This window comes from Lygodium microphyllum, chromosome 14, assembly GCF_053477565.2.
Source record: "Lygodium microphyllum isolate KBCC chromosome 14, Lygodium_microphyllum_v1.1.10, whole genome shotgun sequence".
Classification (NCBI taxonomy): Eukaryota; Viridiplantae; Streptophyta; class Polypodiopsida; order Schizaeales; family Lygodiaceae; genus Lygodium; species Lygodium microphyllum.
This window is the reverse complement of record NC_141148.1, coordinates 105892816-105964904: the sequence shown is the minus strand read 5'-3', so window position 1 is coordinate 105964904 and position 72089 is coordinate 105892816. Positions and strand designations below refer to the sequence as shown.

General features: G+C 40.5%; 1 protein-coding gene across 1 annotated transcript; it reads right to left on the bottom strand.

The window, feature by feature from the left end:
- Positions 1-32324: 32324 nt before the first annotated feature.
- LOC148025943 (germin-like protein 9-3) lies at positions 32325-33220 on the bottom strand. The gene has a single exon (XM_087692161.1). It carries the CDS (start codon positions 33175-33177, stop codon positions 32530-32532), a length of 648 nt encoding a protein of 215 aa, XP_087548287.1. The 5' UTR covers positions 33178-33220; the 3' UTR covers positions 32325-32529.
- Positions 33221-72089: the final 38869 nt, after the last annotated feature.

Here is a 72089-nt window from a genome sequence, read left to right as displayed (position 1 = left end):
AAGACCTAGATTACAAAACCGTAACATTCCATGGGAGTGCCGGGCGGAGTTCTCTAGACAGCCTTCCGATGGACTGCCAAGACGTGTCCTAGAGGATTCTAGTGGAGACGTTACACATTTGCCTAGAGTTTAATCTTCTTCATGCAGCCTAAAGTCATTTCCATGACTAGCAATTTCCTATGATTGTTAGCAACCTTCTTTAAAGAATCATTTCCAAGAAAAGATGTTCAATAATGCAATCTATTCCTTCCATGTATAATCGAAGTGTACTATCATTATTTTGACTTGTAAAGATAGGCACTAGTTAATCTAAGTTCGTTACTTTGCAATGCATAAAACCCACTTGCTAGGAATACATAGAGTTCTTATGCTCTTTCTTTGTTCATTTCATTGCAAAATACCAATGACCGAATTCTTCCATCGTGGCCTATTTCTTTTAAATTAGTCAAAGTATTTTAATCGAGAAATGCATCCTATCTCCATAAATGATCCATGCACAATTGAATTATAACGATGTAAATCAAAATTAGGAATAAGAACCTGGACTTGTGGTAAAATGTCCACATGGATGTTAGGAGACGATCCTCCTGCGGTTGCGCCTTGTGCCTTCTTAGGGCCATCGTGAATTCGGTCTTTCTGCCTTGGACGCAGATTTACGATATTGGCTATCTCCTACGTACGCGAAACTCCCTTTGTGATCATTCCACCGCCCTTCAGAATCGAACCTTAGAAATGGAACTTATGAATTTTCCCTTCCTTTTATAGAAGCTCCGGGGGGGTGCGAATTATCTACACGGAAAGGGGGAAAAGAAAATAGCTTTGTGATATGCAAAAGGGGGAAAAGATAGCTTAGAAATTCGGGTTATAAAGACCCCTTTGGAAAGGGTTTACAAAAGTCCCTAAGAAGGGCTGTTAAGATAAAGTGTGAGGAGGAAATCCACGGAATTGCTAAAATGGCTATTTGTGTGGGGAGGATTTAAAAGGAACCCGGGTTAAATAGCCCTAGGAGAATGCTATGAAAGGCTTTAAAACCGGTTAGGGAAGGGAAAATCCGCAAGAAGGGATTTGAGGACTTGTGTGAAACCTCACGGAAAGGGGGTTAGGTGGAATTTGCAAGGGAATGGATGGAAAAATCCAGGGATAAAATGGCTTTATAAGAGTCCACGGGAAGGGCTTTAAAAGAAAGCCGAGGGTAAAGTGGATTTAAGAGGATCCAATGGAAAAGAAAAGGGCTTAAAACCGACTAGGGGCTTATTGGGAATGCAAGGGGAAAAAGCCTAATTTTCGGGATATAAGAGCCCGCTCGAGAAGGCCAATAGAAAGGGTTTTTTTTTTTTAAGGAACCCGCAAGCAATAGGAACTTGAGTGGGGATTTCCACAAGAAGGGGTGCTTAAATCTCGGCCTAAGGTGGGCTTTTGGGGGCCCAAGTGGGAAAAAAGGGGCTAAAATTCAAGGAAAAAGGGGGTGAAAAAATAAAAAAATCACTTGGGAAGCCTTGGAAGCTTCTCTTCTTAGAAGCTTCTTAGGAGCTTCATTACGTGGCAATGGATTCGAATGAAGGCGACCAGATGATACAGTCGGTGGCGATCTGGCGGAAGCTGGGAGCAGCATTACCTGGCTTCGACCACTCTCCTCCTTCCGTCACAGCGAATCGACATATTCCTCCCTCTCCACGTCGGAACTGTTCTCCTCACGACCAGCCTATTCCCTTCCCTCTACTGGCGCAGTATTTCCTCACGCCTCCCCCCCCCCCCCCTTCTCAGCCCGCAACGTTACGGTCTTTCCTCCCCTTTCCTCTCCTCCCTCCCATAAGGTTTTATAGGCAAGGGAGAGGGACCTCCCCTCCCCCCCATGCGGCCTAATGCATGGGTATACACCCCCCACGGTTTCCAGCTCCTATGCTGACTCATAAGCTCCTTCCTCCCTCTCCTCCAGCACGACTATTGGCTGGGGGAAAGAGGGGGTAAAAGAAATTGCCATAATTCAAATATTATCTTTTTGCCCTTCTACCAAGAGGAAGTTCCTATGTAACTAAACGGGTTATTCTTTCTTTTGTCTCGTTCATGCCGATAGAGATTGTACAATCGTACCGTCCGCTTAATCAATGCCGGCATTCCCTTGCCTACGGGCTAGAAATATTTTCAAAGGAAATATTACAAAACATAGCTATATTAGGTGATATCCAGAAATTCACCTTGCTTTACCATATAGACACTTATTTTACTAGTTATAACTTCACATCTATCTAGTAAAATTAAAAACCTAATTCCAATTTTAAAAACCCTAATTACTAACTATAAAAAAATTTGCATTTACTAGATATAAAGCTATTTACCATCTAGGTCAGCTCGCCGTGAAGAAGGCCTTCGTGGAGCAGTTCCCAGCCCTGTCGGGCCTGGGGATATCCGGCGCGGTGGAGTTCCGGACCAAGACGGTTAACCCGGTGCACACGCACCCGCGAGCGACGGAGCTGCTGTACCTCACGTACGGCATCCTGCACGTGGGGTTTGAGGATACGGGCAACCGCCTCTACGTCCAGCGCCTGGAGGAGGGCGACCTGTTCGTGCTCCCCAAGGGCCTCGTCCACTTCCAGATCAATCTCAGCGGCCACAAGACCGTCCGCGCCTTCGCCTCCTCCGACCCCGGAGTCGTCTCCCTGCCTGCCACCCTCTTTGGCTCTCCCACATCAACCCCTCCGTCCTCAAGCAGGCCTTCCAGATCGACGACTCCGTCCTCGCCCAGCTCCAATGCCCCTTCATGGTGTAATAGGGTTTCACGTTCCGGTTCATGTACTTCCCAGCTCCAATGCCCCTTCATGGTGTAATAGGGTTTCACGTTCCGGTTCATGCACTTGCCTTCCAAACGGATGACTCGCGTATTGCTACCCTATCTTACCTTGTAACTTTTGCATTCTTTCGCTCGCTTCCTGTCGTCTCATGCCTCGCCTCCTCGTATCTTTTACACGTTCCATCGGCAAGATTTCTTCAAGTATTAGAGGTTTCATCGCAACCTCTAAACAGCTAGGGTCTTTCTTCTTTGACTATTGCGCACTATTTGAATAAAGATCACATAGTATCTACTCTTGAAAATCAACCTTATTCCCGAAAATGAGCCCCCAATTGAAATGGATTACTTGAATTCAAGGATTTGGAATGATTAATTTCCCACCTAGAGTTTTCACATTACCTATCTCATTTACCCATTCACTCTTGTTCATTCACATCTTTTAGACTTATCTACTCCACTCAATAAACAATTGTTAGAGTTAAGTTTAGACTGCTGAAACTACATTCTTAACAACCAAATCTTCCACCAATTTTGGCACACCACCCTTTTCCAAATTTAGGAAAAGGGGCATACGTCTTTCCCATGTATGAATTTTATATTTTTAAAGCAATTTTTTCTTACAGTCCAAAGCTTCATGATATGATTCAATCAAGTTGGGAGGCCTCAATCCCGGGTAGAAAAAGGAGTCTAGACCAATCGGGAGAGCCAACTCTCATGTTCGTTTTGAATTAAAGATGTTAAAAAACATGAAATAACATCGACTATAACTCTTAGCTTTCCTCATGCTACAAGCTATCATAGCATATACACTGTGTCTGAGAAAGCCCTCAGGTGCCTTAGAACCTACTAAATGACCATGTTATCCAAGCTCTACATAATTAAGATAAAAGTCATGCAAATATTATTGTATCTTGTCAATAACATCATCTCTAGATGAAGCAATAGGATGCATAGACAACGGTTGCCTCAAAATAAGCTTTATCTTAGTAGCAACATGATCAGCCCTAATAATGGGCTTAGTCCAAAAAGAACTAGCAATAGTATAAGGTGTAATTAGAAATTATTATATTTTCTACCTATTGACCAACTATCACAGTGGCTTGTACATTTGTGTAATTAGTTTTCAACCTCTGCACTACACTATCACATTCCAAAAACTTTTCTAACTCACCCTACAATGGTGGTTTTGTTGCTTGCAAGAATAAAAAATATATTTTCTATTTCCAAAACATTGTTATAGCTTATATGTAGCTACATTTTCCCATTCTAATTTCTCCATATAAACCTTCACGTACCAAGAAGCACTGTTGCCATCAAATTTTTGCCACTTCGCAACCACACTCTATAAAGCCTTATTACTTTTTTTTCCCCTCTTATATATGCCATAAGTCTACACAAACTCTCCAAATCCTGAACTAAGAGTACCATCTGCAAGCATGGTCTCCCATCACACAACATATTGATGACCTTCACATCAAGCTAGTAATGTCAAACCATGTACTATCAAAGGCCTTAATCATGGGATTATGATTAGAAGGTATGAAGACTTAAGATAAAAAAGATTAAGAAAAGATAGGAAAAAAATCAAGTTGAAACACAAAACATCAAGGTAGGGACTTCACATTTTTCTCTAGTGGTGCTAAAAGAGGCTTACATGCTATTATACCATACCTAGACAACATATCCAAACTATATTACCTTTGGGATAGCCATATATCATTATCACATATGATCACTTGAATACTAAGAAAGTACCTTACCTCACCCAAATCCTTCATCTCAAACTTCTTCTTTAATAGGTCCTTAACCTCAATAATCTCATTACCACTGTCATTTGCTCAAGTCATTTACATAGATGACAACGATGACCAAACTTGCATCTCCCTTTTAAAGTGAGTGATCAACTTTGGCTACTACAAAAGTAATCTACACACATCTAACAATTACCATCCTAGCCTTACTAAATTGAATATCTCTTCATAATCTATGCCATATGTTTGAGCATAACTAACCTAGTCTTATACCTGCTAATAGAACTATCTACATTATGATTAATTTTGTTGATCTAGATATATCTAATAGCTTTGTTGCCCTTGGATAATGGTACTACATCCCAAGTCTTATTGGCCTGTAATGCAGTCATTTCCTCTCCCATTGTTGCATCCCTAAGGGCATGACCAATAGTATCCAAGACCCAAGTGGGTTCAACATCCTTGATGCCTTTACTATATAAGCATAATGGTGAGTTGCACAATCTTCAAAACCAAATCTCTTAATAGGGTTATCTAATCTTGGTATACCTACATGCCATTGGATCAGTAATTAGAGCCTTTACATTACCATGTACTCTTGGTAAAAACTTGGTGTTGTGACTAGAGAAATACCAAACTCATTATCCAAACTCTCTAAAGTACTAGAATCTCCATCAAACTCCAAATGGCTAGTAGATATATTATTATCAAATTAACCCTTTCTTCTTTCATTTGTCTTTACCTACAATACTTGTAGATGTACTGAAAGATGTGGGACTACTCTTAAGTCTCCCAGATCGAGGGTTAACTATAGATGTAGTACCATATGATATTTCTAGTCTAATAAGGCTCCATGAACCTTTTTTTTTCTTCACATAACTATCATCATCATCATCATCCAATGCATCACTACTAAATACATACTAATTGCTCATCTCATAAAGAATAATATCCTTGCTCACTCTAAACTCATCTCTAATAAGATTATAATAGCAATACCCTTTCTACTCTAAAGAGCATTGAATGAAAATATATATTTTTCCATTGGATCAACCTTCTTTCACATCTTATCTAGCATATAAATTTATACAATACAATTAAACGCTTTCAAGTGTGAAACATCAGGTTTCTTGCTTGTAAAGATATCTTCAAGGATCATTCCATGAACTATAGTTGTGGCTATTCTATTCATAATATAGATAGAAGTATGAACAACTTTAGACCAAAAATATTTTGGTAAATTCTTTTCGATCAATCCATTAATACCCATGCAACTTTTGCAATATGCTTATTTTTCCTTTATACAACTCCATTTTGCTATAGAGTATAGTAAAATGTCTCTTTATCCTATGAGACCTCAAAAAGTCATTGAACTCACTAGAGAGGTACTCTCCCCCTCCATTTAACCTCAAGCACCTAACTTTGAAGCTTATTTTTATTTCAACACTAGCCTTGAAAGTTTCAAGTGCTCAAACACATCACTATTCTTCTTCATGAAATACACCCACAACTTTTTTGAACAATAACCAATAAATGTAACATAATATTTGCTACCACTAAGAGATATGTTTTTTGTAGATCCCCAAATATCTATATACATAATATCAAGTATATTCCTTCTCACATCTCTATCATGCAAAAAGGGTTATCTTGTCTACTTACCAAACTAACATGCTTTACACACTTTATGAAATTTAACAACTCTAAAAGTAGGAAATCCTATAACCAATCCTTTGAATAGGATTAGTTTTGGCCTTTTCACATTTGTGTACAATATTTTTATGCCATATTTCAATGTATTCAACCACTCCTTTAGCTTTAGTATACATAGTAGCATTCATAGCTTAAATTCCAGCATCTAACGTAAACATACAGCCAACTCTATTTTCTTTTGTGACCATCACACATCTGCATGGGTTTGTATAGGTCGTAGATTTTGTAAATCATGCTTGCATCTCTCCAACCATTAAGCATGGATAGTCATATGATTCGATGCACTTGAATCAACATACTATACATCATAATATGTCTCCTTTTTGTAACAACATTTATCATATGTTGTATAAGAAATAGATGCTCTTTTTTATCTTCATACTTTCATGAAGACAATGCATAGTTTCGTTGTTGCAATTTATTGTTGTGGATATCATCATTTTTAGCATAACACTAGGCTGCAATATTACTTGTTTTTTCATAGTACTGACAAACAATAGCAAAATTTCTAGGACCTTTGTTTTGCCATCCACCTCTTTCACTCGAGCTTCCCCTACCTCTAATGTTACCATGGTGTTCTAAAACCTGCATTTAACCAAATTATCATTTTAATATGTTTTACTAGTTATCACTAGCATGTCCCATGCCATGGTCCCTTGAAGATAACCTATCACATCCCCTTTCTGAACTTGAGTAAAGTGCTTGGACCTATCTGCCACTTTCTTCAAATGATTCACCCAGTATGTTGATCTTTTAAATGATCATGAGAGAGAACAACTTATCAAAAACAGGAAACCGCTTTTGTACATACATAAAAGTAATATCATATTGATGGAAATGATAAACTATACAACAAGGAGAGTTTATCTAGAGACCAAGGATAGTAGATAAGAGGCTAGTAGGCCATTAGAGGTTCTAGAGACCGTTACTCTTGAGATCCATGTTACCCCTGGTTTTCTCCAATCTCCTAATATGCAATCAAAGTAATCAAGTGTAGAGACTGTGTCTTCTCCTCTTGCTCAAGGCAAGGTCGATGTGGTTAATGACCAACCCTATGATGTTGGTAGACATTCCTCTCCTATAATTGCAAAGGTTCCAACCTCCCCAAAAGTACATGATCAACCAACATATCAAGCTAGATCCTCTTATGCTCAAGGAAGTGAGCATTTCAAGCCAATGAGAAAAGAAGGTCTAGGTTTTGCTATATATATAAATGTTTTAGTGGAATAAGGGAAGCCCAAAGAGCAACATAGCATGCCCCATTCCAAAGGTAGCTTTCATCAAAGTTGTCAAGGATATTTTTAATAGGTTATAAAGAGTGTCCTCTGAATCCTGCCTTCAAAAGAAATAGTAGCTTGTAGCAATTCTTTGTCTTCAGGATATAGTAGAAGATTTCATTACTGACTTTATAAATGATTCTTACACTATTGTTGCTCATGCTCATAGGATCACCTTGATGAACGAAGATTTTAGTATGGTTAGCAAAATAAGGTACGGGTTTGATAAATATTGAGGCCCTTGCCTACTACTAATAAAATGAAAGGGAGCGACGGATCGAAGGCTAAACTCGAGAGCTATGGCGAGAGAGCAAGAGCAAGAAAGGGAGAGACCAGAAATGGGAACTCCAATAGTCACAATGTGTGACCGGGCCTTCTTTTATTCAAGCTGTCACTAAAAGAATAAAGAATAAAGTGACGGTGACAGGTACTCGCCACCTGCAGTGTGCAGTGGCAGTGACTGTCAGTGTAGTAATACATGGGCGGCTAGACAGAGGTGCCTTTATCCCCAACAACCTCCCTCTTAAAGGTGAATTTTCCCTAGTGAGGAGTGAATATCCCTCTCATCACATAACTGCTCAAAAGCACGTGAGACATACTCATCCCCATTATCTGTTCTTAGGCATTTTAGCCTATACCCAGACTGGTTCTCAACCAATGCAAGTCATCTCTGAAAACACAACCAAGACATCAGATTTCAGCTTAATGGGATAAGCCCAAACTTTCCATGAAAAATCATCTATGAATGTAACAAAATACTTTGCACCACCCATAGACTGACAAGGCATGGGTCCAGAGACATCTTAATGTACCAATGCCAAGGGCTCACTTATGCGTGGCTTACTAGACTTCTTATGCATAGACCTAGTCTGCCTACCATAAAGACAATGCTCACATGAATCAAAACATGCATAATCAAGGGGCGGTAAGTATTGTAAATCAGAAAGCATTTTCAAGGTAGAGACTGCCAGCCTTGGCACCTCTCACAATCACAAGTCTGCCACGAATGATCTTCCATGCAGAGTCTCCAAAACATACATGATATCCTGCGTCATCAAGCTGTCTAGCTAACATGAGACTGCGTGTCAAAGCAAGTACACGACATACATCCTACATAACAAAACTGCTGCCAAAAGAAAACTGCAGCCTAACATCACCAATTCCCACAATATCAAGATAGTTGTCATCACCCAAGCGTAGAGAACTCGAAACAGTACGGTATGAATGAAACCACTCTCGGCAAGGTGTCATATGAAAGGATGCACCTGAGTCCAAGAGCCAACACTGTGCATACATAGAGTGTATCTCTATCATCTGTGAAGCACTAGAAGAAGCTGCTAGGATATAATCATCATCATCAACATTCTCAGGCTGCATAACATTGATCTTTTCAATTTTAACACTAGACTTTGCAGGTACTATGCTGCGATCAGAAGACTTATCCTGCACTTTCTCTTTCCCCTTATCTTTGCGCCTTTCATTGCGCAATTCATGGCATTGTGGCCTAATATGGCCCTTTTTCCCACAATGGTGACAAGTAACATCTGCATTCCTACCACGGGATTTGCTACATGACTTCCCATGAGACTTGGACGGAGATTTCTGAGAATCCCGTCCACGGCCACTACCATTGCCATGCTTTACATATCCATCATTCCTACCTCTAACTGTCATAGCATGAGACACACCAGAGGTATCCAAATTCTTACGATTAACTTCTTCCTGCAGAAGAGCACTCTCAACATCAGATAATTTCAAGGTAGTAGTAGAGCCACATAATGCAGTGCGGAATACATCCCATGAATCATTAAGAGTACCAAGCAAGAAAAAAGGAGTGACATTATCTGCAAAAGTGATGTCCTCCTGCGAAGTCAAGTTCTTGAGTATAGCATGGAAGTGGCTCAAGTGAGCAGACATAGTCACATTCTCCTTCATGCGCACAGATCCATAAGCTACTTCCGCCAATACATCTAACTCGCTGGACTTTTCTTGTCATAGAGATTTTTGATCTTTTCCCACAACTACCATGCACTCTATTCTTCTTCAGAGACATTATAGTGAACCTGTTCTGTGAGAGACAATACAATAGTGGACTTGCATAACTCATCAAGCTCAAGCCATTTCTCATCTGGCATAGTTACAGGCGGATGACCGCTTAACCTCAAAGGTTTGATCTACGATTTTTGCACTAACACCTGCCAAATCTGGCTCTTCCAATAAGAGTAATTTGTATCATCAAGCTTAGTGATGTTGAAAATAGCATGATCAGTGGACGAACTTGCCATAATGCAAGCTGGAAGACTGTAGATAATTTAAAATTGCTTGTTGTTTACTGCAGAAAATGACAAAAAAATCACCAAAATCGAGGAAAAATGGCGAAGAAAGTGGAACCAAAGCTGCTGCCCACCAACTACTAGTGAAAGTACATAATTTCAGAGTGTTTCAACATGAAAAATCCATGTCAGTCCATACATATATGCTTGCTGTAATAAATTTCAAATTTCAATAAAAGAGAGCTAACAATGCCAAAATCAGATCCCAAGGCAATCAAATACTGCTAAGACCAAAGCTGGCATGATGTTGTAACGTGTCCCCTAGTATCATCCAAGACACGTCTTAGCAATCCATCGGAAAGGATGTCTAGAAAGCTCGACCCGGCACTCCCATGGAATGTTACGGGTTTTGCGATCTAGTTCTTCCCGCGTCTGCCACGTAGCGGAAGTATCCTGGTCGTTCCCACTTAGGATCGACCGGAATTAGGGTTTTTCTAATGGGTCATTAGCTAATAGCAACTAGCGTCAGACCCGAGAGAACTACTTTATGCAGAAACGCCAGGTCCGAAACGGATTTACGCTGCACTTCGTTCAAGGAGAATGGGAAACGAGAGGGATGCAAAGCTCAACCTCTCTGCCATAAGGCATAGTCCCATTCGTTCCCCTAAAACAGCGTAAATCGGGTAAGACGTAACTCTAGGTCATCGTTCTCGTTATTCTTTTTGATGATGATGATCATTCCACTGTTCTTCGAGATTTTTGAGAAAAGTTCCCGGCTAACCAGGACCACCCAACCGTAGGACGGACCCATGGCCCATTCTCCGCACTTTCCTCGGTTTGTTTTAGTTATGTAATTATCTAACACATTAATTTGACATATAACAATCAGCTTCTTTAATTAACCTTGTTAAGCACTGGTTCCTTCACGTAATCTTATCATGTGACATAGAAAAACAACATCAAGCAAGTTCTTTTAACATTTCATCATTTTATCTTTGAAATACAAGAAGTTCCGCCCGTAGGCTTTTCCATAATCTTCCCGAAGGCTAACCAGTAATCTCCAGGGATCACTATTCCAAGCTTCTGCCTGTCAACTAGTATGCGGGCCTCGAGATCCAATCCCGAGTCATGTTAGCCTCTTGTGCAGGACTTGGAAGGCGAGGGATTTACGGCCAGAGCCCCCCCTGGCACCCAAGCGTCCTCCTACTCCAAGTAGAGCTTAACGGAAAGACCTCTCGCAGCGGGTTCGGTCCACGTTCCTGGCGCGGTCAACAACCCCCTTGGTTAGGGTCAGGCAGGCAGTCAGGGGGTAACTGAAGCTACCTCTCCCTTCAGGCCTTTAACCTGAAGTATAGGTACTTATTTAATTTGTAATTCATAATTCAAACAGAGCCCTAAAATCTCTAGCAAGCACAAACATTTCCATAAATCAACCCAGTTGTATGGCAAACTGCTAAGGAAGTGTTCTTTCCTTTTTGAGTGTATCAGCACTCGTTCCCAAGGTGTCTTGTAACTTGGCAAGATCTCTTATATTTCGATGTAGGGCATACCCAACTTGGTTAACCCTAAGGTACCTTAGATATGCTAGTTTCTGGTTTACAACTTTCCTTATTTAGAAGGATATCCAAAAATATGTCTTTTTGCAAGATAACTTGCGTAAGGATCTGCCGTCCTTGATGAGGGTTTTTTCCTTTTCTCCTTGTGAATCAATCACAAAATGATTTCATACATGTTGCGCAAGTCCTGCGATGGAATAATCTGTTTAGATTCTTTAAGCTGACGTATGTCAAGCCTAGGGTTTCTTCATTTAAGAAGCTTAGGGACAAACCCTAGTTTCTTATCTTTATAAATTTATTGTCCCTACGGTAAGGAAAGTAGTCAAGTGTTTAGGGTATGAATGTTTCTATGTTTAGATTGGTTCAGTTATCTTTTGGAAGGTAATATTAATCGTCTTGTCATGGTTTTACTATCCTTGTGACAATTTACTTTCCCAATCAATACAGTTTAATTTGGCATATAGCATAATGCCAAGGTGATACAAAGAGCGACAATACTCCTTGGGACAAAAAGGCCTAGCTGAGAAATTGGTGTATACACATTTTATTAGTCCCAAGTCCTCAAATAGCAGGGGAAAAGTGTTAATAGAGTGTCATCCAGCAGTCCCCTTTTACATGCAGGGGAAAAGTGTTAATAGAGTGTCATCCAGCAGTCCCCTTTTACATTTTCTTTCCAAATGAGTTCGTATATCTAATTTTTATACTTGTTAATTCTTAACATTTAACTTCCGCCTCCTTTAAAGATGAACTTGTGCCAAATAACAACAATTTCCTTGCTAAGATGTGCAACTAGCAAAGATAACTCCCTAGTAATTTGAGCATTGAAGAAACCTTTCTTGAATTTAGCTATTTACCATGAATCGTTGCGAAAGGAATAAGACTAATGGTGCAAGATATAATTTCTACACTTTAGGAATATATTACTATAGTAAATGGTTAATCTTGCTTATAATTTTATAATGCTTGATGCAATTTGAAGAAAGCTAATTTGTATACATCGTCATTCATAAGCTGACTCCTTCGTTAAAAATAACTCGAACAAATATATCCTATCCTTAACAATTTTTCTTTGCATGATCGACTTAAAACCGAATTAACACCAAGAGGAAAAAACCTGGCTTTGAGGTGAGATATCCACATGGATACCGGGAGATGACCCTCCCGCAGCTACACCTTGGACTTTCTTCGGCGGCATGGTAGTTCGAATGTGAGATAGCCTTTTCCTTTTTCTTCTTGGAATTCCACCGTCTTCTCCTTCCTTTTCTTTTACCTTTTTCCCACTCTTCCTCCTTCACTCCCTCTTTTCACTCCCTCTACTTCCCTCCCTATCTTTTATCTCACGGCTATTTCTTCCTTACGGGATACCATACGAGGCCATGATGATGAATTGGATTTTTAGGACATGGGAGTGTGTGGACACCGGCTTGTTTGATAAAACTAAGAACACAAAGCTCAACTAAGAGAGCACTTGCACAAAAAGATCTAAAAAGTGAGTGAAGGAATTAATGCAAGAGAATGGAAGTCCGCAAGGTAGCCTAAGGACAAAGTAGGCCTATGGGTGTGACTTGAATAGTCTAAAGAGCTAAGAGGGGGGAAAAAGAACAAGGGCTTAGGGGGGAATTAAAACCCGGGAGGGGGGGGGGGGAAACAAGGGTGTGAAAAGGGGACTTAGGAAGCCCCCTTGGAAGCTTCCAAGCCTTCTGGAAGCCTCACAAAGGCACGTGGGAGTTGGAGGCTATCGACAGATGGCGGCTAAGATCAGGCTGCTGGGCCGGCAGACGAATGACGGCAGCCTCTGCAGCGCCTCCTCTCCACTCCTCCTCACGACGCACTCAGAGACTCACTCTCTCCTTCTCCGCAGTATGACGGCGTATGGCTTCATGGCAGTGCTCTCCTTGTCTCCTTCGGCCTTCTCTCTGACGGCTTCGCCTCCCTTTTTCTACAGCGGCCCCCTCCCTTGCCTCGTTTAAATAGTGGAAGGGAGGGGGATCTTCCCTCCTTGCGTGTCGACACACATGTCCTCCCTCCCTCCAAAGGCTCCACCAAGGAGCTTAATAGCTCCTTCTATTCCCCTCCCCCCCTCCAGCTCGTCAGTCGGCTGGAGGGATAAGGGGGGAATAAAAAAAATTTCCATTAAACTATTTTTTTTTTTGTAACGCAAAATATTACAGATGCGGGCATAGCATAAGCATATGACGGTCGATAAACATGAATCCAATACCCAAGTATGTCATACAAACATCTGCTAGTGAGTAGGCACACCCCCTAGGCAAGGGGGCAAAGTGTTCCTGCGAGTACCAAAACTTGACACAAGTAGGTGTCAGTTCACAAAGATACGGATCCAAAACTGAGACTTAGCTCATAAGCATACAGTGAACCAAGACATATGATGTATCATCCCAAAAGGTAAGAAGTTCCAAAGTCTCAAGTGTCTGTAACTGCTCAATAGCATGTAACGGCTCAATGCATAAAAGTACCACCTGCTCAATGTCTGATAAGCATTCAAGAATTCTCCCACTAGCACAAAAGCCATATGTATAAGCTCAAGAGCTCAAGCCAAGGCAAGACACAGTTCCAATAACATAAGTCCAAGACAATACATCAATAGTACATCCCCAACGTGTAGGCGGTAGAGCATCCATATGTAGCATCCGTAAGCATGTAAGACATCAAATACATCCCAATCCAAACTCTGACAAGCCAAGTAACATCCAAGACTACTCCAGATAATCCAAAATGAATCCAAGGTGAAGCTTCAATGAGCACTCAAGCTTAACATATGCATAGGGTAATCAACCGTGACATGAGCATCAAGCCGTAGGCAACGGGTATGCATAAACCGAAGAAGCATCACTGCCAAAGCATATACCAATGTCAATAAGTGCAGGCTAAAATAAGATCAAGCTTTCAAAAGCATCCAGATTCAATGACAAGCTCAAAGTTGTCCCTCAATGATCAATACATCATAGCATAACCCAAGGCATGCATCCGGAACCAATAGGCATATGTCAAAGCATGAAAGATAGCTTCAGCCCAAGAGTATTCAGTATGCATTTACTATTATAAACTGTGTATTTCCAGCCCCAAAATCAAGCCAAAATCATAGCATTACATGTATCTTAAATCCCCCAATCAATCGGAATGGAATAGGCATCAAACCGGTTATGTAGTCATGCCCAAACAAGCATAGGCATACAAATACATACTGTGTCAGACCTGAAATCTGTTGTAGAAGATTTTGTCATCAAAATTTTTCAAATTTGACATCACGATTGCATCTGGAGTGTGCCAAAACCCCAACTTAGACTCTTACCTTGCCTGAAACAGGTTCCGAATGCTCGAGTTATGACAAAAAGAGTGATTTTTGGGCCAGATTTTGAAACATGTGCCAAAAAAACATGAGTTGGCTGGGGGGTCTACTGTCCCACGTGTCAACAATGGGGCCCAAAGGGGGCACAAATGAGGGTCAAAGAAGGCCTACACTAAGCCTCAGCAAGATCTAGGTGAAGGAAGCTGCAAGAGGTGTGAGCTATGGCTGCCCACAACTTGTTTACAGCCTGTGAGACCTGAGAACTGAAGTAAACCGTGAAGAAAATGATCAAATACCTTTGATGTAATGCCCTGAAGATGCCCAAAAATGCGAGGAAGGTGCTTAGGAAGCCGGGGAGTGACAGGAGCTTGAAGGAGTCGAATAATGTGGCTGTTGTGAAGGAGACCCAATGCAAGTAGGGAGTCAATGGGATGCTGAGAATGCCACAAACCAAGCTCAAGAGTCGGAAAGCAAAGATCTGATACCAGTTCAAAGGGAGCAATGGATCAAAGGTTGGACTCGAGAGCTATTTGTTTTTCTCTTTTCTTTACTTCTCTCTGTATAGAGAGAAAAACAGAGAGAAATCAATGCAAGGGAGATTGAGAGAGAGAGAGAGAGAGAGAGAGAGAGAGAGAGAGAGAGAGAGAGAGAGAGAGAGAGAGTACCGTTGCCACTGCCATTGCCACCCCATCCACTAAAAGAGAGGGGATAACTACAAAGGAGAAGGAGGGAACCCGTAAAGGAGAAGAAGAAGGAGAGAAGTGCGAAAGGATTCTTCTTCAAGCTTTTAGGTAAGTGCATTCTCTCTTCTCTCTTTTTTTGAGAAACATGGATCTTGAGCACAATGTAGCTATGGAGACTTGAACTTATAAGCAAGAGACATGAAGACTGATGACTAGACATAGACATGAAGCTATGGAGACTTGAACTCATATTCTCCATAGATAATCTACAGTGTGCTCATGGGATACAAGTCTCCTCATCATGCAGCATACATCATTTGACATAGTTTCCAACACCCCCCTCTAATGATGAATTTCTACACTTGCAAACTTTTGCCTCCCCTACATGATAACATGGATCAGGAGACTAGGTCATGGGTAGCCTAGTCAAGTCAAGCTTGAAATTTATATTTTTTGGCAAGGTTTTTTTCAATACAAATCCACTAAGGAAAAGAAAATATCCATTATGGCAAAAGATACGAAAAAATTATCTAGGATAATTTGTCAGAGTTTTTGATGGTGGTGGAAGCATCTTCTTCTTATTCTTCTTCTTCATGCATAAATTGACTTTTTTGGTGATCTTCTTGCACGTGTTGTGCTCTCTTCTTGTGGAAACATTCATTGGCTACATGGCCACTCTTTCCATAGTAATGACAAGTAATTTGGTCCTTGTTGCTATTGGTGGTGAATCCTCGACCATGTTCTTTTGCTGCATAAGAACCCTTGGTGTACAAAAGGTTATCCCTTGAGTTGGTTTCTTTTACATCCTTTCTTTCTCCATGAAGCAGTGAGTGCTCAATATCTTTGAGTGAGAGACTAGGAACATTACTTAGTGTTGAAACAAGGTTCTCATATGGTTCATGATTAACATTGCCAAGTAGCACCACTATTGCCTCATCCTCATCAATGTTCTTTTTAAGAGTTGCTAGCTCAGTTATAATGCTCTTGAACTTATTGATGTGTACAGTCATAGATGAACTCTCTTTAACATCCAACTTATAAATTACATGACTAATTTTACCTTTGAGCTCTTTGCTTGGATGCCAAAGATCATGTCAAGCTCTTTCCATGCCTTCTTTACATCCTTGATGCCAGAAATATGATGTAATACATCATCCAATAGACCCTAGGTAACAATAGCTAGAGCTTTATTGTTCATCTTCTTCCACGCCTTTGTTTAAGGATGGCCTTCTACAACATCTTCCCCTTGAGTATCTTCTTTCTTGTAGTCTACATCATCTTTCTCAAAGGGGTCCCAAATGTCTTTCCTCATGAGACGATACAGGGTTTTCTCTTTCTAGGAGTGAAAGCCTTCACCATTAAACTTTGTTATATGCTCCAGTTCATTTATCATAGAAGGAGGTCTTACCATGAGAACACCCGAGCAATGTCTATCCTTTTACAAAGAAATTGAGACTTAAAAATGAATTTGATTAATAGGGATATAAATCATCACATATGCTAAGAATGAGCTTTTGAGCAGCTAAGGTTAAATTAGTGAATAGCTTGTTCATGAGTGAGCTAAATACACAAGTGCCAAGAGACACTCATTGAGTATCAAGAGATACTATTGATGTTGAATCTCCTTGTTGAGCTAGATGTTGCTCAAAAATCTTCTCCCCTTATTGATTTGGAGTGTTATGGGCTGAGCTAGAACTCAAATCAGAGTGGTAGCAACTTGTATTAGTTGGAGGAAGTGAGAGACTGAAGTGTAAGATAAGCTTGAACTACACAACATATGGCTACCTTCTATTAGGGTTTCTATACCTAACTGTTGTTTTGTCTATGTAGCACCTACATGCAATCAACTCACGAAATATTTGATGGAGAGAAGGAGCATATACCATATTTTTAAAGCCTTAAGGTGGCAGGATAGATTTCGAGGAGATCTATGCTGATGATGCGTACGGCCATGACAAGTGCAACCTGAGACAGTGAGGTACAATTTCATCAATGCCGACCATCAAAGTGACCAATGTCAGGGATTTTTATGACAAGAGACTATGCCCTGAGGTCCTTGAGATATGCCTAGAAGAGACCTTGAAGAGATGATTCTTATCTAGTATATAGAGGCAAAATATAGGGGTGCAGCCTTAGTGGCATGTGAAGCAGTTTGGGTTGTGAAACTACTACATGATTTGGTTATTCAGTTGGATAGTAAAGTCACATTGCATTGTGACAATCTTAGTAATGTGATGTTGGCTAGCAACCTCTTCTATCATGCTAGATCAAAACACATAGAGATTCATTACCATTTCATCAAAGAAATTGTACTTGTAGGATAGATTGATCTACTTCATGTGAAGACAAAAGACCAAGTAGCATATATCTTTACCAAATCACTTGGTAAAGATAACTTCATTCAATTCAAGGAGCTACTTGGAGTACATCAATTCTAATCACAATTGCTTTGATGGCATTTCAATGTCCTACTCTCGCCTGCTACAACTACCCATAATCTCTAAAAAGAGTACCTTTGGCAACTAGGTTGGACTACAACCCTGCCTTGTCTCAATCGAATGTCTAAATAATGAATCTAGTCTTAGAGTGGCATAGTCTTGCTGATAAGGAAACATGATTAGCTAGCTTGAGCATCTATCTTTGTACCAGCCAATCCAATTATGAGGGGGCAATGCACGCTAGTCAATATAGAGCCCAATCAATGGCATCCACTCACTATAAGATCCTTGCCAAGGATTTTAAGCACCCTAGTGGAGATAGTACAACAGCCAGTATGGATTCATCTTGAAGCAGCCTCATTCTCCAATTCAATAGGATACTTGTAGGGTAAAAATCGATAATGCGGATCATCTCCTTATACTTAAGGCATATAGGACACGAATGAGACACATTAAGGAAATTTTCCTATGTTGGAGATATATATAGCTCACCTTATCTAGACTAGATCTCATCTATATATATGTAGATTGTGATCAATGTGATATAGTTTGTGGGAGTGTACATGATGTGTCTCCTCTCTCTCTCTCTCTCTCTCTCTCTCTCTCTCATCTCTACATATCTTCTCTCTCTACGTCTCAACATGGTATTAGAGCTATCATGATCGGCTACAACCAACTTCTTGAAGAAGATAATGAGAAAGTATACTTATGACGTAGTATGTCTTCAATTCTTGATTCATGTTCTTTTCATCCTTAAATTTGATATATTGTGTATGTTATGAGTAGCTTGTATTTCAATTTTAAGCATAGAAGAAGTTCGCTTGATCGTCATTTAGATTGCACATAATATGTTCACTGCTATTGCCTCATGCTCATCAAAACACATAGACATTCATTACCATTTCATCACGGAAATGGTACTTGTAGGACAGTTTGATCTACTTCATGTGAAGATTGACTTTGGTGGTGATCCTCTTGCACGTATTGTGCTCTCTTCTTATGGAAACATTAATTGGCTACATGGCCACTCTTGCCATAGTAATGACAAGTAATTCGGTCCTTGTTGCTATTGGTGGTGAATCCTCGACCATGTTCTTTTGCTACATCAGTACCCTTGGTGTACAAACAACGGTTATCCGTTGAGGTGGTTTCTTTTACATCCTTTCTTTCTCCATCAAGCCGTGAGTGCTCAATGTCTTTGAGTGAGAGACTGGGAACATTACCTAGTGTTGAAATAAGGTTCTCATATGGTTCATGATTAACACTTCCAAGTAGTGCTACTATTGCCTCATCCTCATCAATGTTCTTTTTAAGAGTTGCTAGCTCAATTTTAAGGATCTTGAACTTATTGATGTGTACAGTCATAGACAAACTCTCTTTAACATCCAACTTATAAAATTACATGAGTAATTTTACCTTTGAGCTCTTTGCTTGGGTGCCAAAGATCATGTCGAGCCCTTCCCATGCCTTCTTTGCATCCCTAATGCCAGAAATATGATGTAATACGTCATCCAATAGACCCTAGGCAACAATACCTAGAGCTTTATTATTCATCTTCTTCCACGCCTTTGTTTAAGAGTGGCCTTCTACAACATCTTTCCCTTTAGCATCTTCTTTCTTGTAGTCTACATCATCTTTCTTAAAGATATCCCAATTAAACTTTGCTGTATGCTCAAGTTCAGTCATCATAGAAGGAAGTCTTACCATGAGAACACTCGATCAGTGTCTATCGTTTTACAAAGAAATTGAGACTTAAAAATGGATTTTATCAATAGGAATTTAAATCATCACATGTGCTAAGAATGAGATTTTGAGAAGCTAAGGTAAAATCACTGAATAGCTTGTTCATGAGAGTGAGCTAAGTACAGAAGCGCCAAGAGACATTGATTGAGTATCAAGAGATACTATAGATGTTGAATCTCCTGATTGAGCTTGATGTTGCTGACTGATCTCCTCCCCTTACTGATTTGGAGTGTTGTGGACTAAGCTACAACTCAAATCAGAGTGGCAGCAACTTGTTATAGTTGGAGGAAGTGAGAGGCTGAAGTGTAAGATAAGCTTGAACTACACAAGCTATGGATGCCTTCTATTAGGATTTCTATACCCAACTGGTGTTTTCTCTGTGTAGCAACTACATGCAATCAACTGATGAAATATTTGACGGAGGGAAGGAGCATATACCACATTTTAAAAGCCCTAAGGTGGCACGATTGATTTTGAGAAGATCTATGCTGACGACGCGTATGACCATGACAAGTGCAACCTGAGACAGTGAGGTAGAATTTCCTCAGTGCCGACCATCAGAGTGACCATTGTCAGGGATTTTTATGATAGGAGGCTCCACCCTGAGGTCCTTGAGATATGCCTAGAAGAGACCCTGAAGAGATTATGCTTAGCGGCATGCCAAGCAGTTTGTCTTGTGAAACTGCTACATGATTTGGATATTCAGTTGGACAGTAAAGTCACATTACATTGTGACAATCTTAGTAACATGATGTTGACTAGCAACCCTGTCTATCATGCTAGATCCAAACAGATAGAGATTCATTACCATTTCATCAGTGAAATGGTACTTGTAGGACAGATTAATCTACTTCATGTGAAGATAGAAGACCAAGTAGCAAATATCTTTACCAAATCACTTGGTAAAGATAAATTCATTCATTTCAAGGAGCTACTTGGAGTACAACAACTAGTCTGAGCTCAAGAAATGGAGTTTCAGAAGGGGGAGGATGAGCTTGATTCTTTTGATATTGAAACACTTCCATCCATTGATATTGAGGTGAGGCCCAGAAACAAGAGATAGAAGATCACTTATATAAGAATATTTAGATGCACCCTTCGACATAAATTTTTTCCCCTCTGTAACCATCCTGATTTGCGTCAGAACTTCACTCTACAAGCATTGCTATTAGTGTCACTATTTTCGTCTCTATTAGAGTCGCTATTTCCATCGCTATTAGTGTCATTATTTGCATAGTTATCCGAATTAGTGATGCAAAAAATGCAATGCTAATAGTGATGAGAATAGCAACTCCAATAATGATGAATTCAATGTGTCGCTAATAGCGATGACAAGCATAATTTTTTCCATGAGTAAGTTCGTCACTTTAAAAGTCTCTATTGGGTCCATAATAGTTAATATATTTAAAATTCCATAATATATTTAAAAGTCCATAATAGTTGGAAGATCCCAAGAAGAATGATGTATCATTCCAAAAGGTAAGAAGTCCCAAAGTCTCAAGTGTCTGTAACTATTCAATAGCATGTAACTGCTCAATGCATAAAAGTACCACCTGCTCAATGTCTGATAAGCATTCAAGAATGCTCCAACCGGCACAAAAGCTGTATGTACAAGCTCAAGAGCTCAAGCCAAGGCAACACATAGTGCCAATGACATAAGTCCAAGACAATACATCAATAGTACATCCCGAACATGTAGGCGGTAGAGCATTCGTATGTAGCATCCGTAAGCATGTAAGACATCAAATACATCCCAATCTAAACTCTAACAAGCCAAGTAACATCCAAGACTACTCCAGATAATCCAAAATGCATCCAAGGTGAAGCTGCAATGAGAACTCAAGCTCAACGTATGCATAGGGTAATCAACCGTGACATTAGCATCAAGCCGTAGGCAACGAGTATGCATAAACCCAAGAAGCATCACTGTCAAAGCATATACCAATGTCAATAAGTGTGGGCTGAAATAAGCTCAAGCTTGCAAAAGTATCTGGATTCAATGACAAGCTCAAAGTTGTCCCTCAATGATCAATACATCATAGTATAACCCAAGACATGCATCCGGAACCAGTAGGCATATATCAAAGCATGAAAGATAGCTTCAACCCAAGAAAGAGGCGCAAAAAAAACGTGAGCTAGCTGGGGGGGTTTGCTGTCCCATGTGTCAACAATGGGGCCGAAAGGGGGCACAAATGAGGGCCAAAGAAGGCCTACACCAAGCCTCATCAAGATCTAGGTGAAGGAAGCTCCAAGAGGTGTAAGCTATGGCTGCCCACAACTTGTTTACAACCTATGAGACCTGAGAATTGAAGTAAACCCTGAAGAAAATGATCAAATACCTCTGATGTACTGCCCTGAAGATGCCCAACAATGTCTGGAAGGTGCTCGAGAAGCCGGGGAGTGACGGCAACTCGAAGGAGTCGGATAATATGGCTGTCGGAAAGGAGACCCAATGCAAGTAGGGAGTCGATGGGATGCTGAGAATGCCACGAACCAAGCTCAAGAGTCGAAAAGCAAATCTCTGATGCCAATTGAAAGGGAGCGACGGATCAAAGGTTGGATTTGAGAGCTATTTGTTTTTCTCTTTTCTTTACTTTTCTCTGTATAGAGAGAAAAACGGAGAGAGATCAATGGAAGGGAGATTGAGAGAGAGAGAGAGAGAGAGAGAGAGATAGAGTACCGCTGCCACTGCCATTGCCACCGCATCCACTAAAAGAGAGGGGATAACTACAAAGGAGAAGGAGGGAACCCGTAAAGGAGAAGAAGAAGGAGAGAAGCGTGAAAGGATTCTTCTTCAAGATTTTAGGTAAGTGCATTCTCTCTTCTCTCTTTTGTTGAGAAACATTGATCTTGAGCACAGTGTAGCTATGGAAACTTGAACTTATAAGCAAGAGACATGAAGACTGATGACTAGACATAGACTTTCACTCCACTGAATAACGTTCTATGATAGATTATCTTGGACTCATAAACACAATCTTGAGTGGGTAGGAACACAGACTCCAAGTACAAAAAGGTACAATAGCATTACATGAAAAGTGAACCAAGTACATGTCTTTATAGCCTTCCAGGTTCTCCACTCTCCTTACTGTGCTCATGGGATACAAGTCTCCTCATCATGCAGCATACATCATTTGACATATTTTCCAACACACCCCTCAAATGATGAATTTCTACACTTGCAAACTTTTGTCTCCCCTACATGATAACATGGCTCGGGAGACTAGGTCATGGGTAGCCTAGTCAAGTCAAGCTTGAAATTTTATATTTTTCTGGCAAGGTTTTCTTCAATACAAATCCACTAAGGAGAAGAAAATATCCATTATGGGAAAAGATACAAAAAATTTCTCTAGAAAAATTTGTCAGAGTTTTTGATGGTAGTGGAAGCGTCTTCTTCTTCTTCATTCATAAATTGACTTTGGTGGTGATCTTCTTGCACGTGTTGTGCTCTCTTCTTGTGGAAACATTCATTGGCTACATGGCCACTCTTGCTACAGTAATGACAAGTAATTCGGTCCTTGTTGCTATTGGTGGTGAATCCTTGACCATGTTCTTTTGCTGCAGAAGTACCCTTGGTGTACAAAAGGTTATCCCTTGAGGTGGTTTCTTTTATATCCTTTCTTTCTCCATCAAGCAGTGAGTGCTCAATGTCTTTGAGTGAGAGACTAGGAACATTACTTTGTGTTGAAACAAGGTTCTCATATGGTTCATGATTAACACTGCCAAGTAGCACTACTATTGCCTCATCCTCATCAATGTTCTTTTTAAGAGTTGCTAGCTTAGTTTTAAGGCTCTTGAACTTATTGATGTGTACAGTCATAGACAAACTCTCTTTTACATCCAATTTATAAAATTACATGACTAATTTTACCTTTGAGCTCTTTGCTTGGATGCCAAAGATCATGTCAAGCTCTTTCCTTGCCTTCTTCACATCCCTGATGCCAGAAATATGATGTAATACATCATCCAATAGATTCTAGGCAACAATAGCTAGAGCTTTATTGTTCATCTTCTTCCACTCCTTTGTTTAAGGATGGCCTTCTGCAACATCTTCCCCTTTAGCATCTTCTTTCTTATAGTCTACATCATCTTTCTCAAAGGGATCCCAAATGTCTTTCCTCATGAGACGGTACATAGTTTTCTCTTTCTAGGAGTGAGAGCCTTCACCATTAAACTTTGCTATATGCTCCACATCAGTCATCATAGAAGCAGGTCTTACCATGAGAACACCCGAGCAATGTCTATCCTTTTACAAAGAAATTGAAACTTAAAAATGAGTTTTATTAATAGGGATATAAATCATCACATGTGCTAAGAATGAGCTTTTGAGCAGCTAAGGTTAAATCAGTGAATAGCTTGTTCATGAGTGAGCTAAATACACAAGTGCCAAGAGACACTGATTGAGTATCAAGAGATACTATTGATGTTGAATCTCCTTGTTGAGCTAGATGTTGCTCAAAAATATTCTCCCCTTATTGATTTGGAGTGTTATAAGCTGAGCTAGAACTCAAATCAAAGTGGCAGAAACTTGTATTAGTTGGAGGAAGTGAGAGACTGAAGTGTAAGATAAGCTTGAACTACACAACATATGGCTACCTTCTATTAGGGTTTCTATACCTAACTGTTGTTTTGTCTGTGTAGCACCTACATGCAATCAACTGACAAAATATTTGATGGAGAGGAGCATATACCATATTTTAAAAGCCTTAAGGTGGCAGGATAGATTTCGAGGAGATCTATGCTGACGATGCGTACGACCATGACAAGTGCAAATTGAGATAGTGAGGTACAATTTCATCAATGCAGACCATCAAAGTGACCAGTGTCAGGGATTTTTATGACAAGAGACTTTGCCCTAAGGTCCTTGAGATATGCCTAGAAGAGATGATGCTTATCTAGTATATAGAGGCAGAATATAGGGGTGCAGTCTTAGTGGCATGTGAAGCAGTTTAGGTTGTGAAACTACTACATGATTTGGTTATTCAGTTGGATAGTAAAGTCACATTGCATTGTGACAATCTTAGTAATGTGATGCTTTCTAGCAACCTCGTCTATCATGCTCGATCAAAACACATAGAGATTCATTACCATTTCATCAAAGAAATTGTACTTGTAGGATAGATTGATCTACTTCATGTGAAGATAGAAGACCAAATAGCATATATCTTTACCAAATCACTTGGTAAAGATAACTTCATTCAATTCAAGGAGCTACTTGGAGTACATCAATTCTAATAACAATTGCTCTGATGACATTTCAATGTTCTACTTTTGCCTCCTACAACTATCCATAATCTCTAAAAAGAGCACCTTTGGCATCTAGGTTGGACTACAACCCTGCCTTGTCTCAACCGAATGTCTAGTCAATCAATCTAGTCTTAGAGTGGCATACTCTTGTTGATAACGAAACATGATTAGCTAGCTTGAGTATCTATCTTTGTACCAGCCAATCCAGCATATGAGAGGGCAATCCACGCTAGTCAATATAGAGCCCAATCAATGGCATCCACTCACTATAAGATCCTTGCAAAGGATATTGACCACCCTAGCGGAGATAGTACAACCAGCCAGCATGGATTCATCTTGAAGCAGCCTCATTCTCCACTTCAATAGGATACTTGTAGGGTAAAAATCCATAATGCGGATCATCTCCTTATACTTAAGGCATATAGGACACCAAGGAGACACATTAAGGAAATTTTCCTATGTTGAAGATATATATAGCTAACCTTATCTAGACTAGATCTCACCTATATATATGTAGATTGTGATCAATGTGATATAGTTTGTGGGAGTGTACATGATGTGTCTCTTCTCTCTCTCTCTCTCTCTCTCTCTCTCTCTCTCTCTCTCTCTCTCTCTCTCTCTCTCTCTCTCATCTCTACATATTTTCTCTCCCTACGTCTCAACATGGTATTAGAGCTATCATGATCGGCTACAACCAACTTCTTGAAGAAGATAATGAGAAAGTATACTTATGACGTAGTATGTCTTTAATTCTTGATTCATGTTCTTTTCATGCTTAAATTTGATATATTGTGTATGTTATGAGTAGCTTGTATTCTCAATTTTAAGCATAGAAGAAGTTCGCTTGATCATCATTTACATTGCACATAATATGTTCACTGCTATTGCCTCCTGCTCATCAAAACACATAGACATTCATTACCATTTCATTAGGAAAATGGTACTTGCAGGACAGATTGATCTACTTCATGTGAAGATTGACTTTGGTGGTGATCTTTTTGCACGTGTTGTGCTCTCTTCTTGAGGAAACATTCATTGGCTACATGGCCACTCTTGCCATAGTAATGATAAGTAATTCGATCCTTGTTGCTATTGGTGGTGAATCCTCGACCATGTTCTTTTGCTACATAAGTACCATTGGTGTACAAACAATAGTTATCCGTTGAGGTGGTTTCTTTTACATCCTTTCTTTCTCAATCAAGCAGTGAGTGCTCAATGTCTTTGAGTGAGAGACTGGGAACATTACCTAGTGTTGAAACAAGGTTCTCATATGGTTCATGATTAACACTTCCAAGTAGCACTACTATTGCCTCATCTTCATCAATGTTCTTTTTAAGAGTTGCTAGCTTAGTTTTAAGGATCTTGAACTTATTGATGTGTACAGTCATAGACGAACTCTCTTTAACATCCAATTTATAAAATTACATGAGTACTTTTACCATTGAGCTCTTTGCTTGGGTGTCAAAGATCATGTCAAGCTCTTCCCATGCCTTCTTTGCATCCCTAATGCCAGAAATATGATGTAATACATCATCCAATAGACCCTAGGCAACAATACCTAGAGCTTTATTATTCATCTTCTTCCACGCCTTTGTTTAAGAGTGGCCTTCTACAACATCTTTCCCTTTAGCATCTTCTTTCTTGTAGTCTACATCATCCTTCTCAAAGATATCCCAATTAAACTTTTCTATATGCTCTAGTTCACTCATCATAGAAGGAAGTCTTACCATGAGAACACTTGATCAATGTCTATCCTTTTACAAAGAATTTGAGACTTAAAAATGGATTTTATCAATAGGAATTTAAATCATCACATGTGCTGAGAATGAGCTTTTGAGAAGCTAAGGTAAAATTAGTGAATAGCTTGTTCATGAGTGAGCCAAATACACAAGTGCCAAGAGACACTGATTGAGTATCAAGAGATACTATAGGTGTTGAACCTCCTTATTGAGCTTGATGTTGCTCAATGATCTCCTCCCCTTACTTATTTGGACTGTTGTGGACTAAGCTACAACTCAAATCAGAGTGGTAGCAACTTGTATTAGTTGGAGGAAGTGAGAGGCTGAAGTGTAAGATAAGCTTGAACTACACAAGCTATGGATGCCTTCTATTAGGGTTTCTATACCCGACTATTGTTTTGTCTGTGCTGCAACTACATGCAATAAACTGATGAAATATTTGATGGAGGGAAGGAGCATATACCACATTTTAAAAGCCCTAAGGTGGCACGATTGATTTTGATAAGATCTATGCTGACGACGCGTACGACCATGACAAGTGCAACCTGAGACAGTGAGGTAGAATTTTCTCAGTGCCGACCATCAGAGTGACCATTGTCAGGGATTTTTATGACAGGAGGCTGCGCCCTGAGGTCCTTGAGATATGCCTAGAACAGACCCTGAAGAGATTATGCTTAGTGGCATGCCAAGCAGTTTGGCTTGTGAAACTGCTACATGATTTGGATATTCAGTTGGACAGTAAAGTCACATTACATTGTGACAATCTTAGTAACATGATGTTGACTAGCAACCCTGTCTATCATGCTAGATCCAAACAGATAGAGATTCATTACCATTTCATCAACGAAATGGTACTTGTAGGACACATTGATCTACTTCATGTGAAGATAGAAGACCATGTAGTAAATATCTTTACCAAATCATTTGGTAAAGATAAATTCATTCATTTCAGGGAGCTACTTGGAGTACAACAACTAGTTTGAGCTCAAGAAATGGAGTTTCAGAAGGGGGAGGATGAGCTTGATTCTTTTGATATTGAAACACCTCCATCCATTGATATTGAGGTGAGGCCAAGAAATAAGAGATAGAATATCACCTATATAAGAATATTTAGATGCAGCGCTGCCACCTAAATTTTTTTCCCTCTGTAACCGCCCCGATTTGCGTCAAAAATTCACTCTACAAGTGTTGCTATTAGTGTCACTATTTTCGTCTCTATTAGAGTCGCTATTTCCATCGTTATTAGTGTCGTTATTTGCGTAGTTATTCGAATTAGTGACGCAAAAAAAGCAATGCTAATAGCGACGAAAATAGCAACTCTAATAATGATGAATTCATCGCATCGCTAATAGCAATGACGGGTGTAATTTTTTCCATGAGTAATTCCGTTGCTTTAAAAGTCTCTATTGGGTCCATAATAATTAATATATTTAAAATTCCATAATATATTTAAAAGTCCATAATAGTTGGAAGGATCTCAAGAAGAATATGCATATTATGGTTTATACCCTTATATATCTTTGTGGTGTGCTTAAAAATATCATATCTACAAAAGGAGAAATATATCTTGGCTAAGTAGAAATTTTGCAAAAGAGGAATTGAATGACATTATAGGAAGGCTTTGGAAATCTGGACATTATAACCATAAGGGTGATATCATGAGATGTACTACACACCCCCAATCCTTGGCTTCGCTATAAATATCACACCATAAACTCTTGCTTTGGACTTTGATTATAAGAGACACAAACTTAAACTAGGCCTTTGGATTCCCTTGGATTCTGATACAGGTTGTTTGCCTTTTAAACTTAAGGTGCAAGTTATAGCACATGAAGAAGAAAAGGACATAAATGTTACTTCAAATTGAATTTTAAAGGATATAAGGGGTACTTTGGAACTGCTAGACAATACATCCGCTAGATATAAGTTCAAATTCAATGCTCTTTCTCTTGTATGAGTTGTTTGCCTCCTACAATTGAGCCATAAATATGAAAACTTTGTAGTATCTTATCTTGTTGGGTGACATTGTTAAAAGTATACTATTCAATACAAACATATAAGTAATTGTGAAGCAAGTTTTCGTTTAAATCTATAAAAAATAAAACTATTACATTTAGTATCACTCTCCATCCACAAGTATCTACATCACTTCGTAATGGTACGTCTTGTTAGAGAAAGTTGTATGGTTCTCCAGGATTAGCAATATCCTCATATGTGGTGTCCAAGAACACAGTCAGGAGCCTACCACGACTACGTTTAGAAACTTGTAAGTAAAATAGAAAGTAAAAATAAATAAATAAATCACCAAAAATCAAGTAACATTTCATTCAACACACATTTCTGCTTGAACATGGATACCATTTAGAGAGTTCATGAGGATAATTTATGTAAATATATATAAGCCTCCAATGTTCTCTGCAAATCAAAATGTTAGTAAGAAATAAATATAACAACAAAGAATTAGTATAAGCATACCTTTTGACATAACGAAAAAAGATATGGTAGTTTGTAATGGAATCAAAAGATTTGAAAAACATTGCTATGTTTGAACTAGATCTCGAAAACAATTCCATTAATAACAGTGGATCAATAATAAATATACTTTTAGAGATATCTTGGTTAAGAGAAGCAATCAATATCCTAAAGCCAATAGCAAAAAATTATAGCACAATCATTCTAAAAACTTAAAATTTTAAGAATCAAAATGCCTTAGCTTATGCAACAAAAAACTATAGAGTCTAACAATTGCAACAACATTTATCAAAATTTTATTTACTTGGCACACTTAGAATACAACAAGTGGAACCCTATGTTATCAAACTACCATATTTGGATATAAAAAGCCTTGTTTTTCTATAATTTGAGAATAAATGTGTGATTTGTAAATATTTTTTGTTTCTTAGGTCATTCCTAGCATAGTACTAATTATTTATAACTTTTAACTATTTTCTCATTTTTTGAAAATTTAAGCCATTTATTTAATAAAAACATTAAAAATGTGATTAAAAAATGTGAAGTGTTGAAATTTTAATTTAAACCTTTTTTTATCCACCACTAAAATAAATATGTCCAAACTATAAAAATTAGAGCACTTATGATTAAATTTCTTATGCATCGTAATATGATTGAGGCACCGTGTGGAATCCAAGGCGATTGACACTTAAGATAGCTGCTAATGCAATTCAAATATCCTTCATGGATTTGATCAATGTACTATGGATATTCTTTTCCATATCACTCTCACCTCTCTCTATCCTAGTCCCAACCCCTTCTCTCATAGGAAATTCCATTATGTGTGTGGAAAGGGAGGAGATGAAGATTGAAATGTACAAGAGAGAGACATACTAAAAAACTAGCATTCTTGTTTCTTTGATTCATCACTTGAGAGTGCTATCATCACATGAAGCTTGATGAGTAGGCTCTAACTATGTATTTTAAAGTGCTAAAGGAGAAGAATAAGAAATCAAGTGGCAAAATTCCATCTTTTGCTTCTATATGCCTCTTTTCTCCTTCTTTCTCTCTTCACAATGAGAAGTTACATTAAAAAGCTCCACCCTTTTGAAGCCTACCCAAGTGCCCCTTCGAATTGAACATGCCTACTTGATTTTGGAGTCTTTTACAGCCTCCTTGGCTGCCCACTCCATGTTTCTTCATAAATTAAGGTCTTTTGGCATGAAACTCCACCTCAAATGTGTTAAATTAATGTCCAAATGAGGATTGGACATTTCTTCCTTGTTTATAAACTTGATTTTCCACTCCCTTTTATCTCTACATTTAAAATGACCTATATCGTATGCCTAAAATGCTTTGAACAAATGGCAACTTGGAAGCTTTAAATCTTCAATTTCCATTGAAAATGCCTTATAGATTCGCAAAAATTTATCTAAATTCCTACAAAGTGCACCTTAATTAAATCCATATTTGAATTAGCTATCTTCCTTCAAAACCTAAGAGTGATAATATTAACAAGTTGCGGGCTTTTGATTCTTGTTTTTTTAATAATATTAGCAAGCCATGTGCTTTACTTCCAATTAATAGTGCATACTACTTGTGTTTACTTTTCTTCTTAAAAGTAGAGCTAGCAAGCTGTGTGGTGTGCTTTTCTTTCCTACTTCATTCATGATAGCAGGGCGTTGCTCATTCAAGACCCTATCATCTTCATTGTCTCCACTTACTCACACCCCTATCATCTATAATATGTCTATATATAGCATGGTAGTACTCTCTATATAATCCTATTTCATGTGCTTAGTTGACACACTTTTGGGTTTTTCTATTCAATCTCTATGTAAGCTCTTTGATGTTCATGTCTCTTTCTTCTATTTTCTCTCCCTCGAGTTTCTCATCTTCCTCATGGATTTCAACAATTTACATATTCTGTTTAGTTGCCAATGGCTTTAAAATGTCCCTCCAAATCAACCAACAAACTCCTAAATTGGGCATTAAAGCCCCAAATCAAGTAACAATAGCTCCTTGAATATGGATACATATTTCACTTGATTTGGGCTTAGGAAGATCTATATCTTTTTTATTGGTAGACACCAAGCACTAGATTCAATATACACCTCAAATCAACATGCTCCTTGCTCCAATCTATGCTCAAGCTCTAATATCAAATGAAGATGTTCAAGGTCTCAATAGATTATCCATAACAAAATATAGATGGTCTAGATAGAGACAAAATAGTCTTCTTTTTCGCCATTCTCCATTCTCTTTTCCTTCTTTCATATTATTCTAATTGAGATGCAAAAGTGGATAGTATCTCTCACATTGGCCTTTTATTTTAGTCATTTCATGCATACACTTTATATTTTGTTACTCTTATACATAGACTTAGGCTAATGCTTATTTCTCATCGCCCTTGGTTAGGATACCAAGCATGGGATATGAATTAACTTTTTTACATGTTTTTGAAATTTCTTTCAAGTAGTGTCTTCACTCATTGTATTCAACCATTCTTTCCATGTTAGGTATTTTAATTGTATCGAGGGCTAGAACCTTTCCTATTTATAAAGTTAATATCAGTTGTATGCTTCTACTATGATGATGTGAACGAGCAAGCTAAGAGTTTCTAAGAGTAGTTATAGAAGAGGTGATACGACATCTTTATCTCCACTTGTATAAGTCAAGAGAGACCAAAGCATTGTTACTCAAGGAGGACCAATCACATAAGCATTTGAAAGAGTAGGAAAGTTCTTAGTAGCGTAGAATAGACATAATGTAAGAAACTAAGCTTTACACAATTTATGCTTAGGCCAACACATACAAGTGCTCCTTTATATTCATGATGCTTCCTTTGAAGTATTGTTAAACCTTAGAGTCATAGCTTGTTAATTTGTATTTTCTTCCATGGAATGGGGATCAAAACATTAAGAACATAAATACAATTTTCACTTTGTTCAAGGAGGCTACAAAATATGTTGCTTGTTTCATTGGTTCATGCTTTACATGGCTATGGTCTATGCAAAAAGATCAAGACTTATAAAAATCCCAACTTTAATTTGATTGTTCAACATCTCATAAGGATCATACATCTATGAAACTCATAAGCATGGAACATATAAAAGTTAAGTCCAATAATTGTTTCTTGAGTGCAGTATACAAGTTTAAAAGATGTGAATGAGCAAGAGTGAATGGTTGAATTAGATATGTTAGGTGAGAACTCTAGATGGGAAATTAATCATTCCAAGTCCTTGAATTGAACTAATCCATTTCAATTTTGGGCTCATTTTGGGTATTAAGGTTGATTTTCAATTGTAGATAGTATGTGATCTTTATTCAAATAGTGCGCAATAAAGTCAAAGCAAGAAGACCCTAGCTGTTGAGAGTTGCGAGCAATGCTCTAATACCTGAAGAAATCTTTTCGATGGGAAGTGTGAAAGACACGAGGCGAGGCCTGAGACAACAGGATGCGAGCGAAAGGAAAACCAAAGTTATAAGGTAAGATAGGGTAACAATACGCGAGTCATCCGTTTGGAAGGCAAGTACATGAACCCGAACGTGAAACCCTATTACACCGTGAACGGGTATTGGAGCTGGGAGAGGACGGAGTCGTCGATCTGGAAGGCCTGCTTGAGGATGGAGGGGTTGATGTGGGAGCCAAAGAGGGTCGCAGGCAGGGAGACGACTCCGGGGTCGGAGGAGCTGAAGGAGGCGAAGGCGCGGGCGGTCTTGTGGCCGCTGAGATTGATCTGGAAGTGGACGAGGCCCTTGGGGAACACGAACAGGTCGCCCTCCTCCAGGCGCTGGACGTAGAGGCGGTTGCCCGTATCCACAAACCCCACGTGCAGGATGCCGTGCGTGAGGTACAGCAGCTCCGTCGCGCGCGGGTGCGTGTGCACCGGGTTAACCGTCTTGGGCCGGAACTCCAACACCGCGCCGGATATCCCCAGGCCCGACAGGGCTGGGAACTGCTCCACGAAGGCCTTCTTCACGGCGAACTGCCCCGCCCCGGCGCCCGCCCCGCGCCGCAAGCCGTTGAACGTGAAGAACCCTCCGTCTATCTCCGTCAGGTTCATGCCCTCCGGCACAACGAAGTCCGTTACCGCCTCTGGGTCCGACGCCCCCGCTAACAGGAATGTCCCTGCTAGCACCGCTACAGCTACAGCAGTGGCTGCCATCGCTGCAGCTAGGCCAAGCCCGTGATCATTACCGGCCATATTACAGTGGAAAACTATATGCTGATCACTACCTACACTGCTCCGCCGGTCTGATCTGCTGCTGTAGCTTCAACGGAAATCTTTCTTCAATGTACAATAAATTGTGCTTTTCTATGTGTCTCGCAATGAGAACCCGCTGCAGGGAACTTGTTCTCAATGCAAACTGTGATCCTCACCTCGTCGCTTATATCGCCTCACCTTGACATATCAATATGCCGGCCGTCGCCGGATTACCATCGCTCTTCACCAGGGGAGCCGTCCACCCACGCGGAGTTCCTCAATCCTAGTATTTTGTCGAATGAGATGCGATACTTTTAATAATGCGGTTTATATTAATGAAGGTGTTATATGATATACATCGTCCCAGGAGACGCTTCGAACAAAGTAATCTTAGGCTATAACTAGATGACTTCCTACAAAAAGCTTTGAGATAAGTCTCAAATTTACAAAACAGGATAGCGATAAGCTTGCACTTATCAATATTAGTTAAAAAATTGGCTATCCTATGTTATTATATGGTTCTAATCACAATTGCTCTGATGACATTTCAATGTCCTACTTTTGTCTCCTACAACTACCCATAATCTCTAAAAAGAGCACCTTTGGCATCTAGGTTGGACTACAACCCTGCCTTGTCTCAACCGATGTCTAGTCAATCAATCCAGTCATAGAGTGGCATAGTCTTGCTGATGAGGAAACATGATAAGCTAGCTTGAGCATCTGTCTTTGTACCAGCCAATCCAGCTTATGAGGGGGGCAACACACGCTAGTCAATATAGAGCCCAATCAATGGCATCCACTCACTATAAGATCCTTGCCAAGGATATAGAGGACCTTAGCAGAGATAGTACAACCAGCCAGTATGGATTTATCTTGAAGCAACCTCCTTCTCTAATTCGATGGGATACTTGTAGGGTAAAAATCCATAATGCAGATCATCTCCTTATACTTAAGGCATATAGGACACCAAGGAGATAGATTAAGGAATTTACTATGTTGAAGATATATATAGCTCACCTCATCCAGACTAGATCTCACCTATATATATGTAGATTGTGATCAATGTGATATAGTTTGTGGGAGTGTACATGGTGTGTCTCTTCTCTCTCTCTCTCTCTCTCTCTCTCTCTCTCTCTCTCTTTACATATCTTCTCTCTCTACGTCTCAACATGATATTAGAGCTATCATGATCGGCTACAACCAACTTCTTGAAGAAGATAATGAGAAAGTATACTTATAACATAGTATGTCTTCAAGTCTTGATTCATATTCTATTCATGCTTAAATTTGATATATTGTGTATGCTATGAGTATCTTGTATTTTGAATTTTAAGCATAGAAGAAGTTCACTCGATCATCATTTAGATTGCACATAATAGTTGAATTGTAGATATGCCTTACTTGGACACCCTAAAAGTTTCTATTTGGAGAACTCTTAAGGAAACACCTTTCTTCCTGTCAAAAGTTATGTTAGTTCAAGTAAATTGGATTTGAAACATGAAAACAAATAGGACAATAGCTTTTCGTACAAACTTCTATGATATAGGTTTTATTACAATTGCTCACTCTTGAGTTTTTGCCAAAATTAGCAAGATCATTATCTATTATTGGCCAAAAAGTAAAGATATAACGCTTTGGTCATCATTTATATTTCTCATCTATGATGGGTCCATTTATTCTTGCACATGTTTCACCAATTTTGGATCGTTTTATTCTTGCCCATGTTTCATCTAACTTGGGTCTCTTTCTTTTGCAATATAGCTTTATTTATAGTATAGCTTTTGCATACAACTTGTTGTGTTGCACTTTTCTCATCATCTCATATATGGTGTGTAGATTCTGTAATCTCATATTGTATATATTCTCTTAGCCAGATATGTCAAATTCTATAATCGTCAACACTACAACAAAAAGGCCTCTTAGATGCACTCTTAGACGCGATTCTTGAATTGAGAGAAAATCTTACGGGCGCGTCTACAAGCCCGCCTAAATGCGCGTGTATCCTTTCGCGTCTATAGTCGCGTGTATAAGGAAATCCACACGCACCAATAGACGCGCTTTAGACGCGCATATACACACATAAATAAATGCGCACATGAAAACCAAAACTTTGTTTTTTGTGTCTACAAGCACGTCTACTTGGAAGATTAGACGAGCATATAGACACGTGCATAGACGCGCTTTTACATGCACCAGTAGACGCGATCACAAAACTAAAAATCTCATTTTTAAAAAAAAGATATTTAATTTTTTTATTAATTTGAATTATACAGCGCATCTATGGGTGCATGTAATCTGCATTTTAGACATGAGTATAGACATGCATTTTTTGCAATTTTGACGTGCAAATAGATGCGAAGCACAGAATTGGAAAAAAAAACCAGAGAGCATGTGCTCTGTGGTCTTTTTTTTTCCCCTCCCATACATCAAATTGTGCATTTGGGAAAAACACAATGGATCTGAAGGCACGAGAATTGAAAAGAAAAATCCATGTATTCATTATATATAAAACGCATTTACATGGAGAGTTTAAGTGCTTGCGACCTAAAGCGTGGCCGCAAGCAGTACGCCATAGAGGAGGTATGGTGCTCCTCTACGAATCTGAAGAAGAAACATTTTATGCTAGCACCACCATCACTACTGGCGTTGCTATCCCCCTCGCTATGCTCCACATCGCGGTTCGCCTACAAACACAAAAGATCAAGGTTACTTACGTACAATTGCAAAGAAAAAATTATAATTAATAGGAAAGTTAGAAAAACATACATCCTCTAGCTGTCGAATCCTCATAGCCCGATTGTATTGCTCCTCAGTGATGAGACCCTCCTCATAGAAGTGAAGCCATGTAGCTGCATAGTTATGGCTTCGATGGTAACCTACCTCTCTAGGAGTAGGTATCCTACCAACGATAGTAGTCTGCAAAACAATTATGAGACATAATGTATTAGAATAAATTATATTAAAAAATTAAAAATATAAATTTTAAAAACTAGAAATCAAAATATACTTACAAACTCTGCCTCCCACAACTCTCTACCGCCCGATTCGTAATGCGACGATCCCATAGTTTCCATTTGGATACGTCGCGCCTCTGCGTGCTGGCAACTCTTCACTTTCTCTGCTACTTTCTTCTTGGCTTTCTTCCACTCTATGCGGTGGCACATAGGTGGTTGGCTATAGGCTCCACACCCCTTCTCTTGTCTTTGCAATGCCTCCCTGCGGATATCATGAGGTGGGATCTTTTCACTACAACAGAAACAGGGCATAGACGCACATATTAGACGCGCAAAGTCGGGTGCGTTTATCACAGCGTCTATAAGTGTATATAAACGTGCATGTAAATAGACCCGCATTTTGCGTCTATATATCCGCGCAAATAGACGCTAATATAGACGCGCCAGCAGACGCACAATTATTTAACCACCTAAAATTAGCAATTCACATAATTAAAAAACCAAAGTTAATAATTATTTAACTACCGGAAATTGATTCTTGAGCATGTACATGTGCGCATGATAAAAACCATAGAATTAAGAATACACATTGAATCATTGAATTAAAAAAGTAGAGTTAATAATTACCTTTTTATTGCTCTCTAATGAATGGCAGTTCCTCCAGTTGACAAGCCTGATATAAGTAATTAGCGGCAAGCGACAGAAACCTTACAATTAGTAGCAAGCATTGCAATATGTATCTCGTAATTTCTCTACGTACTTGAAGATGATAAAAGATAATTCCTTTTTATTATAGAAAATTCAATTTAGCTTTAAAATTGACTATTGATTCTTAAGTATGCACGTGTGCGCATGATAAAAACCATAGAATTAGGAAAACACATTGAATCAATAAGCAAATTATCTCATCGCTCTCTCTTTTTCTCTCTCCTCTCTCTCTCTCTCATTTCCTTTTCTCTCTCCTCTCCCTCTCATTCCTCTTGCTCCCTCTCTCTTTTTCTCTCTCCTCTCTCTCTCATTCCTCTCCCTCCCTTGCCCTCTCTCATTTCTTTTTCTCTCTCCTCTCTCTCTCACTCATTCATTTTTCTCTCTCGTCTCTCTCTCTCATTCCTTTTTCTCTCTCCTCTCTCTCTCTCATTCCTTTTTCTCTCTCCTCTCTCTCTCTCTCATTTCCTTTTCTCTCTCCTCTCCCTCTCATTCCTCTCCTTCTCTCTCTCTCTTTTCTCTCTCCTCTCTCTCTCTCATTCCTCTCCCTTCCTTGCCCTCTCTCATTCCTTTTTCTCTCTCCTCTCCCTCTCTCATTGGCATGGGAGGTTGGAATACACAAGGAGGGAGGTTGGAATACACAAGCCTTACAATGCAAAGTCAAAACACTACAGGATAGAGGAGTCTGTAAAAAGACAGCTATCAATCAGGTGACACTTTTTGGGTACTGGCATGGGCTAACAATATAAGCAACTTGGACCAAGACCATTTCACAAGTGAGCTATTGCCTTATTAATGTTAATTATCACTTTATTGGCTCCTTTACCCTAAATATACTAAAGAAATCTGGACAACCGGGCTGGCATTAGGTCCAAGGATAATTATTAAAATGCAGATCATTCATTAGTTTTGAAGCCACAATAAGGTCGCATCTAACGTTGCAGCATCAGCCTCAGATTTTTGCAAATCCTCACCCACTAGCAAATCAATAGTAGCTCTGCCCACATCAATCACAACAAACTTTTCTCCTTCTCTGATGGATAGGAATCTAGCATTTTGGAGACAATGCAAAGATGCAACCTCTGGCTCCAAAACTACTCTTAATAGATGAGGGCTAGCATCCTCTGAGCATGTTCTGCTTGACACTCCTTTGACCATACCAGCTTCATGAGCACATTTCCTCATCTTTTGCTTGGCAGCCTCTACCCATATTGCTGGCGCGGAAAGACACCATTGAATATCCTTCATCATCAATTGCCCACCATACCTGTCCCTCAAGTAATGCAAGATAAATTGTGATACTTTCTTGAGGTAGTCGACAATGAGAGACTCAATTGAAAAGCCTTGAGGAAGAGCCTTTGATTTGGATTGACCTTTGTAAGGAGCTTGTTCTGCTAGATATAACTTGAAACCACTCATGAAAGTACTTCCGCAAGGAAGCGATTGCGTGCATGCAACAATCGTCTTGATGGCAATCTAGTTTGTGTTTTGCAGTAGGGCACAGAGGAGGCCTCATGCTACAGGGGCCAGTCGCGGTTGATGTCGTGCATAGATGTGGATGTCGTGCAGGGGCCATACCCTCTCTTGCTCTATTTGCCTATTATATTTAACATCTTATCTATTTTTCTCTCTTCTCTCATTCTCTTTTTTTTCTCTCTCCTCTTCCTCTCTCATTTCCTTTGGCTCTCTTCCTCTCCTTCTCTCATTTCTTCTCCCTCCCTCCCTCTCTCTCATTTCCCTATTATGTTTTCTTCTCTCCCCCTCTCCCTCTCTCTCTCCCTCTCTCATTCCGCGTCTATTTCTGCATCTATGTTCGCGTCTATACTCGCGTATAACTGAACAATAGATGCGCATATACACGCAAAAATAGACGCACATGTCAAAATTCAAATCATACTTAAATCATTTCTTTTCAAACTACGTCTTTCCATTCCTGCGTTTTTTGTGGTTCTGAAGCTTGAGTTTGGCCGACATGCAGTCTCTTCATGCCTCACCTCCTCATGACTCACCTCTTCTTTCATTTCAAACACATAAGAAGGGAAAAAGGAAAGACAAGGAGAGGAAGAAAGAGAGAACAAGAGAGAGGAGAACAAGAAGAAGCAGCAAGCAAGCATCAAGGGAGGGTAACTTACCAAGGAGAGGAAGAAGGAGAAGGAAGAAGCGCCACCACTCGCCACACCAAACACCCAAGGTGAGTCTCTTTCTCTCTCTCTCTCTCTCTCTCTCTCTCTGTGTTTCTCTCTTCCTCTCTCTGCTCTGTCTGTGTATTTAGGATTTGTGATTCCATTATGTATTGCATTTTGTAAATCATCAATGGCGATCATTAGCCTAAAATCAGCCGACCGAGCGCGTCTCATAGTGCGTCTACATCTCAGTGTAGACACAGATATAGACGCTAAAAATGTTTCTCTGAGGGCGCGTGTGCTAGCGTGTGTGCTCTGCACTGTACACGCGATGATACACGCACTGCACAGAAGGTTGACATGCAGTCTACACGCGATTATACATGCCCATTGACCTCCAATGCGCGTCCGATAGCGCGTCTGTGCTGCATCTTAGATGCGCAGATAGACGCGCTAGACAGAAGGTTCACTCTGGAGTGCGTCTGAGGGCGCATCTAACCTGCAATTTAGACGCGGGGATACACGCGCCAGGTCTCTCAGTTCTGATAGTAAACAATATATTTTTGCAATGATGAATGTGACTAATCCCATGTTTGTGTTTATCAGTTTTCTTGTTTAAGAGAAGCATTAGCACGTAAGTGTTATGCTCAATGTCTAAAGAAAGCTCTTTGAAAATGTAGGTAATATATGATTTTTTGTATGCAAATAAATTTGTCTTTTTCCTGTGTTTTTTTTGCAGATGTCGTATCCTGGTTCATCTAGCAATGACCCGAATGTGGATCGCATGAATGATACATTAGCCTCCTTTGGCAGGGGGATCAATGAATTTTTTGGAGGTTTTCCTAGTAGGGAAGACTTTATGGGAGAGATGACCAAACACCTTGGCCGCTCTCCCACAGCGGACAAGGTATTCAGTGTCATGTCTGGGGCGCCTTTGACGTCTTTGCCTGGCACTACTTCCCAGACTCCACATGCAGGTACTCCACGTGCTCCACGTGCATCGGCTGAAGCACAAGCATGAGAGAGAGAGAGAGAGAGAGAGGACTCACCTTGCGTCTTTGGTGTGGATGAGTGGTGGCGCTACTTCCTTCCCCTTCTTCCTCTCCTTTGTGAGTTGTTCTCCCTTGATGCTTGCTGCTTATTGTCTCCTCTATTTGCCTCTTGTTCCTCTTGTTCTCCTCTCTTTTGTTCTCTCTTTCTTCCTCTCCTTAGCATTCTTCTCTTTAGCTGTCTTTTTTCCCTTCTTGTCTCTTTGAAGTGAAAGAAGAGGTGAGTCATGAGGAGGTGAGTCATGAAGAGACTAGTGGAGGTAGACTGCATGTCGGCTGAACTCGAGCTCCAAAACGCGCAAAAAACGTAGGAAATGCACAGTTTGAAAAGAAATCGCTTGTATATTTTGAATTTTGATGTTCGCGTCTATTTCTGCATGTATATGTGTCTAATTTTACGTAAACGCGCTAATAGACATATATTTAGACGCGTAGATAGACACAGACATAGACACGCATTTAGCGTGCTTGCATTTTTATCATAATTAGTTTTTGTATTTAAGATAAGTTTTGATAGTAAGTTTTTATCATAAATTTTTATGTCTTTATGATAAGTTTTGTGTATTTAAAATTGAATATCTTAGAATAATTAATACGCCTTGAAGTTTTTATGTAAACATATTAATAACAAATTTGATGTTGTCATGAATTAGGTTTAACCATGTCATCATCATCACCTAGTATGGTGCATGCTCATGAGTCAACGAGCACATCCTCAAGTGAGGATGAAACATTACGTCTTTATAATCGAGATGCATGGCTACGATGAAAAATTAAATGCATGTGTGATCATTGTTGAGGTGTATTTTTTGAGCATGTCGAGTTGCAATGTCACACCTCAGCATGTATAGAGAATGGGACCAAGAAAAATCACTGGTATTCATTTTTTTAACACTAAGATTGCTAGTCTATGTTTGAAATATATATCAACGTACATGTAACTCCCTTTTGTGGTTGAGCAAGATGCGGTGCCACATCCTCAGATGCTCCCTCCCGAGCGTCAAGAGGCTGCGAAACATCGACGCGAGGAGGTAGAGTCTTCAAGAAGAGTGGAGACTGAGGACCATTATAGTAGCCCTCAAGAAATGCCCCATCAAGTTGTGGAGGATGAGATTTTGGACAACATGGTATACGATCTATTTTCGCAACTGGTTCAGGGAGAAGGTCACTCGACGAAGCTAGATGACCCACTATACATAGCGTCATCTACATTGTTGTATGAAGGTTGTACGTACTCCGTTCTTCGTGCGTACCTCGAGATACTTAGCTTGCAAACAATTTATGGATGGAGTAATGCCAGTTTGAATGCGTTATTGAAGTAGGTATCAATTCAGTTTGGCTTATGAATCATAATATTAATTGTTCTATTTTGAAATCAGACACAAATATATGTTGGTGGTTTTTTAACTCACTTTTAAAAATATATGTAGGTTATTATCACAAATGCTTTCAAAAGGAAACAAATTGCCAACTAAGAGAGAGCAAGCAAGACATTACTTGACATCCCTGGGAGGCCTCAATTATGTCAAGATCCATGCATGTATCAATGTTTGTGTCTTATTTTGTGGGATTCATGAGTTCGCACGAGAGTGTCCTGTTTGTGCTGAATCAAGATGCGAAGTGGAGATAAAGTCAATGGATGCGCCTCGTAAGATTTTGTGACATTTTTCGATTATTCCACACATTCAACTTATGTTCAAGTGTAAGTCTATTGGAAAGCTCATGTCATGGCATGCTAGTCATCGTTCAAGTGATGGAAAATGGAGGATCCTTGCAGACACACCAGCATGGCAATATATAGACAATTTGTGGCCTGTTTTCAAAGAAGAGCCAAGAAATTTGAGATTTGGTTTAGGTATGGATAGAATCAATCCATTTGGCATCAAAATCACATCATACAGTGTATGGCCAGTGGTATTGGTAAACTATAATATTCTTTCATCCATGGCAATTAAAAAGGAACATGTACATCCTCTAGAGATTTCACTTTGAAGGCCATGTTGTTGTAGACCATGCATGACTTTCTAGGATATGGAGAGTGTTCAGGTATATGTATATAACTCTATATTTGAAATTCAAGACTTGAATCAATTGCATATTATTAATTCACTTGTTTGTTCAGGTTTAACCACATCAGGATATCATGCATGTCCTATTTGCGATCTCTCTCTAGTTTTCTTTAGGCTGGCACGTTTAAAGAAGGTTATCTATGACAATCATCATCGATTTCTTCATATTGACCATCCCAAATATGTTCTCCCTTCTAATGGAATGACTCCACAATCTCTAACCATTCGAGATTGGAAGGAGAGATGGATTAATGCCGACAGCCACCCTCCACTCAGCATGAGTTAGTAAGAAGTATATTTCTCCTGATTGACTTTAAAGTATATAGCATGATGAATTGTTAACATAATATATTGTTTGTTTGTTAGGTTCTCTATATTTTTTCGTATTTCTTATTGGATTGAACTTAAGATCAATCACCTATTGGACCCCATGCACATATTCAAACATGTTTTATCTACATTATGGGATCACTTGATAGGGGCTCGTGATTCAGTCGGGAGGATTTACGTAACATTGGTCGCATGAGACGAGCCTAGCCATGCATTGGACCCAGAGGAAAGATTGAGCTACCCCATGCACCTTGTATGCTGTCAAAGAACGAGGAAAAAATACTAAAGGAACAGATATGTAGAACACCCAGAGGATGTATGAGATGTCTCAAGGGAGCTTTCGTAAAGAAAAAGAAAAGAGGTGTGGAGCAACTATATGGTTTGAAGCCCCATGATTGGCACAAAATGATTCAAGTAAGGGTATATCTAACCATGAATATAGTAATTAGTGAAGTAACTATGTGTAAACTTTGGGGTATAATGAATTTTTTCTCAACTAATCATTTGATTTATGAATATTATTTACATTCAGTTCGTACTTCCTACTAACATATCCCATTGTGTATCCAAAGATGTACGTGATATCATTTACAAGATTGGAGAGCTTGTGGGGTGTGTATACATTGTATTTTTTCATTATATATTGCATACATCATGTAGTGAACCTCTTTGAATTTCTACACAAAAATAAAAAATTGTCAAATACATCCTAACAAATATGTGAGCTCAAAGAAAATTAATCCAAATACATTGCAAGATGCTCGAGTATTATCTGTTGAGGTGGTTTGTTTGGTGGAGGAAATTTTTCCTTGCTCCATTTTCACTACTCAATTACATTTACTCGTACATTTGATTGATGAGATCACACTTTGTGGGGCAGTTCATGCAAGGTGGATGTTTTTTCTTGAGCGCTTCATAAAAACCTTGAAAGATTTTGAGGAAAAAAGCACAGCTTGAGGAAAGCACGGCTGAGGGTTGGTTAGTGCAATCATCCCTTGTTTATATCTCTGAATATCTTGTTGAAGTGGACCCCTCTCAACCACGACTATGGAAAGACGATCAAGACTTGAGGATGACCTCTATAATACCTCAAGGAAAAGGAATAAGTAAAGTGCTAACAAAAGAAGAACTTCGTAAGTTAAATAGTTTTTGTGTGCTTAATAGTGATGTAATGAGCAAATGGGTGACACTATATAATGAAGCAAAGGCAAGAAGAAAAAGTGAAAGACAAGTATTTTGCACCACATATGGACGTAATGTCTTATTTTCAGATCATCTAAATGCGCTCCCACGTCATAATGATATAGATTAGTTACATGAGGATATGGAGAGAATGAAAAAAGAGGAGGAAATTAATATATCTCAAGAAGAGTGGGAATATGCACGAGGTTGCTTATCAAAGGTGAGACATATTATCAATTAATTTGTTTCTGGTTATATATTTTATATAATAAATTGATATATTTGATCTTAATCTTTTACTACTAGTGCACATTATTCAATGCTATTTGGTGTGAGGGTAAATATCTTCGAACTCAACGTATAGATGAAAGAGAAATACCCAAGATTGTGGTGTCCTTGCTCACTTTGAGGATACCAATGGTACCATGGAAGGTTATTGTGGCTTGATCCAAGATATTTTGAAGCTTGACTTTAGACGATTCTTTATATATGTACTGGATGTGAAGTGGTTTAAAGAAGTGGTAACAAATGGTGAGCATTGCACAATCAGACGTCATCCAAGTGGTTTTGTAATCATTGACTACAAAATTTCACCAAAACAAGAATGATGCATTAGTACTACCTCAACAATACAAGCAGGTATATATGTAAAACTTAATTTTTTTATTTGTATACATGTGATACATATACACAATATAATAAGTATTTAAGTTTCTTGCTTTAGTTTTTCAAATATAGATTGGGTATCATCCAATGGTAAACAATAACCGATGGTGGTATATCATCCCTATATCTAATCATTCAAAACCAATATATGGTAATATTACCGACATAGAGATAGCAGATGATAATCCAACAATTAATGATGATGTACATGATGACATTATAATGGATGATATGCGTGATATAGTACAAGATGAATCTCGTGAGGATGTTCAAGGAAACGCATAAGAGGACAATAATGTGGTTGATGATGATGAAGTTATTGAGCAATATAGCAACACATTTGATAGTGGGATAGACTTATTTGTTTCATTACCTCTTGGTAACATAGACCTAGAAGTAGATAGTTTAGCAAGGGATGATCTCATTGAAGATGAGATGAATCTTTCACTGTAATGTACTTAATTCGCTTAATGATTCAATGTGTATTCTTAATTCTATGGAAAATATCATACACACATGTGCATACTCAAGAATCAATAGTCAAGTTTAAAGCTAAATTGAATTTTCCATAGTAAAAATGAAGTATTTTTTATCTTCTTCAAGTAGAGAAATTACGAGATACATGCAATGCTTACTACTAATTGTATAATAAGGATTGTATTGCTTGCCACTAATTAGTTATATCAAGCTTGTCAACTGGAGGAACTGCCATTCATTATAGAGCAATGCAAAAAAAATTATTAACTCTGGTTTTTTTATTATACTAGGTCCAATTTCAGGTGATTTAATAATTACGCGTCTAAAAAAGCGTCTATATTCGTGTCTATCTGCGCGAATATATAGACGCAAAATTTGCATCTATTTATACGCTCTTTTACACGCGCATATAGACGCAATGATAGACGCACCCAACTTTGCGCGTCTATGACTCGTTTCTATTGTGGTGCAATGGATTCCTTGTGGACAACACTCCATTCCTCACTTTCAAGGACAAGGATTTCTTGGATGTAAATTAAAGGCACTGCTAATTCTTGAAGGCGACCTTTTCTTAAAAAGGGGGCTACCCAACAGGTTTGGACTAGCCGACCATTACATTTTCATCTTTCACTTCTTTAATTTTTACATTTATGCTTTCTTTAATTTCAGCTTCAATTTCTTGCAATTAATTCTTTAACTGCTTCAAGATGAATTCCTTGTGAAGTCAGCTTCTCTTTATCCTACACAAAAACTCGAAGAGCTTGTAAAAAGCATGCACTGTTTCTTCAGCTTCATCACCAATATATTGTCTTTTTCTTTTGATTACATTAATAATTACATCATGGAATTCATATTTGCTAATTCCAAGAATTTCTCCTAAGGTAAATTTAATTTTGCTTCCTAGAATTCGTTCTTGTACGACTCGTTTGAGATCGATTTTGCAGATTCTATGTCAGACTGCAATTTGTAGCCTAGTTGCTTGCCTTTTTTCTTTCCTTTGGTTTTCTTTATCTGTGACGCATCTTCCATATATTGATTTAGGGTTATATTTTCAGCAAGCTTTGGTTGTTCAAGCGTTCTTCTCATTACCCTTCTTGGAGGGCCAAAAGAAGAAGGTCCTGGTTCATCTTCTCTTCTTCTCTTTTTTTCAATCAAGACTTCTTTATGATTCACTGATGCCAGGAGGTATATTTCATGGTGGATTCCGTGAGGTTTTGCAGTGGATTCTGTAAAATTTTATTTATTGCCGGGGCTCATACACAAGGTGGATTCCTTGTGCGAAAAGTTGATGGGGACGACTGTCCTTTTCGGGCGTCTTGTTAATTTAATGTGCAAGTGGGTTATTCCATAGCAGGTGATTTCACAAAATACATAATTAAATTAATAGACGTTTATGAGTTTAGAGTGTGCACTCGTAATAAATTAAGATTAGGATTGAGTTCTAACCAATTTATTTATTTTGTAAAGCTGAAGACTGCTAGGTATTCACTTTTGTCAGTTTAATTTTATTATTTTCTAACAATTGTGAATGCTTTAGTTGGTGTGTAGAGCAAGCAACGGTGGCATTGGGAAGCCCTGCAGGATAGCGTGTATTCAAATTATTATCATTTTTTATGGGCACGCATCTTAGACATGGTGCTAATATTTTGACGTGCTTATTTATTGAAGTACTTGATATTTATTTATTATTTTTTAATACGCATGGATGCACGATTTAAATATTTATATTGGACATTGTATTTAGGTATCGTCCGACTCAATGGGTGCCTAATAGCTTTAATTTTTTAGTGGGACAAAAGCAAACATAAAAGCTAAAGCATACTCATTGTAAATTGGGCTATTTCTTGAGCTTGGAGATGAATAATATATCAAATACATGCTTTGTGGAGCGCTCACTACGCGCGCATACATCATCCCATCTATGCACCAGTGGTATTAGAGAGAAGTTGTAATATTCCCGCTCGTGAATATTGACTTCCCGCACACTGCGTAAACCTCGTGCAAAGGTTATCTTTCATATTGGAATTCCCACAGTGTAATCTGTGACCTGCACGCGAGAAATCGAGACCTCCGCATTGGCAAAGAAAGCCCGAGGGTTCAAATCCACAAATCACACGTAAACACCCTCTTGGGAGGGGAAAAATGGATATTATAAAAGCAATTTTTTTTTTAATTTATCCCTTTCCCCCAGCCGATGCACGGCTGGAGGAGAGGGAGTGTGGGGGGATGGGCTTGGTGGAGGTGGGGCTGCATGAGGAGGGGGGAAGCCATGCAGTGGCCACGTGGTGGAGCTCTTCTCTTTCCCCCCTTGTCCTATAAATACACCCTCTAAGGTGTGAAGGGAGGATGGGGGGACAAACGGCTGCTACCATCGCCGTGCTGGGAAGGAGGAAAAGAAGGCTGCATGGAGAGAGAGAGGGAAGCTGCTGTCAATGCCGTGACCTGGAGTGAGAAGGCTGGAGGAAGCTGAGGTCGACGCCGTGCTACTCAAAGGGCTGTTGTGACACGGATAGGGAGAGAAGAGGAGGACCGTGATCTGCCGCCCCTACCGTGGAGGTCGCCGCCCAGGCTAGACGGCCAGCATCCCAACTTGGGCCGCCATAGGCCGTCAGGGCGCCGCCAATTCCCTGACAAAGTCAACCCCCCCCATTCCACGACATCCTTCCTTTCTTAATTCCCCTCAATCATTTCCTTTGGCTCCACGTGGTCTTCTGGGAAGGCAGAACCTTCCTAGAAGCTTTTGGAAGCTTCTAAAGGCAAGGCTTAAGGCCTTATACACACAGTGGGCCCACTCGGGTGTTTTAAAAAAAAAACCTCCTTGTAAAGCCTCCATTTTCGTAGCTCCATCCATAAGAGCCCCATTTCCGCAAACAAAGCTCAAATCCCATAAGCCCAAATCCCTTAAGCCCAATTCTCACAAGCCTTGGCCTTTTAAAGATCCGAAGTTCGGTGAAGGTATCTCTTGTGTACGAGGGAGAAGGGCAAGATCTTGAGGCTGCTTACCAAGGCTGAGGAGATTCATGGATCACGTAGGGGCAAAGGCTAACCGGAAGTCCATAATTGTGTAAGGGCAAAGGCAAACCGGAAGTCGGTAATCACGCCTACGATGGCCCCCAAGAAGTCGCAAGGCGCGCCTGCGGGAGGTTCTTCTCCTAGCATTCACGTGGACATCTCCCCGAGCCCACAAACCCAGGTTTTTACTATTGTGATTCCATACAAAAGTAATGCATTAAGCATGATAACTTCATGGATTAGGAAGCACCCGTGCATGTTCAAATTCACCTAGCCTAGTTAAATGCAATTGGGAAAATTGGTATTTTCAATGCAATAAACGCAAATTGTCTATCCATCTTACGACCTTAATAGTATGTTGCCTTGTCGTGCTTTTCAAAGTGACGAGCCTAGAACACCTATTGCCTATCATTATAAGGTTGGAATTGTTAAAGTGCACCGTTGACTAGACATGGAAAGATTAAGCGTATGTTGCATTTTTAGGCAACATCTTCCTTGTAATGATTCATGAGGAAAAGTTAACGCCCATAAGATGTTATCCGAAAAGAAATAGAAGAGCACGAAATTGATCTTATGGACTTGCAAGTGGCATGTAAAATGGAATAAGTTAACACTAGCTTTAGTTTTGTATGAACTTCATTAACTTCATTGTAGCTAGGAGAAAGTTGCATGTTGCATAGTCGTCATGCAAAAATTTCATTCATCAGGAGCCGTATTTAGGAAAGGTTGCATGGTTTATCAAAGCATGAGATTCTAAAGTGTAGATAACAAGGTTGTAGGCATGATTATTTGATGTAAGTCCTAGTAGGTCCTAGGAAAGTTAGTATCCAGATTATCATGCATTTTTACTTTACCAAGGAAAGATAGAGTTATTGTGAACTATGTGATGTGTAGAAGCAATGAATTGCATGTTTACATGTATTGTGGTAGTTGCAACTATTTTTCTCCTTTAGATCTAGTTTATTATCTCTAGGAAAGGTTCATCCTTGTCGCAAGACAAGTATATTGAATTGTCTAAATCACCTAACCCACAAGGGATTCATATAGGCATGATTCAGTCGATATGATAAATATCCCAAGTGCTAACTAGGGTTTGGCGCGTTAAGGATTCGACCTAGTTTTGCACTTGTTGCCAAGTCAAAACCCTCAAACCAAAGATCATACCCACATTCACGAAATGTTGAGTCAATTGGACGGGCTTGCAAGAAACGATCTAGGGTTTCTACCCTAAGGATCACTTGTTCAAATGATGAAACTCGAATTGAGTTGAAACCCCTAGGACCAAACGTTGTCGGTCTAGTGTAATTAGGAATGGGTTGGGTAAAAAGACACCCTAAACCCTGCTTCTCGTCTGAAGATAATTCCGATACCAAAAAACGCCGTTCAATGGGTGAAATGATCCCATGGAATAGATGCGACACTTGTGCAATAAGTTGCAACGTTGCATAGACTTGTTGTTTGTTCACAAGAGAGTTTTGCCATTTCTTGAAATAAGGTTGGTAAGTTCTTGCGCAAGTTTAACTTGCAAGAGAATGAGTAGTCATCCTGTTACATCACCTGTCTTGGGGAAAATTTGCCAAGTAAAGGGAAGTTAGGTATTTGCTTGGAAGCAAATGATCAATCAATAAATTAAAACGACATGTGTTGGGGGTAAAGGCGCCTCCGCCGTGCCGCCCCGTGTATTACTACACTGACAGTACCCGCCACTGCACACTGCAGGTGGCGGGCGCCCGTCACGTCACTTTATTCTTTATTCTTTTAGTGACAGTTTGAATAAAGGAAGGCCCGGTCACACATTGTGACTGTTGGAGTTCCCATTTCTTGTCTCTCTCTTTCTTGCTCTTGCTCTCCCGCCATAGCTCGCGTGCAAGCTTCGATCCTTCTCACCTTTCAACTGGTATCAGAGCTTGGCATTCTCTTGCTCGAGCTTGACTCGGTGCTTCCCGACCTTCGCATCGACTCGCTTCACGCATTGGGTCTCCATCCCGGCAGCCATAGCCGACCTCTTGAGCTCCCGACTCTCCCCGGCTTCCCGAGCTCCATCCTGGCCTTCTTGAGCTTCATCAGGGCCTTGCCCTTGAGGTATTGCTTCAGCATTTGCAGGCATTTGAGTGTATTCTCAGATTGAAACAGGGCAGGAACAAAGGGCAGCCACTCTTCTTGAGCTCCATAGCTCATATCTTCCCTCCCCTTTGCATTGGGCCTTCATGGCTTGGTATGTGCCTACCTTGGGCCATCATTGAGCCCCCCATTACCCCCTTTTCAGCCCATGTGGAGCAACAGCAAGTTCAGCACCAACAGGGCAGATTGCATCATTTTTTCCAGGCTGTGAGCACTCATCTACTTCAGCTCCACACTTGGCCATTGCTTCTTGCTCTCTACCTTGATCAAGAGGGCTATAGACTTCATGTTTGATGTCATTCAAGCTTTGGGTATTGGTCTTGATCTTTCGGGGCTGATTTCTTCAGATTTGGGACTGTCATAAACTGTCATAACAGGCTGAAAACAGGGCAGCACCATTGGCATTAGCATTTGTTGCTTATACTCCATTCCGGTTGTGCTATTTGATGCCCGTATGCGGTCTACATGATGCCTAGTGCCTTGGGAATGTATGCACATGATTATGCCATGATTTTGGCTTGAAATATTGGCTGATTTGGGACTGTTATTTACTGTTATACAGTGCTGGAAACAGGGCAGCCACACTTGGCATTGGCATTTAATGCTTATACTCTACTCCGGTTACCTTGTTTGATGCCCGTATGCGGTCTACTTCCTACCCGGATGTATTGGGGATGTATGCATTTGGTTTGACCATGATTTTGGCTTGAATTTGGGGCTGAAATCTACTGTTTAGAACAGTAAATACATGCTGGAATAACAGTGGGCTGAAGGTACTTTACATGCTTTGGCACTTACCTACCGATACCGGATGTATGCTTTGAGCTTTGGCATGATATCTCTGACATTTGGGGACGACTTGGAGCATATGTATGAGATTATGGGATGCTTTTGAGCTTCGCATTAGCTCCGTCTTCACTGGAATTTGGACCGACTCGGCATGCTCGTGGACCGCCTATGCCTCATGTCTCTGCTTGACAGTTAGGCTTTTGCATTACATGCTTTGGTTCGTGACATATGCTATTTGGTTCGTGTATGCCATACCGACATTTGGAGCTTGGATTTGGATGTATTTGAGCATTCCCGGCTTACTTGATCACTGATCTTGGTTGCTATTTGGATGTCATTGAGTTGACCGAGAGCTTATTTGGGCTTATGTATTGCTTCATGGTTAATATGACCGGTGCTTCATGTATGTCATGCTCTCTTGGATGCGCTTGATGCATTGACAGGGTCACTTATCACTGGTGCTTTCTCTTGGGTTGTTTGAGCTTCTGAGCTCGCTTTGTACGCCTTTTGTGCCAGTGGGAGCATTTTACATGCTTTCTTGAACTTTGACAGTTGCATGCTATTGGAGCACTTACATGTATTTGAAGCAGTTTATGTCTTGAGCAGCTACATATACATTGAGACTTTGGGATCATACTCCGATCTTTATGGATATGCATTGATGTACTCTTGGTTCACAGGATGCTTATGAGCTGAGTCTCATATTTGGATCTTTCTCTTTGAGCAGATACCTATTTGTGTCAGGTTTTGGCAGTTACAGGAACACTTTGCCTAGAGTGTCTGGGGGTGTGCCTTTCACTGGCAGATGTTATTTTGACATGCTTGGTGTTGAGCTCATGCTCTTTTCACTGTCATTGGCCTTGCTTATGTCCGTTTCATGCCGGCTTTGGACCTAGCATTGTTTGCTTGACATTGGATCCTATTTTGGGACAGTTTGCTCTCTAGACTGCATACCTGCAATTTATTACAGCAAGCAGTTATTGGTGGACTGAGGTGTACTTTTCATGCTGAAATATCCTGATTTGGTGTACCGCACCTAGTACTAAGTGGGCAGCAACTTTTGGCACACTTTGCTCACCCTTTGGACCCCGTTTTGGTCATTTTTGGGCAGTTTCTGCAGTAAAACAGTAAGCAGTTTTGGACTGTTTGGGCATTTCCAGCCTGTATAATGGCGTCATCTTCGCATGATAGTGCCATCTTTAACATTACAAAGTTGGATGGTACCAACTACTCTTACTGGAAGAGTCAAATATGGCAGGTTTTGGTGCAGAAATCTCAGATTAAGCCACTTCGGTTGAGTGGGGAGCAGCCTGAAACTATGGACATTGACGACTGGCTTGAACTTGATGAGCTATGCAAGTCCACGATTGTATTGTCTCTCACTGAACAGGTACATTATAATGTATTTGAGGAAGCACAGAGTGCATGGGATCTATGGAATAAGATCAAGAATCTTTATGATAAGAAAAGTCCGGCGAGTCAGATGTACTGGTTGAAGCAGCTTATGGATCTGCGCATGAAGGATAATGCGACTATGTCTGCTCACTTGAGCCAGTTCCATGCTATACTGAAGAACCTGACTTCGCAGGATATCACCTTTGAAGAGGAACTAACTCCTCTTTTCTTGCTTGGAACTCTGAATGAGTCATGGGATGTATTCCGCACTGCTCTTTGTGCCTCTAGTGCTACTCTAAAATTGGCAGATGTTGAGAGTGCTCTTCTTCAGGAAGAGGTGAATCGCAAAAACTTGGATGCCTCTCGTGGTAGTCATGCTTTGACAGTTAGAGGCAGGAATGACAGGTATGACCGTGGTAATGGCCGAGGCCGTGACTCGCAGAAGGGTCGGTCTAAATCTCGTGGTGGCAAGTCGCGTAGTAAGTCGCGTGGACGCAATGCAAATGTCACTTGTCATCATTGTGGGAAAAAGGGCCATATTAGACCACAGTGTCATGAGTTGCGCAATGAGAAGCGCAAGGATAAGGGGAAAGATAAAGTGCAGGAGAAGTCCTCTGATCGCAGCATAGTACCTGCGAAGTCCAACGTCAAGATTGAGGAAATTAATGTCACGCAGACTGAAGAGTCCGATGGTGGTGATGAGTTTATACTTGCAGCTAGTTCTTCTGATGCTTCACACTTGACTGAGACACCTAGTATGTATGCACAGTGCTGGTTATTGGATTCAGGTGCGTCCTTCCATGTGACGCCTTACCGTGAGTGGTTTCACTCTTACCGTACTGTATCTGGATCAGTCAGACTTGGAGATGACAGGTCTCTTGATATTGTGGGCTGTGGAGATATTCAGTTGCAGTTTTCCACTGGCAGTTCCTTTTTGCTCAGGGATGTACGTCATGTACCTGCGCTTACGCGTAGTCTTATGTCTGCAGGACAGTTGGATGATGCAGGATTTCATGTCTGTTTTGGGGATTCTGCCTGGAAGATTACCAAAGGCAGACTTGTGCTTGCTAGAGGCGCCAAGGATGGCAGCCTCTATCCTCTTGTTGTATCTGGGTCTTCTGTAGACCATGTTTTGGCAGTGGGCTCTATCCCACATGTATCACTTTGGCATGCCCGTTTGGGGCATATGTCTTTGAAAGGAATGAAAATGTTATCTGGTTTGCAGTATCTTCCGCCTTTGGATTATGCATGTTTTGACTCGTGTGATCATTGTCTTTATGGTAAGCAGAATAGGTCTACGCATAAGAAATCGGGTAGGCCACGCATGAGTGAGCCCTTCGCATTGGTGCATTCCGATGTTTGTGGGCCTATGCCTTGCATGTCTATGGGTGGCGCGAAGTACTTCGTTACCTTCATTGATGATTTTTCTAGGAAAGTGTGGGCTTATCCCATAAAGCAGAAGTCCGATGTCTTGGCAGTTTTTCAGAGATGGCTTGCTCTTGTTGAGAACCAGACTGGGTATAGGCTGAAATGCCTTAGGACAGATAATGGGGGAGAATATGTCTCGCATGCTTTTGAGCAGTTTTGTGATGACAGGGGTATTAAGCGTCAGTTGACCGCCCCTTACACCCCACCCCAGAATGGTTTGGCTGAGCGCATGAACAGGACTATTCAGGAGCGTGTGCGCTCTATGCTTAGCCATGCAAGCCTACCCCCGAGTTTTTGGGCTGAGGCAGTTAGTACGGCAGTGCATGTCATAAACCGATCGCCTTCCAGTGGATTGGATTTCCAGGTTGCAGAGGAAGTTTGGGCTGGTAAGCCACCCTCTTATGCGCATCTCCGTGTCTTTGGATGTGAGGCATTCTGCCATGTGCCCAAGGACAAGAGGAGTAAATTGCATCCAAAGAGCATTAAATGCATATTCCTTGGCTATGGTGAGTCAGGAGAGATGGGCTATCGCCTATGGGATCCGCAGGCGCGGAAAATAGTACGCAGCCATGATGTCGTCTTCCATGAAGACAAGATGCATAGGCAGCCTGAGAAGGTGGTTGAGATCCGCAGAGTGATCTTTCAGGAGGAGCCTAGAGCTCCAACACAGCCAGTAGTACAGCCTGCAGCAGTTTCTCCACAGGGCGAGGGTGTTAGACAGGCAGCAGAGCCTGTGGTAAACGGTCTGCTAGAGATAGACATCCACCTGACAGATTTCAGCCCTCTATGCATTATGTTTTGGTTACAGATGCAGGAGAGCCTTTCACTTATGATGAGGCTATGCGCAGGGGTGACAGTCACTCCTGGGAGAGGGCTATGCAGTCTGAGATAGACTCCCTGCATAAGAATGAGACTTGGGATTTGGTTGCCTTGCCTAAGGGCAAGAAGGCTTTGCCATGCAAGTGGGTGTACAAGCTGAAAAGTACCCCTGGACACCCCAAGCCGGCATACAAGGCTAGATTGGTAGCAAAGGGTTTTAAGCAGGAACATGGTGTGGACTTTGATGAGGTCTTCTCTCCTGTGGTTAAGATGACCACCCTGCGCTTAGTCTTGGCTTTGGTTGCACAGCTTGACTTAGATCTATATCAGATGGATGTCAAGACGGCTTTTCTACATGGGGACTTGCATGATGAGATCTATATGGATCAGCCTAAGGGCTTTGCAGAACCTGGCAGGGAGCACCTAGTGTGCAAGTTGAAGAAGAGCTTGTATGGCTTGAAGCAGGCACCTAGGGAATGGTATCATAAGTTTGATGCCTTTATGCAGTCACAGGGCTACAGCAGGAGTGCTATGGATCCGTGTCTTTACACGAAGAAAGCCCGTGATGGCAGTTTGCTTATCTTGGTACTCTATGTTGATGATATGCTGATAGTAGGGAAAGCTCATGATGAGCTAGATGCTCTTAAATCTCAGCTGAAGAAGAGCTTTGAGATGAAGGATTTGGGACAGGCCTCACATATACTTGGGATGCGCATTAAGCGCGATAGGCATCAGGGACTTTTGTATCTCTCACAGCAGGAGTACATTCATAAAGTCCTTGAGCGCTTCCGCATGCAGGACGCAAAGCCTATTGGCTGTCCATTACCTTCTTATGTGAAGGTATCACAGGCCGATTGTCCGCAGACAGATGAGCAGAGGGCCGAGATGGCCAAGATCCCTTATGCATCAGCCGTGGGCAGTTTGATGTATGCCATGATAGCCACTCGTCCAGATATTGCACATGCAGTTGGTGTTGTGGCACGCTATATGGCTACACCTGGCAGCAGACATTGGGATGCCGTGAAGGGTATCATGAGGTACCTGAAGGGCACAACAGATATGTGTATTTGCTATGGCAGCCAGGATACAGGGGTCGTGGGGTACACTGACTCCGATTATGCAGGACATGCAGATAGTAGGAAGTCCACTTCTGGCTATGTATTCACCTATGCTGGAGGGGCTATCTCTTGGATGTCCAGGGTTCAGAAGTGTACGGCTTTGTCTACCACTGAGGCCGAGTATGTTGCAGCCACTGAGGCTTGCAAGGAGGCCATATGGTTAGGCCGTCTAGTTGCTGACCTTGGGATTGATGCTACACCTACACTGCATTCGGATTCTATGAGTGCCATTCAGTTGGCTAAGAATCCGGTCTTCCATGCGAAGACGAAACACATTGAGGTGAGGTATCACTTCATACGTGGTGTCGTGGAGGACAGGTCTGTTGACCTTGTCAAGATCTCCACTGACGAGAATCCTGCAGATTTGCTCACGAAGAGCCTCACTACTGAGCGCTTTGCCTTCCTCAGGAGGTTGATGGGCGTTGGATGAGATGTCACCTTTCCTCATCCCTTGTACCTATGTACATTTGTACTGTCTTTTCTTTTTCTTTTCTCTCTCACTAGGGCAGATTCACCTTTAAGTGGGAGGTTGTTGGGGGTAAAGGCGCCTCCGCCGTGCCGCCCCGTGTATTACTACACTGACAGTACCCGCCACTGCACACTGCAGGTGGCGGGCGCCCGTCACGTCACTTTATTCTTTATTCTTTTAGTGACAGTTTGAATAAAGGAAGGCCCGGTCACACATTGTGACTGTTGGAGTTCCCATTTCTTGTCTCTCTCTTTCTTGCTCTTGCTCTCCCGCCATAGCTTGCGTGCAAGCTTCGATCCTTCTCACCTTTCAACATGGTCGCTAGGATTTACTGTTAATAAAACCTAAGGTATTGGTTAAGTTGGGTTAACAGGGTATGGCCCTAACCCAAGGACAAAAGGGTGAACAAATAAACCCTTGGGGATCTTGCCAAGTCGCAATTAATCCCAGATCGAACGCTGGATGCATTCCGAAATAAGGATTCATTCCTTGACAGTTGGCCAAATAAATGACCACTGGAATTGATTGTGCTTGTAACAGTTTAGAAAGCACTGTTTGCATTGTTTGCTCAAAGAACTAAAGGATGAAATGATATCTAATGCTTCAGGTTGAAGGCCTGAAGGGAGAGGCAGCTTCAGTTACCCCCGACTGCCTGCGTGACCCTAACCAAGGGGGTTGTTGACCGCGCCGGGAACGTGGACCGAACCCACCGCGAGAGGTCTTTCCGTTGAGCTCTACTTGGAGCAGGAGAACGCTTGGGTGCCAGGGGGGGCTCTGGCTGTAAATCCCTCGCCTTCCAGGTCCTGCACAAGAGGCTAACGTGACTCGGGATTGGATCTCAAGGCCCGCATACTAGTCTACGGGCAGAAGCTTGGAATAGTGATCCCTAGCGGATTACTGGATAGCCTTCGGGCAGATTATGGACAAGCCTACGGGCGGAACTCCTTGTATTTCAAAGATAAAATGATGAAATGATAATAAAGAATTTGGCTGATATTGTTTTTCTATGTCATGTGATAAGATTACGTGACGGAACCAGTGCTTAACAGGAGTAATTAAAGAAGCTGATTGCTATATGTCAAATTAATGTGTTAGATAATTACATAACTAAAACAAACTGAGGAAAGTGCGGAGGATGGGCCATGGGTCCGTCCTACGGTTGGGTGGTCCCGGTTAGCCGGGAACTTTTCTCAAAAATCTCGAAGAAGAGCGGGATGATCATCATTATCAAAACGAATAATGAGATCGATGACCTAGAGTTACGTCTTACCCGATTTACAGAATGGGACTATGCCTATTGGTAGAGAGGTTGAGTTTTGCATCCCTCTCGTTTCCCATTCTCCTTGAACCAAGTGCAGCGTGAATCCGCTTCGGACCTGGCATTTCTGCGTAAAGTAGTTCGCTCGGGTCTGACGCTAGTTGCTGCTAGCTAATGACCAAACAGGAAAACCCAAATTCAGGTCGATCCTAAGTGGGAACGGCCATGATACTTCCGCTACGAGGCAGACTCAGGAAGACCTAGATCGCAAGTCCCGTAACATTCCATGGGAATGTCGGGCGGAGCTTTCTAGACATCCTTTCCGATGGACTGCTAAGACGTGTCCTGGATGATCCTAGTAGACACGTTACAGTTGGTATCAGAGCCGACAAACAACGGAAATTGTTTTTATGAGATCTCAATAAAATGAAGTAAAGAAATTGTTGCTGTCCAAACATTTCCTCATCTTCAATATTGTCTTGCAGAACTATGAAGCGTGGAACAAGTTTTTGGTGTTCCGGGTCATGTTTATGACTACAATGCATTCGCATTATAGTCAAAGAGTTGGAATGATGAACATCCTGGAGCAGATTTATAATCCATCACCTTTATATATAGAACGAAGATGGACTGGGTCTTCAGGAATCTACTACATAGCTGCCCACCGGTTCGCTTATCTACAGACCAACCTGAAGAGGATCAAGTGGTTGGAAGACTTGAAAGTCGTGAAGCTGTTCATTTTTGTGGAAGCTCACGTAAATTCGACTTTGCATATTCAAGGTCGGAGGGTTGAATTGAACTCATATGTATATGAGGAAGTAACCCGTGTAATCCCAGCCGATAGGATTAAGGTGTTGGGCCGCCATGAGAAGTATGGATTCCAGCGAAAAGGATATCCTGAACTTCCAATGAATTATTGATTCCTAAAGATCCATGACCCAAAACCCTACTATTACACAGTTCCTGTAGACAAATGCAATACAACGTTGTTCTCCCCAAACTGAATGTAATGATTGGATTATCATCACACGAGATGTTATATAAGGCTACGCCCATGTAAATATAAATAAGGACTTCATTTATCAATATCTGACTGTGCATCAGAGTTGTTAAAAAAGTTAAGTAGCTTCATGATTTACAAGATAGCTGATCTAAAGATAAGCTAACGTCAATTATCATGTAATAACGTTAAGAAAACTTTTATCCAGGCACAACCCCAGGTACAGGTTCCAAATTCGCCCCCTACATCAAGTACTGCTGTGATCCAGGAGAAGAAGTTCCTCCTCAAGCAGATAAAGCCACCCAAGTTTGACGGGAGAGGCAGATTCGTCCGGTCTGATGCTGAAATTTGGATTGAATCTATGGAGGATTACTTTGAAGCAACTGGTATTGCGCCTACCAATCAGGCCATGCTCGCCAAATTAAAACTCACCGGCGAAGCTAGACTATGGTGGAAACAATGGTGCAGGGATCAAGGGACTTCAGAGGGGTCCGTCACCTGGGAGAAGTTAAAGAAAGCCATGCAGGGGAGATATTTGCCACCTGCATATCGTACACAAAAAATGAATGAATTCTACGAGCTAAAACAGCTAGGACTCACCCTTGACGCATACTACTCTAAATTTGTCTCACTCTTAAAGTATGCGCCACAGATGGACATGACGCAGCACGTGTCCAAATTTTGCGCAGGCTTAAATCCACCCGTAAATACCCGTCTCAAATCTATGCGTCCGTCAGATCTTCAAGATGCACTCATTCGAGCGGCACCTATAATTCAGGAAGTGCAAGCTAGACCAAGGGGTAACAAAAATTGGTCCTATAGCGACCCGAACAGAGGAACATTCAGACCCCAAGTGAAGAGAGTGCAAGGTCACAATCAAGGACAAAGGAAGAAAGCAAGGACAAATAACGTCAACAACTTTGTTCCTACTCAAAGTAATGGCCGAAACCTCCGATGTTTCCACTGCAACGAACTCGGTCACTTAAAAAGGCAATGTCCCAAGCTCAGCGAGGGACATCGTCAAGGTGTAGGCCACGGTCAAGGAGCCGCCACCCGTGGAAGAGGAAGAACTGCCTGCATTACCAATAGGCAAAGATGCGAAGCAAAAGAAGAGGAAGATCCGACTATGGAGGCAGAATTTGAAAGAGCAACAGTCCATGCTGCTTTACACAAGAAGGGGCCGAATCGTCAGTTCTTGGTGATTCAAACACCGTCGGACTATCAAGGTAAAGGTTTCAAAACCTTGATTGATTGTGGCAGTACACATTCCTTTATCTCACCAGCATGTGCAAAAAGATTAGGAATAGCCACAGTAGAAGCACCTACCTTACTTGTGGAATTGGCAAACGGTCGTGAGGTAACTTGTACCAGGCAAACTGCTAAGGAAGAATTCTTTCTGGGAGGAAAGAAAACCTCAGTCAAATTCAGAGTCATGAATTTAGGTATCCATGAGTGTCTACTCGGGATGGATTAGCTTAAGCCTAATGACGCCCACATCCACTGTGGAAAGGGTCAAGTTTCCTTTCGAAACTCTGAAAGGGAGTTTGTTACAACTCAAGGTGAGGCAGGAGTGCCAAGAATCCAGTTAGCCAAAGTATCGCGGATCATAAAAGGAGTTAGAAAAGGATTACCTGTTTACCTGATCAAACTCAACAAGTTAGATCAAAAGCAAGAGTCTCATGAAGGACCCTCTTGGCTAAAGGAATACGCTGACGTATTCCCTGAGGAATTGACTGAACTTCCGCCTCCAAGAGAAGTTGATCATGAAATAAGGCTAGTGCCTGGAGCTGCGCCAATTGCAAAGAGACCTTATAGAATGTCCATACCGGAAGCTATTGAGTTGAAGGAACAACTCAAGCAACAGTTAGATCAGGGTTACATCCGGCCTAGCAACTCACCATGGGGAGCTCCAGTACTATTCCAGAAAAAGAAAGATGGGACACTTCGACTATGTATTGATTACCGTGGTTTGAATCAATCAACAGTCAAGAACAAGTATCCTATTCCTAGAATAGATGAACTTCTGGATCGCCTTCAAGGTGCAAAGATCTTCTCCAAAATTGATCTCAGATCAAGTTACTATCAAATAAGGATCAAGGAAGAAGATATTCCAAAAATGGCCTTCAATACAAGATATGGGCACTTTGAGTTCTTGGTTATGTCATTCGGGCTTACAAATGCACCTGCCACCTTCAATAGATTAATGCAAGATATTTTTAGACCATATCTTGATGATTTCCTGCTTGTCTTCTTCGATGACACTTTAGTCTATTCTAAACAGGAAGAAGATCATGAACCTCAACTACGGATTGTTCTTGAGACAATGAGGTCTCATAAGCTGTATGCAAAAATGAAGAAGTGTGCATTCTTCAAGCGTCAGATTGAATATCTAGGATTCATAGTATCATCAGAAGGAATATCAGTAGACCCAGTCAAAGTCAGGGATGTGCTTGAATGGCCAATACCAATATCCATTAAAGAAATACGTAGCTTTCTTGGCTTGACAGGATGGTATAGGGTCTTTATCAAAAACTATGCTTTGATTGCAGCACCTCTTACAGACTTACTAAAGAAGCAGACTTCTATTACATGGTCAACTCCCGAACAAAATAGCTTTGACCAATTGAAGCAATGTTTGGTATCAGCACCTATTCTAAAACTTCCTGACCTCAATAAGGAGTTCGAGGTAGTAACTGATGCCAGCATTCTTGCCTTGGGGTGTGTACTTATGCAGGAAGGTCATCTAGTAGCATACTCTTCAAGGAAATTGAAGAGTCATGAAAAGAATTATGCCACGCATGATCTGGAATTATTAGCTGTCATCCATGCTTTAAAGCTTTGGAGACACTACCTGTTGGGTAACAAGTTTACTCTAGTAACCGATCATAAGAGTCTCAAATGGATTTTTACCCAGAACGAGCTCAACATGAGGCAACGGCGGTGGATTGAAGTATTGGAGGAGTATGATTTTGAAATCAAGTACCGACCAGGGAAAGAGAATGTATTTGCCGATGCACTCAGTCGCAAGGCATTCCTAAATTCCCTAATCTTGCAAAATCCATCAACGGCCAGATCTCTGGCTACAAAGGTATCTATGCCAAGCAACCCTATACTCGAACTAGCTAGAGAGGAAGCATGCCATGATTTGGCCTACCAAACAATGATAAAAGAAATATCTACCAAGGATCAGAATCTAAAGTTACAGGCCAAGTATCAGGAATTTTCCATTGATAATGGACTTGTCTACTACAGAACAAGGCTGTGTATACCAACAAGCCAGTCACTTAAGCAGAAGATATTATGGGAAGCTCATGATTCCCCTTTCGCAGGACATCCTGGCTATGCAAAAACTCTTAATGAAGTTAGGAAGAGCTACCATTAGGAGAGGCTCAAAGGTGACGTTCTCAAATATGTCACTGAATGTTTGTCTTGCCAACGTATCAAGGCTGAGCATGTCATGATGCCAGGAAAATTGCAACCACTTGACATTCCCCAAATGAAATGGGAATTCATCAGTATGGATTTTGTTGTGGGCTTACCCCAAGTCCAAGGAGGATACAATTCCATTATGGTTGTAGTTGACATGCTTACTAAGGTTGCACACCTGATTCCAGTAAAGACAAACTATAAAGCCTCCGACATTGCAAGATTGTTTATCAAGGAGATATTCAAGCTACATGGGTTACCTAGAAGAATCATTAGCGATCGAGATTCTCTCTTCACTTCACACTTCTGGAGAGCTATCTTTGAAGCTATTGGGACTCAACTTTGTTTTAGCACCACCTACCATCCCCAAACGGATGGACAAACAGAGCGAGTGAATCAAATCATTGAGAATATGCTTAGGGCATACTGCTGTCGAGAGCCGAAGAGGTGGATTCAATACTTGCCGCTAGTAGAATTTGCCTACAATGCTTCTTACCAGCAGAGCATTCAAATGACCCCTTTCCAGGCATTGTATGGTCATGATTGTCGAAGTCCCCTAAACTTTTCTGATCCAACCCTAAGAGTTGAAGCTTCAAGACAAATGTTGGAGGACATGGATGACCAAATAAGGTCAATAAGACAAGACATACAAGCAGCCAAGGATAGACAAAAGGCATATGCAGATTTGAAACGTCAAGGGAGGGTCTTCGGAGAAGGAGACATGGTCTTCATTCGTGTACGCCCTAAAAGGAGTTCTCTATCTCTAGGAGAATGCAAGAAGCTAAGTCCAAGGTATTGTGGGCCCTATAAAATCCTCAAATGCCTGGGACCCAATGCTTATAAATTGCAACTTCCTGATAACCTAAAAGTTCACAATGTATTCCATATTAGTCTCTTAAAAAAATATGTACCCAACCCTAATCATGTACTTGATGACCAACAAATTGTAATGCCTAGTCAAGGAGTCCTTGAACTAAGACCGGATAAGATTTTAGATGTTAGGGAGAGACAGTTAAGATCTAGAACCTTGAAAGAATGCCTCGTCCAGTGGAAAGATTATCCCGAAGAGGATGCTACCTGGATAGATGAAAGCTCTCTCAACCATCAATATCCCCAGTTTATCTCGAGATGAGGACATCTCGATTCTTCTAAGGGGGAGAGAATGTAATATTCCCACTCGTGAATATTGACTTCCCGCACACTGCGTAAACCTCGTGCAAAGGTTATCTTTCATATTGGAATTGCCACAGTGTAATCTGTGACCTGCACGCGAGAAATCGAGACCTCCGCATTGGCAAAGCAAGCCCGAGGGTTCAAATCCACAAATCACACGTAAACACCCTCTTGGAAGGGGCAAAATTGATATTATTAAAGCAATTTTATTTTTTTTTAATCCCTTTCCCCCAGGCGATGCACGGCTGGAGGAGAGGGAGTGTGGGGGGATGGGCTTGGTGGAGGTGGGGTTGCATGAGGAGGGGGGAAGCCATGCAGTGGCCACGTGGTGGAGCTCTTCTCTTCCCCCCCTCGTCCTATAAATACACCCTCTAAGGTGTGAAGGGAGGATGGGGGGACAAACGGCTGCTGCCATCGCCGTGCTGGGAAGGAGGAAAAGAAGGCTGCATGGAGAGAGAGAGGGAAGCTGCTGTCAATGCCGTGACCTGGAGTGAGAAGGCTGGAGGAAGCTGAGGTCGACGCCGTGCTGCTCAAAGGGCTGTCGTGACACGGATAGGGAGAGAAGAGGAGGACCGTGATCTGCTGCCCCTACTGTGGAGGTCGCCGCCCAGGCTAGACGGCCAGCATCCCCACTTGGGCCGCCATAGGCCGTCAGGGCGCCGCCAATTCCCTGACAAAGTCAACCCCCCCAATTCGATGACATCCTTCCTTTCTTAATTCCCCTCAATCATTTCCTTTGGCTCCACATGGTCTTCTGGGAAGGCAGAACCTTCCTAGAAGCTTTTGGAAGCTTCTAAAGGCAAGGCTTAAGGCCTTATACACACAGTGGGCCCACCCGGGTGTTTAAAAAAAAAACCTCCTTGTAAAGCCTCCATTTTCGCAGCTCCATCCATAAGAGCCCCATTTCCGCAAACAAAGCTCAAATCCCATAAGCCCAAATCCCTTAAGCCCAATTCTCACAAGCCTTGGCCTTTTAAAGATCCGAAGTTCGGTGAAGATATCTCTTGTGTACGAGGGAGAAGGGCAAGATCTTGAGGCTGCTTACCAAGGCTGAGGAGATTCACGGATCACGTAGGGGCAAAGGCTAACCGGAAGTCCATAATTGTGTAAGGGCAAAGGCAAACCGGAAGTCGGTAATCACGCCTACGATGGCCCCCAAGAAGTCGCAAGGCGCGCCTGCGGGAGGTTCTTCTCCTAGCATTCACGTGGACATCTCCCCGAGCCCACAAACCCAGGTTTTTACTATTGTGATTCCATACAAAAGTAATGCATTAAGCATGATAACTTCATGGATTAGGAAGCACCCGTGCATGTTCAAATTCACCTAGCCTAGCTAAATGCAATTGGGAAAATTGGTATTTTCAATGCAATAAACGCAAATTATCTATCCATCTTACGACCTTAATAGTATGTTGCCTTGTCGTGCTTTTCAAAGTGACAAGCCTAGAACACCTGTTGCCTATCATTATAAGGTTGGAATTGTTAAAGTGCACCGTTGACTAGACATGGAAAGATTAAGCGTATGTTGCATTTTTAGGCAACATCTTCCTTGTAATGATTCATGAGGAAAAGTTAACGCCCATAAGATGTTATCCGAAAAGAAATAGAAGAGCACGAAATTGATCTTATGGACTTGCAAGTGGCATGTAAAATGGAATAAGTTAACACTAGCTTTAGTTTTGTATGAACTTCATTAACTTCATTGTAGCTAGGAGAAAGTTGCGTGTTGCATAGTCGTCATGCAAAAATTTCATTCATCAAGAGCCGTATTTAGGAAAGGTTGCATGGTTTATCAAAGCATGAGATTCTAAAGTGTAGATAACAAGGTTGTAGGCATGATTATTTGATATAAGTCCTAGTTGGTCCTAGGAAAGTTAGTATCCAGATTATCATGCATTTTTACTTTACCAAGGAAAGATAGAGTTATTGTGAACTATGTGATGCGTAGAAGCAATGAATCGCACGTTTACATGTATTGTGGTAGTTGCAACTATTTTTCTCCTTTAGATCTAGTTTATTATCTCTAGGAAAGGTTCATCCTTGTCGCAAGACAAGTATATTGAATTGTCTAAATCACCTAACCCACAAGGGATTCATATAGGCATGATTCAGTCGATATGATAAATATCCCAAGTGCTAACTAGGGTTTGGCGCGTTAAGGATTCGACCTAGTTTTGCACTTGTTGCCAAGTCAAAACCCTCAAACCAAAGATCATACCCACATTCACGAAATGTTGAGTCAATTGGACGGGCTTGCAAGAAACGATCTAGGGTTTCTACCCTAAGGATCACTCATTCAAATGATGAAACTCGAATTGAGTTGGAACCCCTAGGACCAAACGTTGTCGGTCTAGTGTAATTAGGAATGGGTTGGGTAAAAAGACACCCTAAACCATGCTTCTCGTCTGAAGATAATTCCGATACCAGAAAACGCCGTTCAATGGGTGAAATGATCCCATGGAATAGATGCGACACTTGTGCAATAAGTTGCAACGTTGCATAGACTTGTTGTTTGTTCACAAGAGAGTTTTGCCATTTCTTGAAATAAGGTTGGTAAGTTCTTGCGCAAGTTTAACTTGCAAGAGAATGAGTAGTCATCCTGTTACATCACCTGTCTTGGGGAAAAATTGCCAAGTAAAGGGAAGTTAGGTATTTGCTTGGAAGCAAATGATCAATCAATAAATTAAAGCGACATGGTCGCTAGGATTTACTGTTAATAAAACCTAAGGTATTGGTTAAGTTGGGTTAACAGGGTATGGCCCTAACCCAAGGACAAAAGGGTGAACAAATAAACCCTTGGGAATCTTGCGAAGTCGCAATTAATCCCGGATCGAATGCTGGATGCATTCGGAAAGAATGATTCACTCCTTGACAGTTGGCCAAATAAACGACCACTGGAATTGATTGTGCTTGTAACAGTTTAGAAAGCACTGTTTGCATTGTTTTCTCAAAGAACTAAAGGATGAAATGATATCTAATGCTTCAGGTTGAAGGCCTGAAGGGAGAGGCAGCTTCAGTTATCCCCGACTGCTTGCCTGACCCTAACCAAGGGGGTTGTTGACCGCGCCGAGAACGTGGACCGAACCCACCGCGAGAGGTCTTTCCGTTGAGCTCTACTTGGAGCAGGAGGACGCTTGGGTGCTAGGGGGGGCTCTGGCTGTAAATCCCTCGCCTTTCGGGTCCTGCGCAAGAGGCTAACGTGACTCGGGATTGGATCTCGAGGCCCGCATACTAGTCTACGGGCAGAAGCTTGGAATAGTGATCCCTAGCGGATTACTGGATAGCCTTCGGGCAGATTATGGACAAGCCTACAGGTGGAACTCCTTGTATTTCAAAGATAAAATGATGAAATGATAATAAAGAATTTGGCTGATATTGTTTTTCTATGTCATGTGATAAGATTACGTAAAGGAACCAGTGCTTAACAGGAGTAATTAAAGATGCTGATTGCTATATGTCAAATTAATGTGTTAGATAATTACATAACTAAAACAAACTGAGGAAAGTGCGGAGGATGGGCCATGGGTCCGTCCTACGGTTGGGTGGTCCTGGTTAGCCGGGAACTTTTCTCAAAAATCTCGAAGAAGAGTGGGATGATCATCATTATCAAAACGAATAATGAGAGCGATGACCTAGAGTTATGTCTTACCCGATTTACGGAATGGGACTATGCCTATTGGTAGAGAGGTTGAGTTTTGCATCCCTCTCGTTTCCCATTCTCCTTGAACCAAGTGCAGCGTGAATCCGCTTCGGACCTGGCGTTTCTGCGTAAAGTAGTTCGCTCGGGTCTGACGCTAGTTGCTGCTAGCTAATGACCAAACAGGAAAACCCAAATTCAGGTCGATCCTAAGTGGGAACGGCCATGATACTTCCGCTACGAGGCAGACTCGGGAAGACCTAGATCGCAAGTCCCGTAACATTCCATGGGAATGTCGGGCGAAGCTTTCTAGACATCCTTTCCGATGGACTGCTAAGACGTGTCCTGGATGATTCTAGTGGACACGTTACAGAAGTTGAGATGGAGAGCTTCCAATCGCTTACCATCTTGCACGAAGGTGGAGCTTCTGGAACGATCGACCTCTACACTCAATATCATGGCAAATGGTCGATACCAGCATGTTCCTGGCAGTCAAGAACCCCCTACTAGACACTTAGATCATGAAGGACCAACTTCTGTAGGCAAAGGACTACGCGGGAAGCTTCTTCAATAAGTCGTTTTTTCTCTGCTCTCAGATAAGAAATTTTCATTAAATCTTGGATTAGAAGCTTAATAAGCTTTAGAAAAAGCTTTTAAAAATCTTAAACCCTCCCAATTTTTCCGTCGACCGCGGTAGTATGTAGTGCACATTGTCGAAACAGTCAACGGCATCCTCTTATTCCCACGAAATCACGAAATTTCTAAAAGCTGATAATTCTAAAGCTTCTAAAGCTTCAAGTTTCAATTCCAACTATTTACCATAGTGGCAGTTCCTACCCGACTAAACATAAACTTGTCTTCAACTCTCTGGAAGTCCTTGTTCACACCTATGGACTGACAAAACTAGATTCCAGCGAACAGTTTGCAACACGCAGTATACACGCAAGATTATTTTCGGGAAGACAACTATGATATCAAATTCCGCATCTACAAAGGAAAAATACTACAAAAAACCATTTTTAAAAAAAAGAAATAAGCCTTGTAAACCCGACTTTGAGCTACGCTCATCCCGGTAACGAGATTTCGAGTGTGTGAGGTCTTCTGGAATTTTGCAGGATGTCCGATCAAATCATGGAAGATTTTATGGCTAAAGGTGACCTACCCGAACTAATGATGGAGCAAAAACTGGATTTGATTATGATGCACCTTCAAGAGGAACGAAGAGCACGCCAAACCTTGTAAGCTCAATTGGCCAATTTGCAACGATCTACCACCAACCAAGATGGACTCCCATCTGAAGATCTTATACGACGTACGATCGATGCAACACTTAAAGCACAATCTATTTGGAAAGAAACAAAGATAAGTAAAAGAAATTTTAAATTTTGTACTTTCAATGGGTCACGCGATGGAAAGACTGTACTTGCTTTTATCAGTCAATTTGATTATTATTTTCATGAAGAACAGTATGCTGAGAAATACAAAATTAAGTGTGTCACTAACCATCTAGTTGACCACAACAATTTGATGAGAGAAGTGACCACAACAATTTCAAACTAACGGTTACTTTGGTTCAAAACAATTCAATTCAAATTTTCAAAGATTCAATCAAAGTCATTTCCTTCCATCTTCATTCCGTAAATCTTGGACATGACCACCTGCTTTGCAATCAAACACAAATCCAAACCCTAAACTATCTCTCCAATCAAATCCCAACATTCCTAAACTTTCTGCTATTACCAATAATGGATCTAAAGCCAAGCCCATAGTCTGTTTACAAATGTCATCAACTTGGACATCTAGAGGCCAATTGTCAATTCAAAAAGCGAACTGTTCATATCAATTATTTAGGAGCGAAAAAAGATGAAGAACATGAAGAGATGTCGGATTTCACGGAAGACGATGACGACATTGGTACTACTTCAGATACTTTACCAGGTATGCCAAATCCCCATTCTTTATTAACGATGAAATGTCTTGTGCATGGTAAAGAAAAGACTATTGTACATGATGATGGAAGCACACATAACTTTATTTATACAAAATTGGTCAAATAATTGAATTAACATACTGTTTCTACACATTATCGCATCAAGGCTGCATTCTTGGGTACTAGATATAATGGAACACAAGAGGTGCATGACTTAGAAATTAAAATTGGTGATTATATTGAACGTAGAAATTTCTTAGTTGTGCCTTTGCAGTCTAGTGACATTATCTTAGGAATTGCTTGGTGACATCAGTACAATCCTAATATAGATTATTCCACGCATTCAAAATGAAAACTCATTCTAACGGGAAACAAATCACATTGCATGGTATGTACACTTTCAATAATTTTCCATTGCTTAGTCATACTCAGGCTAAATGTGCATTATGAAAAAATAGCAAATTCTATTTAATATGGGTGAATGAAATCGAAGCTAAAGAAAATCAGATGCATCCTAGGCACGCACAATTTCATTCCCAATTTCAAGATTATTTTGCTACTACCTTACCACCTGGATTACCACCTATACGTCTTGAAGATCACAAGATAGACCTAATTCCTGGATCACAACTACCATGTAAAGCACCATATAGACATAACCAAATTGAACATAAAGAAATTCAAGCCCAAATTGAAGAATTGTTAACCCAAGGACTTATTAGACCTAGTAGTTCTCCATTTGGTACACCTGTCTTATTAGTGAAGAAGAAAAACAATACCTATCGCATGTGTATTGATTATCGTGCCCTAAATAAAATCACTATTAAGAATAGATATCCGATTCCTAAGGTAGATGATCTTATGGACAAGCTACAAGGATCTGCCATATTCAACAAGATAGATTTTGAATCTGGATACCATCAAGTAAGATTGGACACATCTGATATATTCAAAATTGCATTTAGAATACAATTTGGACACTATGAATTACTGGTTATACCTTTTGGTTTAACTAATGCATCAGCCACATTCTGTCGTATGATGAATCGCATATTTTTGAAGCATCATCATTGTGTCATTGTTTTCTTTGATGACATATTGGTTTTCACTAAGAATGAGAATGAGCATTATGAACATTTATCTTTGGTTTTGAAATTATTAAAAGAGAATCAATTATATGGCAATTGAGAAAAGAGTGAAATTTTCCAAACAGAAATTGAATATCTAGGACATATTGTTTCATTTGAAGGTATTAAAGTTAACCCTCAAAAGATAGAAGCGATTTTGAATTGGCCGATACCCAAAAATGTGCATGAATTATGTTCTTTCTTAGGTCTTGCCAGCTTTTACAAAAAATTTGTGAGAAAATTTTCATTGCTTGCATTACCTTTGACAAAACTATTAAAGAAAGGCATTGTGTATCGTTGGTCCGACAATCAACAAAAGTCCTTTGATTTACTGAAACACGCTCCTGTATTGCAATTACTCGACTTCAATAGACCATTTTTCTTAGTAGTTACTGATGCTAGTGGATCTCGAATAGGAGCAGTCCTTATGCAAGATTCTCATCCAATAGCCTACTCTAGTTACAAACTTAAACCCTCTGAACTTAAGTATTCTATCTATGATAAGGAATTACTAGTTGTAGTATAAGCTTTACATCAATGGAAACATTATTTAATGGGATCTGAATTCATGATCAAAACTTATCAACAAATCATTAGACATTTCCTTAGTCAACCACAAATATTTGACCGACACATTAAGTGGGCTGCTTTTATTCAAAGTTTTCATCCACTCATACAATATCAACCCGGAAAAGAAAACGTAGTTGCCGATGCTTTAAGTAGAAGACCAACTATTCATAATATTTCTGTGATATCTTTTGAATCTCTTCTCCCTATGAAAGACATGTATGATCAAGATCCTACTTTTCAATCTGATTGGAAGAAACTAGTTGCAAATAATTGGATTCCTATTGATTCATTGTCTTACACTGATGGATTTATGTTTTATGAAAAAAGATTATGTGTGATTGTTCTATTTCTATCATTTGTTTTGTATGAAATTCATTGTCCCCCATACCAAGGCCATAGAGGAATTATTTCTACTTTGCGTACACAGATTGAAGATTTTTATTGGCCACACATGAAAACTGATGTTTCATTTCATGCAAGAAAACATTAACTACATCTTAAGTTGCTCAATTGTTCTTGAAAACTGTTTTCACTAGTCATGGTTTTTCAAAAGTTATTATTATTTATCATGATTCTAGATTCTGCAATAATTTTTGGATTACTTTGTTTGCTAACTTAGAAACAAAGATTGATTTTTCATCTGCATTTCATCTTGAAACAAATGGCTAAACAGAAGCTACTAATGGTATCATTTTAGATCTTTTGCATGCATACACAATTTCAAAACCACAAACATGGGATACACATTTACATTTACTTCAGTTTGCATACAATAACACACAACATACTGATCCGGGTTTTTTACAACCTGGATTACTACCACAAAATTTGGCCAAAACCCCTATCAAGAGCTTATCATATCACTTTGGGTTTACTCTTCAAGCACTAGGTATGCTACATTGCTTTTCGATTATGATAACTCTAGTAAATGGGGGGAACAAGTTCTTAGGAGACATGTCAATGTAAAGAGTAAAAGGGATGGTTATCTTAGTGAAGATAGAAATGGATTACACCTAGGAGTTGAGTAAGTGAATAGATTTTTCAAAGGACTAGTCTCCAACTGCACATGGGCTCCGCCTACATCACTAAGATTTGGAATCTATCACCATCATTAGAGGACACCTCACCCTAGCACACAAGTCAATATCCACATCATGGTGTCACTTGGATCTTGCACAAAATCTTATAAGCATGGAGCCCTTTTGTCACATACTTATATGTATTTATATATATATGGGGGACTAAAGTCAAACCATCTTTTGAAAGCCAGACTGTTGGCTACATGCAATTTTCTTCTCTCTTTCACCACACCAACTTTCCATTCTATACTTCTTGTAAATATATTATAATAATATGCTTTGGACATCCACCTCTTGTAATCTAGCTCTTTTTCTCTATTTTGTCTACCATCACCCTTGGCTTCTTGCATGATGATCAAGGTGGAGACTTGTCCCATCCACTATTCTCCATATTTTCAAAGATGCCATATATCATCTAAGATTATGTTAATCAAGAATATTAGCTTAATCTAATCCCTCATGGAGGCTATATAAAGAACCCATGGAGAATGAAGAGGGGGAGGAGGATAATGACAAGCATATGAGAGCACTCTAGAATACCCTCATCTCTTTGAGGTAAGTTATGAGTAAGTTCTTTTGTTATGTAGCATAATGGCAAGCTTCCTCTACCTCTTCTCCTCTTGCCTCCCTCTCTTCTCATCTTCTCACTCCATAAATGCATAATGAAAAGTTTCCTTTACCTCTTCTCCTCTTGTCTCCCTCCCCTCTCATCTCTCTCTCTCATATTCTAATAGGGTGTCTAGTACATATAGTCTCTCTTGTAAATTTGTGTCTTGGTTCTTTTGATTCTCTTTGAGAAAAGGAATGTCCTAGCCCATCGTCCCTTTGGCTAGGTGGTGCCCCTCTTTAGTTCTCTTAGTGAGGATTGGAGGTTGGATGGGTAAGAGGCAACTCGTTCATCATTTCAGCCCTCAATACAACTACACAGAAAGCACCATTTGAAATTATTTATGGATATAGATTACCTACACCTACTACATCATTGTCAAACAAAGTTCAAGCTGCT

What these genes read in the sequence shown, in the direction of transcription:
- LOC148025943 (XM_087692161.1), bottom strand. Translation starts at nt 33,177, where the DNA reads ATGGCCGGTAATGATCACGGGCTTGGCCTAGCTGCAGCGATGGCAGCC.